General features: G+C 37.9%; 3 non-coding genes across 3 annotated transcripts; 1 reads left to right on the top strand and 2 right to left on the bottom strand.

Annotated features, from left to right (window-relative positions):
* Positions 1–26,581: 26,581 nt before the first annotated feature.
* Positions 26,582–26,685, top strand: LOC112761721 (small nucleolar RNA R71). The gene has a single exon (XR_003182102.1). It is a non-coding gene; the product is annotated as a small nucleolar RNA R71 (small nucleolar RNA).
* Positions 26,686–35,864: 9,179 nt separating this feature from the next.
* Positions 35,865–35,971, bottom strand: LOC112761643 (small nucleolar RNA R71). Its single transcript, XR_003182030.1, has one exon. It is a non-coding gene; the product is annotated as a small nucleolar RNA R71 (small nucleolar RNA).
* A 24,396-nt stretch (positions 35,972–60,367) lies between these two features.
* On the bottom strand, positions 60,368–60,475 carry LOC112761025 (small nucleolar RNA R71). Its single transcript, XR_003181434.1, has one exon. It is a non-coding gene; the product is annotated as a small nucleolar RNA R71 (small nucleolar RNA).
* Between the last annotated feature and the right edge of the window lie 11,614 nt (positions 60,476–72,089).

The raw sequence follows: 72,089 nt of genomic DNA, 5'->3' as shown, positions 1-72,089 counted from the left end.
CGGCCATGTTGGACGTGTTAATGACCTTGCACTCTCCTTTTGGATTCTCTTCTGTATTGCTTGGGAGAGTACTTGGAGGGAGTTCAGTAACTCTTTTACTCAGCTGACCCACTTGTGCCTCCAAATTTCTAATGGAGGACCTTGTTTCAGTCATGAAACTTTGAGTGATCTTAGATAGATCAGAGATTATGGTTGCTAAGTTAGAGAGGCTCTGCTTAGAATTCTCTGTCTGTTGCTGAGAAGATGATGAAAAAGGTTTGCTATTGCCAAACCGTGGTCACCCACCATTATTATTATTGAAGCCTTGATTAGGCTTCTGTTGATCCTTCCATGAGAGATTAGGATGATTCCTCCATGAAGGATTGTAAGTGTTTCCATAGGATTCTCCCATGTAATTCACTTCTTCCATTCCAGGGTTCTCAGGATCATAAGCTTCTTTTTCAGAGGAAGCTTCTTTAGTACTGCCAGATGCAGCTTGTATTCCAGTCAGACTCTGAGAAATCATATTGACTTGCTGAGTCAATATTTTATTCTGAGCCAATATGGCATTCAGAGTATCAATCTCCAGAAATCCTTTCTTCTGAGTCATCCCATTATTCACAGGATTTTTTTCAGAAGTGTACATGAATTGGTTATTTACAACCATTTTAATGAGTTCCTGGGCTTCTTCAGGCATCTTTTTCAGATGAAGAGATCCACCAGTAGAGTGGTCCAATGACATATTGGACAATTCAGACAGACCATCATATAATATACATAAGATGCTCCATTCTGAAAGTATGTTAGAAGGACACCTTATGATCAATTGCTTGTATCTTTTCCAAGCTTCATAGAGGGATTCACCTTCCTTCTGTCTGAAGGTTTGGACTTCCACTCTAAGCTTGCTCATCTTTTGAGGTGGAAAGAACTTTGCCAAGAAAGCGTTGACTAACTTTTCCTAAGAGTTCAGGCTTTCTTTAGGTTGTGAGTCCAACCATGTCCTAACTCTGTCTCTTACAGCAAAGCGGAAAAGTATAAGTCTGTAGACCTCGGGATTAACCCCATTGGTCTTAACAGTGTCACAGATTTGCAAGAATTCAGCTAAAAACTGATAAGGATCTTCCAATGAAAGTCCATGAAACTTGCAATTCTGCTGCATTAGAGAAACTAATTGAGGCTTAAGCTCAAAGTTGTTTGCTCCAATTGCAGGAATTGAGATGCTCCTTCCACAGAAGTCAGAAGAGGGTGCAATAAAGTCACCAAGCATCTTCCTTGAATCTCCACCATTGTTATTGGGTTCGGCCATGTCTTCTTCTTTTTCGAAAAGTTCTGTAAGGTTTTCTCTAGAGAGTTGTGCTTTAGCTTCTCTTAGCTTCCTCTTCAGAGTCCTTTCAGGTTCAGGATCAGCTTTAACAAAAATGTCTTTATCCTTGTTCCTGCTCATATGAAAAAGAAGAGAACAGAAAAGAAGAGGAATCCTCTATGTCACAGTATAGAGATTCCTTTATGTAAGTAGAAGAAGAGAAGAATGAGGTAGAAAGAAAATAAGAAGAATTCGAACACAGATAGAGGGAGAGGGTTCGAATTTTTTAAGAAGAGAAGTGTTAGTAATCAAATAAATAAATAGAAATAGATGAGAGGGAGAGAAAATTCGTATACTAATTTAAAAGAAAAGAAAAATATTTTTGTTTTTATTTTAATTATTAGTTAAAATTTGAATTTATTAAGAGAATTAAAATAAAATTAGAATTTAAAACAATTAGTTAATAAAAAAGATTTTTGAAAAAGATGTTGATTATTTTCGAAAATTAGAGAGAGAAATAGTTAGGTAGTTTGAAAAAAAATAAGAAATAATAAACAAACAAAAAGTCAAGTAGTTAAATGAAAAAGATTTGAAAATCAATTTTGAAAAGATAAGAAGTTAGAAAAGATTTTAAAATTGAATTTTGAAAAAGATATGATTGAAATTTATTTTGAAAAAGATTTGAAAAGGAAATTAAAAAGATTTGATTTTTGAAATTAAAGTTGATGCCTTGACTAACAAGAAACTAAAAGATATGATTTCTAGAATTTAAAGATTGAATCTTTCTTAATAGGCAAGTAACAACTTGAAATTTTTTACTCAAACATTAAATGTTAGTTAATTTCAAAAATCATAAAACAAAAATAAGAAAAAGATTTTGAAAATCAATTTAAAATTTTTGAAAATATTAAGAGAAAAAATAAAAAAGATTTTATTTTTGAAAAAGATTTGAAAAGATAAAATTTTTAAATTGAAATTTTGACTTGACTAATAAAAAACAACTAAATTTTTAAACTTTTTGACTAAGTCAATCAAAATTTCGAAATTTATGAGAAGAATAAGGGAAAGATATTTTTTTTTTATTTTTGAATTTTTAATGAGAAGAGAGAAAAATAACTAAAAGACACAAGACATAAAAATTTAAGATTAAAATTAATAATGCATGCAAGGACACTTTGAATGTCATGATGAACACCAAGAACACTTTGAATGTCAAGATGAACACCAAGAACATATTTTTGAAAATTTTTAAGACCAGAAAAACATACAAGACACTAAACTTAAAAATTTTTAAACTTTAGACACTAAGAATTCAAAAATGCATATGAAAAACAAGAAAAGACACAAAACAAGAAAAATTAAAGATCAAACAAAGAAAATCATCAAGAACAACTTGAAGATCATGAAGAACACACATGAATTTTTCGAAAATTTAAAGAAAAATTAAAAAGATGCAATTGACACCAAACTTAAAATTTGACACTAGACTCAAACAAGAAACACAAAATTTTTGGTTTTTTTTATGGTTTTATTAATATTTTTTTTATTTTTCGAAAACTATTTTGAAAAATAAAATAGGGAAATTCAAAATTTTTAATAGGAATTCCAGGAATCATGCAGTGTTAGACTAAAGCTTTGGTCCAAAAGAATTAGACATGGCCAAATGGCCAGCCAAGCTTTAGTAAAACACTGTATGCAATGTTAGTCTAAAGTTTCGGTCCAAAAGAATTAGACATGGCCAAATGGCCAGCCAAGCTTCAGCATAACAATTACAGACATGTCCTTTCTACAATGAAAAGTAGAAACCTCAGTCCAAAATATTAGACATGGCTTAACAGCCAGCCAGATTTCAACACATCTCATAAAACTCTAGAATTCATTCTTAAAAATTTTTTTGAAGAAAAATATTTTTATTTATTTATTATTTGTTTTTTTTTTTGAATTTTTTTTTGAATTTTTTGAAAACTAAAAATAAAAAATTTAAACATAAAATAAAATTACCTAATCTAAGCAACAAGATAAACCGTCAGTTGTCCAAACTCGAACAATCCCCGACAACGGCGCCAAAAACTTGGTGCACGAAATTGTGATTCACACTTTTCACAACCCCGATGCAACTAACCAGCAAGTGCACTGGGTCGTCCAAGTAATACCTTACGTAAGTAAGGGTCGATCCCACGGAGATTGTCGGCTTGAAGCAAGCTATGATCATCTTTGTAAATCTCAGTCATGCAAATTCAAATAGTTATGAGGTTTTGATAATTAAAAGATAAATAAAACATAAAATAAAGATAAAGTTACTTATGTAATTCATTGGTGGGAATTTCAGATAAGTGTATGGAGATGCTTTGTTGCTTCTGAACCTCTGCTTTCCTATTGCCTTCTTCCAACCATGCGTGCTCCCTTCCATGGCAAGCTGTAAGATCCTCTCAGTGAAAATGGTCCTCTACGGTTTCTGCACGGCTAATCAACTGTCGGATTTCTCGTCTCGGATGAAAAATACCAGGTACAGCTACCGCATGGTTAATCATCTGTCGGTTCCCGTTAGCGTTGGAATAGGATCCATTGATCCTTTTGCACACTGTCACTTGTGCCCAACATTCACAGGTTTGAAGCTCTTTACAGTCATCCCTTCCCAGATCCTACTCGGAATACCACAGACAAGGTTTAGACTTTCCGGATCCCAGGAATGCTGCCAATGATTCTAGCCTATACCACGAAGATGCTAATCTCACGGACTCGGTCCATGTATTAGATATCCAAGAGAATATACTCCAACTGTCGTCCAATGATTACGTTGAACATAATGTAGACCGCATGTGGTTGTCAGGCACGCGGATCTTGGCTAAGCGAGTAACGAAGATTGGGTGATTGTCACGGGTCACCCCTTCATTCTGACTTAACTGAATTAAGAACAAGAGTATATCTTGGAGAAAAAGTAGGCGTGAATTGAAGGAAAAACAACAGTACTTGCATTAATTCATGAAGAACAGCAGAGCTCCACACCTTAATCTATGGGGTGTAGAAACTTCACCGTAGAAAATACATAAGTGAAAGAAGGTCTAGGCATGGCCGTGAAGCCAGCCTCCAAACGTGTACAATAGTCTATGATAGCATAAGATGGTCAAAAGGACAAAAGATAAATCTATAAAGTTAGTTTTTATACTAAACTGGTAACTAGGGTTTACAGAAAATGAGTAACTAAGTGTAGATAGTGCAGAATTCCACTTCCGGGCCCACTTGGTGTGTGCTTGGGCTGAGCATTGAAGCTTTTTCGTGCTTAGGCTGTTCCTGGAGTTAAACGCCAGCTTTGGTGCCAGTTTGGGCGTTTAACTCCAATTCTGGTGCCAGTTTGGGCGTTTTACGCTAAAAATTTTAGGCAGACTTTGAACGCCAGTTTGGGCCATCAAATCTCGGGCAAAGTATGGACTATTATATATTGCTGGAAAGCCCAGGATGTCTACTTTCCAATGCAATTAAGAAAGCACCAATTGGGCTTTTGTAGCTCCAGAAAATCCACTTTGAGTGCAGGAAGGTCAGAATCCAACAGCATCTGCAGTCCTTTTTCAGCCTCTGAATCAGATTTTTGCTCAGGTCCCTCAATTTCAGCCAGAAAATATCTGAAATTACAAAAAAATACAGAAAATCATAGTAAAGTCCAGAAATGTGATTTTTGAATAAAAACTAATAAAAATATAATAAAAACTAACTAAAACATACTAAAAACTATATAAAAACAATGCCAAAATGGGTATAAATTATCCGCTCATCAGAGCCGCTGAGGCTGAATCAATTGGTGCATTTGCTGCCTTCCTAGCGCGAAATGCCAAGCTGAGTGTTTGGCGCCATCAGCGTGTGTGTCAGGCATATTTTACGAAGCTCCCGGTGCTAAAGCCAAGTCGTGATATTTAGAGCCAACCCAATAAAACGGTTGCACGTATTACGAGGCACTCAGCGCCAAACGACTAGTAGTGCATTTGGCACTAGCTTGGCAGCATCACATTTCTTCTTTTTTCTTCTACACGAACTCTGCCAAACTCTCCTGAATTTGTACTTAGAAAATTAAAACCACAATGCACCTCAAAGTAGCATCTAAATAGGCTTCAAACACTAAAATCTCAATAGAACTCAATAAATTCATATCTAAAATAATAAGAAAATAAAAAAAGATGCTCATGTATCACAAATCCAAACTTGAATTGTTGCTTGTCCTCAAGCAACTAAAAAAAAACAATATCAAACTGAGAAGTTGATTAGCCTAATAATTGAGTTTTCAATTAAGCTCCTGCCTATTCTCTGAGTGGGGTTTATGACACTGTGATCCTGAACAGTTTCGGCATCTCACTATCCTTTGGAGTTTAGGCATGTTAATATCCCTTGGAACTAGAATCCGGATAATATTATGAATTTTCTTTCTTTGTAACCTCTAATTAATCCTTGAACACAGCTTTACCTTTTGTTATTTTCTTTGGTGGTTTGCACCTTGAGCTTAGCCGTGACTAAATATTTTGTCTCAAGCTTTAGTTGACACAAAAACACCACAAGCACTTAACTGGGGAACTCTTTGAGCTCTGATATATCTTTTAATTTTTCCTAGTCAGTGGTACTTAGAGCCTTTGGCATACTCTTTAATCGCACTTGGTCTTGACTCTAAGTGCTCTGTCTCGAATTCCTTAACACATTCACACCACAAGCATATGGCTAGGAGAACAACTCTTTTGAGATTTTGATCATACTTAACCTTCCTAGCCATTGATGCTCAGAGCCTTGGACCTTACTTTTTATTTTCTTTTCTTCTTTTGTTTTTGTTGTTTCTTTTGTTTCAAGGATTAATTTCTTATTTAATTTAGAGAATTCATAATACTTCTCCAAACTCCTGTAATTCAAGAACTAACAATCTTAATTCCAAGCTCAAATATGCACTATTCAGTTCATACATTCAGAGCTACAGATATATACCACCACATCAAAATAAATAAGATAATTCAGAATATATAAACTCAAGTTCTCATGCATTATACCATTTCTTTTTTTTCTTTTCTTTCTCAGATTCAAGCTCATTGGCTGATACATAAGACAACGTTTAACTAAAAATAAAAATAGGAAATAATAAACAAAAAAGCTAAAATTACTACTACTCATGCAAAAGGATTGGAAACAAATAACAGAAAATATGATATAATAACTGAAACTAGAAATAAGGAAATAACATAAAAAGAACTCAACCACCTCAGTCGTCCTGGTGGCTGCTTCCTCCCGGGAATCCTCTCTAAGATCTGAATTCTTGCCTCATCTGTTCCATTTCCCACCGCTGACTCTGCTCCTCCTCCAAAAGCTATTGAAGGAGAGCAGAGTGGCCCTCATGATCCATCCTCAGCTGTTCAATAGAAGAGGTCAGCTACTGCTAGTACTTATGAGGAGGAAACTAATGTCTCTGAGGCACTGCTGGCTCCTTTGCCTGAGGTGGGTGAACTGGCTCCTCCCTCGAGGATCTAGCATACTCCCAAGCATACTCTATCGTCTTCCTGGAGATGGGCTTCTCAATGGGGATGAGGGTATCATGATCAATCCGTACCCTGGCAGCATCACAGAGGGTAAATCAGGTGCAGAAATGCCAGCCTGGCACTAGTAGAGGCATTGGAAGCAATGCTATAAATCTCCTGCAGAATCACTCGATCCACTTCTACCTCATTACCAAGCATGATACAGTGAATCATCACTGCTCGGTCTATGCTAACCTCTGAGCGGTTGCTCGTTGGGATGTGGAGCACTGAATAAACTCCAACCACCCTCGAAAGACTGGCTTCCCAAAGTTTCATTACCTCTTTTTGAACCACCTCTTTCATGGTTGGATTTAGTTGCCTTTGTGGTTGCACAACTGGTTTAGCACCATCCTCAAGCAAGATCTTGTGCATACACTTAGCCAGACTAAACCCCTTCAAATCACTAATGGTCCACCCAAGAGCCGTTTTATGCCTCTTGAGTACTCTAAGTAGCGCTTCCACTCCCTTATGCCTCAGAGAGGAGCTAATAATCACTAGATAAGAATCATGCTCGCCTATGAATTTATACTTCAAAGATGGAGGCAAGAGTTTCAACTCAAGTTTCGGAGGCCCTTCCTCTATAATAGGCATGTGAGGTCTCTCTTTCTGAGGTGGAGGATCATCAATCTCAAGCAAATTATCCTCAAAAGGAAGTTCTAGAACACCTTCAAGCTCTTCAGCTACCAATACCTCTTGAACCAATGGCTTAACAAGATCAACTCTCATACACCCTTAGAACCACTGAAGTGTTGCAAGGCCTCAAACACATTAAGGACAACTTCCTCTTCATTGACTCTAAGAGTTAATTCACCCCTTTGAACATCAATAAGGGCTCTTTCTGTAGCTAAAAAAGGTCTTTCCAAAATAATAGAGGCATTTTTATCCTTTTCCATATCCAGTAAGAAAAATTTAGAAGGAAAAATAAATAGTCTTACTTTCACAAGTAAATTCTCAACAACTCCCAAAGAAAACTTAATTGGTCGGTTAGCAAGTTGAAGAGAAATACGTGTGGGTTTTACCTCATCAATTTGGAGCTTTCTCATCAATGAAAGTGGCATGAGGAAGATGCTAGCTCCAAGGTCTCATAATGCCCTCTGAATAGCGATGTCTCCAATGGTGCAAGGAATAAAAAAGCTTCCCACATCTTGCATTTTCTCTAGGAGATCCTGTTGAATAATAGCACTACATTCCTTAGTAAGCACCACGGTTTCACTCTCTTTCCAATTCCTCTTGTTAGTCAACAACTCCTTCATGAACTTGACAAAAAGAGGCATTTGTTCAAGGACATCTGCAAAAGAAATGTTGATCTGAAGCTTCCTGAAGACCTCTAAAACTTTGGAAAATTTCTTGTCTTTGGAGGCCTTCTGAAGTCTCTGAGGATATTGCATCCTGGGCTTGTACTCAGGTGCTTTAGGCAACACCGGATATTTCTCAAGATCAACCGGAAAAGGGTTATCCGGGTGTCTTGGGGGGAGACAATGCCCAAGAGCATAGATTTGGATTTTTCCACTAAAAATAGAATTCGTCCGTTGCAAGTATAGTCCAAACCCAACAATTGAGCATCAATCAAATGTAATATTCAAATCAATTATAAACTGAGATTAAGAGTAATACAACCTCGGGTCGTTCTCTCTAGGACACAATTGAAGTGCTACTATCTTGGTTGTTAAGAAAAAGGGGTTTTGAATCAAGGAACGAAAGATTAAATGAACTTAACAAATAAAAGAACAAAGAGATGATCAAACTTGGAATTAATGCAAGCAAAAAGGAAACAAGATCAAAACTAGTGAAAATGCTAAGATATGCATGAAAAGTCTTGACTTGAGAATGAGAGTCCAAGGAATCCTATCATTGCCATAACCACAACTATGGAAATTAACATGAGTTAATCTCGCTTAGTTAACCCCAAACATCGAGGAGTAAGTCAAGCAAGCATAATTGACCTTAATCCATAAGTCCTAACCAACTTACCAAACTAGTTGATAAAAGGCTAGCTTTAATGGAAACAAGATTCAACTAACTCCCCAAGAATTACCACCAAATGTCAGACATTATGACTCTAGTATCCTAGGAACTCAAACCCCAAGCCAAGGTGTAAAAATCTACTCAAAATTACCAAGTGGTATTTTCACAAACACTTGGTGGGGATAAAGCCAAAACATGAGAAATTGCAAGGAAAATTAGGAAACTATAACCAACTATTCACAAAACCAAATATAAATAAGAAATCAAACAGAAAGGAAGCATGAAACATAAAATTCATCAATCAAAACTTCAAGAACTCAAAATTGCAATCATGAACAAAGTAACTTGAACCAAAAAGAAATGAAAGTAAAAATGCTATAATTAAAGAGAAAATTGAGAGTACTTACAATTAAAGAAGCAAAATCCAAAATTAAAGCTTGCTATAAAATACTACAATAGAAATGAAAATGAAACCCTAAGAGAGCATTCTACTCTACACTACTCCTACTCTTAATTATGTTCTAAAAACTATCTAAGTGAGCTCTCTTGATATGTGTTGAATTCCCCTTCATATAGCATCCAAATTCAGCCTTCAAGCCTTCCAAAATGGGCCAAAAGCCCTCAGAAATGACTCAGCACATGTTTCATTAATGAAATTACGTGCAGGGTCCTGTGCATATGCACAGATGTGTGCGTACGTACACTTGGCTTAATATTCTTCTGTGTGTATGCACGAGTACTTATGCACACGCACACATGCAAATTCCTTCTTGTACGCACGCACACTTGGCTATGTATGTTTTTCCTTATTTTCTTCATGTTTTCTCCCTTGTACATGCTTTCTTCCACTTTTGCCTAGCCAATCTTGCCTCAATGACCTGAAATTACTCACAAAATATATCACGACATCGAATGGCATGAAAGTAGAACTAAAATCACTAATTTAAGCACAAAAGCACATGTTTTCACATTTAGGTTCAAATTGGGGAGAAATCACAAAAGGATGCTATTTTGGTGCTTAAGTGTGAGTTTATGTGATAAAATCCATCCAAATTGAATCAAAATATATCATCAAATATGGACTCATCAATTCTTCCACACTTAAACAATGGCATGTCCTCATGCTCAACTAACAAGGAGAATGATAAAAAGGGATAATCAACTTATTAAATGCAACTATCTATATGCATGCAAGTATGTGTATACTATATATATCTATATCTATCTATAGTATCTATATAAAATTGGTGAAAACAGACAAACAGATTTCCAAGCAAGTATATAGACATATAGGGCAAAGCAAAGAGGTAATTCAACGCAACCAAAATCTAGAGAATTGATTAAACTCATCAAAATGAAGCAACTTGCAAGAATTCATGATAAGAAGTATGGAAACATAGAGTTGAGTAATTGAACCCTCACTAGGTGTGTATACACTCTAATCACTCGGTGTCTAAGGGTTTAATCACTCAAGTCTCCTCCTAATCATGCTTTCAAGGATTTGCATTTCATCTAACAATCAACAAACAAGTGATGTATGAATGCAATTATCATGAGGACTTTACATGGTGATAATGGGGTTAGGGATAAGGTAGGATAGATATGGCTAAGCGGACTAAAATTATTTGAATCCTTGATTAGTTTAAGTATCCAACTCAACCTTTATCAATCTGATAACAAGAATATGCAATCCTAACTTCCCATCATTTCTTTTTCACAAACATTCATGTATGCTTTATCATTCATTTCACATATGCAATTCTTTATTCCTTTCTTTTCTCTTTGGGGCAACTTTCATCCCATCATTTTTTTAAAAGAAAGATAAATGCATATGGTTTAGTAGTTCATACATGAATGCTCCTATTTTCCAAAATTTTCAATGAAATACCCAAATTAAACATTTTCATTCACTACCAATGTTTCCCAAAATTTCCTCCACACTTAAATGTAACACACTCCTCAACCTAAGCTAATCAAGGATACAAAACCAAGGTAAATCATGGTCTTCCACTTAAGGTTGTAATGTGCTAATATCAAGAACAATGGGATAAATAAAGCTCAAAGGGGGTTAACAATGGTAGATGCAAAGGGTAGGCTATATGGGTAAAGTAAGTTTAATCAAAGATGGCCTCAATCATGCTCAATGCAATTCAAAACGTCAATCATTGGAAATAAAGAATTAAGCAAAACCAAGATTACAATCATAGAAGCAAGGGATCTAGCACACAATGAACAAAATTAGTGGTTAAAATGTGTAACCACTCAATATAGCTCAAAACTCTCAAGGTATTTGTTCTTTCCTCTTCTATGTTCCATAAAAATCATTCAAGCAAGTTTTTTGAAAATCTTTGTTGTTTTTCACCAAAATTATTTCCTATATGTATGTATGTTGTTGTGATGGATGCAAATTTTTCAAAATTTCCCAGTTCCTTTCCTAATTTTCAACAAACAAAAATGAACATGAACAATTAGGATCAAAATTAAACTAGGCATATACTATTCACAACAACCAATCACAATCTATATCTATACCATATCATGCAAAATAAAGTGCAATGCTAAAGATAACTAAAAGCAACTACTATATACATAAATAACTAAAATACTAATATGTAGCAAAAGACTAAGTACTAGAAATATTCACAAAATCATCATAAAGTAGCAAATAAACTAAATAAAGCGTGTTCGGGAGAGAATGGTTACACCAAAAAAATCGCAGATCCTCCCCACACTTAAATCATGCACGGTCCTCCGTGCCAAAAATCGAACCGGAGGTGATCAAATCTAAAGATCTCCACCGTCCGGTGGTGGTGGGTGGTGATGACGCTGATACACAATGATGGTGTGGGAATGCTCTGTGGTGGTTCCAGCTGCCGGCTTGAAGTATTTTTTTTTATGGAACATAGAAAAGAGCTTGAACAAATACCAAGTGAGATTTGAGCTTTGATTGTGTGATTGCATATTTTCAATCACAATTTTTGTTCTTATGTGATATACTCCTTTTATTATTGTGATATTAGATTTACTTTAGTCTATATGTCCTATATTTGATGTTTTGAATTGCATTTAGTATGATTGAGGCCAATTTTTTTTGAAATTAAACTCACAAACCTATATGGCCAACCCTTACATCTACCCTTGTAAACCACTTTTTGAGCTTTTAATTCCCTTTTATTCTAACTTTAAGCACATCATTCACCCTAACTGAAAGATCATTATGTCCATGAATTTTATCTTTGATTAGCTTGGGTTTGAGTGTGTGTATTAATCAAGTGTGGGAGGAATTTATGGAAAATATTGGTAGTTAGTTTGCTTTGGGTCTCATTGAGAATATTTGAAAAAATGGGTAAACACTCATGCATCTATTACTTCAAACATATGCATCTCTCTTATATGATAAAAGAAAATTTTGGTGTACATACTTTGTATACGAAAAAAAAAGAAAAAGAGAAAAAGAAAAAAAGATATGATAATAAGAATGTAAATAAGAGATGCATATGTGGTTGAATTGGAAAGAAGCATGCATGATTGAATGTGAAAAAGGGATAAATGGGTAGTTAGGTTGTTTTGTTATGTGTATATAGGATGATATAGGATTAGGTGGCATGCTTGGGCTAATCAAAGATCCAATCTATTAGCCCACTTAACCATATTAATCCTACCCTTACCTAAGCCCCATTACAACCCATAAAAGTCCTCATGACATTTGCATTCATGCATCAAATATTAGTTGATTGTTAGACGACTTGAAAATTTTTAAGAAACATGATTAAAGGAGGATTGAGTGATTAAGCCCTAAACACTGAGCGGCTAGAGTGTAAACACATCTGGTGAGGGGTTCAATCGCTCAATTCTATGTTTCCCTTATCTTATGTCTTCTTGCAAGTCGTTGAACTTAATTTTGAAAATTTCAAATCAAATATTTGGACATTGATCATATTGCTAAATTTGCTTTGTCTTAGCCCTAAATTTTAACTTTGGATTGATTGAAATTCTCTTGTTTGTTTTTACCAGACTCCATAAGAATCATAGTATATATATAGATAGATAGTATTTAGCATAGTTTCTTGCATGTAGTTAGTTGCATTGAATAAATTGCTTACCCTTTGATGTGTATTTTCGGAAACCGAATTCCAAACACACAAAACTCACCGGCAAGTGCACCGGGTCGCATCAAGTAATAAAACTCACGGGAGTGAGGTCGATCCCACAGGGATTGAAGGATTGAGCAATTTTAGTTTAGTGGTTGACTTAGTCAAGCAAATCAAGAGTTGATTTGAGTGGTTTGTGTTTGACAGAAGCTAAATTGCATGAAATTAAAAGGGAGAGGGACAATTGGCAAGAATTTAAAGTGCAGAGAAATTAAAGAGGCTGAATCTTAAAGTGCAAGTAATATAAATTGCAGAAACTTAGATTGCAAGAAATGTAAATTGCAGAATCTTAAAGTGCAAGAAATGTAAATGGCTTGAATTTTGTAAAGGGAATTGGGAATGGGATTTGCAGAAATCAAACAAGGAAAAGTAAAATGCAATAAACAGAAAAGTAGAAGATGACTTGAATTAAACCGGATCTAAAACGGAATTGAGAAAAAGCTTGGTGTAGCGACGAAATAAGGAAATTGAAATTGAAAACTGTAGATCTCAGGACTCAAGAGACTAGATAGCTGAGTCTAGATCTCACTGCCTTCCTAGATCCAACAAGAACGATGCAATCGGAAATAAAGAAAAGTAAGTTGCAGAATGAGTAGAAGAAGAAGCAATTAACAGAAATGGAAATTCAATTGTGCAGAGATTTAAACAAGATCTCAAGGTGAGATTGAAACAGAATTTCTTCAATTCTCCACCCAAGATCCAAAACAAGAAAAGTAAAGAGTGCTGAGCAAGAACAAGGAAGAAGAGAGATCAATTCTCCTTTCCAATTTTCTAGAATTCTAAAGCAACAATTCAAAAATGTAAAGGTGAGCTCTCTGTAAGTGTTCCCAAAATTCTCTCCAAAGAAAAGCTCTTTTAAAACTTAAATCCTAAGCTATTTATACAATTTCTTTAAATGATCTTCAAGCCTTGAATTGGGCCTTTGCTCTTGATGGAATTGGGTTGGTAAAAGCCTCTGTTGATTGCTCTTGGAGTTGGAGAGAAACCCATTGTGAACCGGGCCAAGAATCACAAAAGCTTGAGTCAAAGTTTGAGGCAAACTTTGGCTCAAGCTTTTTATACCAGCTGCCCTCCTTTTGCTGATATCCACGTTTGAGCTAAAGTTTGAGGTCAAACTTTTAGCCAAACGTGGATCCCCTTGTGTACATGTGTGGCGCCAACGTTTGCCAAAAAGCTTGAGGCAAACGTTGGCGCAAGCTTTTCTCCTCCAGGGTGTGCAAGTGTGGCGCCAACGTTTGCCAAAAAGCTTGAGGCAAACGTTGGCGCAAGCTTTTCTCCTCCAGGGTGTTGGTTTTGTGATGCCAACGTTTGCCAAAAAGTTTGAGGCAAACGTTGGCTCAAGCTTTTTCCTCCAGGGTGTTTTCAACTCTTCCAAAAGTTTGAGCTAAAGTTTGAGGCAAACTTTGGCTCAAGCTTTTTGTTCTCTCTTGCTCCTAGCCATTCCTTCTTTCTTCAACCTTCTTCAAAACTCTTTTCACCTATCATCAATCAATCAAAACAATCAAAGCTATGCTCCAAATCATGAGATTGTGTTTCTTTCATAATATATGACAATTATAGCACAAAATCTCATGAACTTGCATTAATTCATCCATGGTTGATTGAATCAAAGGAAATATGAAATTCTACCCAATTGGCTTACTTAAGGCTCAAGAAAGTGCATAAAATCAATTGAAAACAAAAGAAAAAGACTAGTGAAACTAGGCTAAGATGACTTGTCATCACAACACCAAACTTAAAGCTTGCTTGTCCCCAAGCAAGAAAAGAATTATTGAGAAGAAAGAATGAAATTGAAGAGGATGTTCATGCTAGCAGAGTATTATTGGTAGTTCATGGGGTTTTATGTGGATATGTAAACACTCACTTCTTATTGACTTTTAGGCCTAGAAAGTCTCCTTCAAGCATCAAGCAACACACTGCTATGACCTCTCATTATTCCTTTGTCCTTGACTATTATTTTTTTATAAGCTTTAGTTCATTGTCATGTGTAACAAGTTCATTTCTTTCTTTATACTTGACACATTATTCACTATAGACACTTGGCTCACATTCCTTCTTAAAACATTGATGCCCAGCACCTCTTTGGGTTACTAAATGCCTTGTAGTTAGGTTGCTCTTGATAGTGGACTTTCAGCTGATGATCCCGGGTTAGTTAACCCAAGTCACCGAGTGTTGATGCACTCCAAAGAACTTAATAATCCAAGCAGATCCTAGTACAAAGACACCACATGCATGTATTCTAAGGTTCAAGCTATTGGTGTCTAGCTTTACTTCTTTTTTCTTTTATTCTATTGCCAATTTTTGGCTTTTTCTTTTCTCTTTTTGTTTTTCTTTTTAACCAAGAACTTTTATTTGATTGAGATTCATAGACAGTAGGCCACTTTCTACTTAGAAGGAGACATCCTAGTTCTCTTATTCACTAAAAGTGAGCTATCATACAATCACACATACATACCACCACTTACTTTTATTGTACTTCTATCTAACAGAGAACTATCTCACTTCACATTCAAACATTTCTTTTATTGAATTAAAGATGCAGGGGACAAAGCATGCTTTTTGTTAAGTGAAAGTAAACACACAAGCACACACTTAGACTAGCTTACTTATTTTAAGGGAAACAAACATAATGCAAAGACTATTTTAAACAGATAAGATGCATGTTTTTTTTCTTTGTAGTGATGAACAAGGAGCAAGTCCACCTTTCATTTGTCATGCTTTTTCTTTCTTCTTTCATACACTTGGTTGTTGGTGTTCTCTGTGTCCATGTCTGTTGTTTGTTGACCCCACCAGAACCCAGCTCTATTCATCGCCTCCTCTACTCTATCTTCAAGTCTCATAGCCTTGCTTACTTCTATCTCACTTTTCCCTTTGAAGAATTCATCGAAAGTTGGAAATACTGGATCCATGTTGTGCAGATGCTCTCCAATATAGTTCATTTTGATTTGACTATTTATGTTGTAGTCGGCTTGGACTTCATATCTTGCATCTTGGAGGGTTGTGAACTCTTTGAGAGCCCTCATATTTTCAGCTTGCATTTGTGCCAACTTTCCAAATGATTCGTGAGATTGAAAGGCATGCTCCTCTTGCATCACGAAGAATTTTGACTCAAACTCACTTTGTCTGTTCATCATTCTTAGTTGCCGTTCCTCTTGCTCTTGTTGGTTTTTCATGTACAGTGAATGGTATTCCTCTTGCCTTTCTTGAGTTATCATGTACTGTTGTGATAATCTTCCAATTGCTTCCTGCATCTGAGTCATATCCAGAGTGTTATGTGGTGGAATGTGTTGCTGTTCTTCTTCCTCTTGTGGCTCTTCCTCCTCTTGTAACTCTTCTTCCTCCATTGGTTCTTCTCTTTGCCTTCTTCCGTGTGGTCTTCGGCTCTGCTGCGCTTCAGTAACCATCATCATTCTTTCAATGGTTATAGGCATGCCCGGGTTCAACCATGTTGGGTTATCTTCCTCCATTGGCACTTTAGCTCTTGCACACAACCTCAAAATGGTGCTTGGGTAGTATAACCAAGACCCAGCCGAGTTCTTCTCTGCCAGTTTTTGAATATCCTTTGCAAGGATTTCATGCACCTTCACCTCTCTTCCCACCATGATGCAATGCAACATAACAGCTCTTTTCCTGTTGACTTCTGAGGTGTTTACTGTGCCCAGAATTGATATTTTCAATAGCTCATACCATCCCTTTGCTTCCGGGGTAAGGTTTCCTCTCCTCAGATACTTGTATTTATTTTTGGCATCTCCTTCCCATTCTGAGTTCACCATACAAATATCTCTCGAAATTCTATCATAATCCGGATCTCCATTTACCCTTTGGTGGTATCCCGGTTCACCAAAGCGGACTGATTTTAGTCCCAAGACTTTCTTGATGGCATCTGAACTAAAGTCTACTTCCATCCCCCGTACATAGCTCTTGTACATTGGGGCTTCACCCGTGTTAAGTCTTGGGATGTTGGCATAGAACTCTCTTATGATATTTGCATTGACCCGAGTGATAGGTAAGACGAGTTCTTCCCATTTCCTCTTTCTAATCTTGTCCTTCATTTCTTGGCACCCTTCATCTGGTAGCAAGAGTGGAACCTCTGGATATATCTTCTTCTCATTCATCCATTGAAGTTGTAATTGATGGTACCAAGATCTAAATCTCCATCGGTCATATTCTGGTGTATTCTCTTCCACCTCAGGTTCTTTTCCTTTTCTCCGTTTGGTTCTTGAGGAAGAGGCCATAATCACTTGATTGGTTGATCTTCTTAGAGGTTAATGGGTTTGTGAAGAATATTGGAGGTTTTGATTTGCTCTTGAGAAGGAAAATGTTTGAGGCTGAGCTTATATGATGAAAAGTGATAAATGAAATAGAGTTTGAATGGTTGGAGAGCAGGGAGTGTGCAACTCTTCGGTTATGTGCATGGCTTGAAAGTGGTGTGTTATAGTTACTTAAATGAACAATGGAGGGATGGGATGCAATTGGATACTATGCGAATCAAAGGTGTGCATGTGAAGGTGAATGAGGATAAAATTTGCTTCTTCAATGATTTTCAACGTGATCATTCCAAGAAGTGGGCAGATTCACTTTTTGAGGCATGTGATGGAATTTTGTCCTCATGCTATGCTCTCCCTTTGTCTTGTCTCTTTCATTGAGTGTTCTTTGACCACCTAACCATCACAACAAAGCAACACAGATCAACATTATCAAACCGTGGCAAGAATACTTCCTTTATTAACAACTATGTGAACTCTCATTCCTTATATCCATTTTAACCGTGACTTTTCTTGGAGGACACCAAACTTAATGTTTGGTCATATAGTTTAAAAATGTTTCTTCCTCCAACTAGTGTTCTTGAAATCCCAATGTCACTCTTGGTTAAATATTTATAAGAAATGCTTTCATTATAATTTTTCTTTTTCTTTTTTCTTTTTTTTCATGAAGGATCAATTGTGTCCTTTAATCAGTGCATCAAGGTTTGATGAACACCAAACTTGTCTCTTGTTAAGGGGTAAATGTGAGATGCCAGTAGTTAATCACAATTGATGCCTTCATCACAGAATATGATTTCTTTTCAATTGTAAAGTCTCAGAAAGTGACAACGTATGATCATTGGTGCATGATTTTTAATTTTCATGAAAAGAAAAACACCAAACTTAGTGTTTGGTCATATGCTTCATTAGGATAACTAAGCATATAGTATGAAAATGTTTGTAACACTGGTTTGGTGTGCTTGAAGGCACACCAAACTTTAGAAGTCTTAGCATATGTTTCAAAACAGTGCATGCATTCATTAAGTACGTTCATGAAAAGAAAAAAAAATCATGCTCAGGTGATCATGGCTTATTGAATTTAAAATGACATAAATCTTAAATCATGGGTTGCCTCCCATGGAGCGCTCTTTTATTGTCACTAGCTTGACACTGGGGCTTTCTTTTATGGTGGTTGATGATTGTAGTGCCTCAACTTGTCTCCCCTGACTGTGATCCTCCTCTTTGTTCCTTGGTGTTCAATTTCAGCATGCTCTAATGAGAGTATATTGCTGACAGTGTAGTAATCATCAGTCTGTTGGCTTGCTCCTAGTTGTTGATAAATCAATTGCACTTTATCACCTTTGGAAAGCCCTTCTGTTGGAATTTTTCTGTTCTTCCTACCCTTTTTTGTTTTGTTTCTGCGCTTCTTCTTTTCTTTTGTTGATCTTTCTTCTTTGGCCGTAGGCTTACTTTGGAGATTTCTATTCTTGGTGGCTAATACTCCAACATCCTCTTGAATTTCAGCATCATTCTGCACAATCTCTTGCATTGGGAGGTTGCTGTTACTTGTCTTATTACTTCCTTCCTTCAACTGTGAGTCTTCCTTGCCGAGGTCCATATAATCTTTCTTCTCATCACTGAGCTGTGTTTCTGGTAATACTCTCAGAGCGACACTCTCATCATGCATTCTGAGAGTTAATTCACCTTGCTCTACGTCTATGATGGCCCTAGCAGTGGCTAAGAAAGGTCTCCCCAGTATGATGGAGTCACTTTCATCCTCATCTGAATCTAGAACTACAAAACCTGCAGGGTATATGAATTTGTCTACCTTGACTAGAAGGTTTTCAATCACACCCCTGGGTATACCATTGACTTATCTACCAGCTCTAGAGATATCTGTACTGGTTTAACTTCCTTTATACGCAGCTTTTTCACCAAAGAGGAGGGAATTAAGTTAATACTTGCTCCTAGATCGCACATTGCCTTAGTGATGGTTAATTCCCCAACGGTGCAAGGCAGCAAGAAGCTCCCGGGGTCTTCAAGCTTAGGAGGAAGCCCTTTTTGAATCAAAGCCCTGCATTCCTCAGTAAGTAGTGTGGTCTCTTTCTCATCCCAACTTCTTTTCTTGTTGATAAGCTCCTTCAAAAACTTGGCATACAGAGGCATTTGTTCAAGTGCTTCAGCCAAGGGAATGTTGATCTCCAGCTTTTTGAAAGTCTCAAGGAACTTATGAAAATGTTGGTCCTTAGTCTCTTTCCTGAACCTCTGGGGATATGGCAGTGGAGGTGTGATGCTCTTTCCTACTTGCTGCTGTCCCTGAATCACTTCTTTTGAACTGTGTGGTTGGTTGTTCTTTTCTTTGAGTTTCTCAGTGCTCTTGTTTGGCATCACAACTTGATCCTTGGCTTCATCTGCCTTTGTTTGCTTTTCATCTTCTATTGGTCTTTTGCTGCTCTCTACTTGCTTCTTTGTAGTGTCATTGTTGCTCATCAATGTTCTCCCACTCCTTAATTGTATCGCCTTGCGTTCTTCCTTAGGATTTGGGATTGTGTCACTCGGCAGTGAGCTTGAAGGTCTATCAACAGAAATCTGCTTGGAGATTTGCCCAATCTGCCTCTCTAGGCTCTTCATGGAGGCTTCATGGTTCTTGGTTGTCATTTCCTGGTATTTCCACATTTTGTCTATCAAGGTTTCCAAGTTATTGAGTCTTTGAGATTCAGGTGATGCTTGTGATGGGTTATGAGATGTGGATGGTGGATGATAGGCATTTTGGTTGGTGGGTTGGTTATTGGATTGGTAATGGTTGGGGTTGGGGTAGTTGTTTTGAGGTTTTCTGTAAGGGTTTTGGTTAGTTTGCTGCTGGTTGTGGTTTTGGTTGTTTCTTGAAGTGTTTTGGTTTGAGTTCCTCTGCCATGGTTGTTGGTTCTGGTTGTGATTATCTCCCCATCTGAGGTTTGGGTGGTTCTTCCAGGATGGATTGTATGTGTCACTATACACTTCATTCTGTCCAGAGTTTTGGTTATGCATGTACTGCACTTGCTCCTGTTGTTGCTCTTCTTGGCTTTCTTCATTCTGCACCCATACAGTTGATGGTTGGCTTGTGTTTACAGCTGCTACTTGAAGGCTATCAATCCTTTTGGCCATTTGTTCAAACTGTTGTTGAATTTGTTGCTGCATCATTTTGTTTTGAGCTAAGATTGAGTCCACTCCTTCTAGCTCCATTACTCCTCTCCTTTGTGATGGTTGGCGTTGCCTTTGATGCGCAAAGAAATACTGATTATTAGCCACCATGTCAATAAGATTTTGAGCTTCTTCTACAGTTTTCATCAGTTGCAATGATCCTCCAGCTGAGTGATCAAGTGCTTCTTGAGCCTTTAAAGTGAGTCCTTCATAGAAGTTCTGTAGCTTGTCCCACTCAGTGAACATTTCTGGTGGACATTTCCTCAGCAGAGCCTTATATCTCTCCCATGCTTCATACAGATTTTCAGCATCCAATTGCGTGAATGTCTACACCTCAGTCTTCAACCTGATGATCCTTTGAGGGGGGTAAAACTTGGCGAGAAACTTGCTCACCAAATCATCCCATGTGTTAATGCTTTCCTTCGGAAATGTTTCTAGCCATTGAGTGGCCTTGTCCCTGAGAGAGAATGGGAATAACAACAGCTTGTATATGTCAGGGTGCACTCCATTGCTTTTAATTGTGTCACAAATTCTCAAGAAAGTGGATAAATGTTGATTTGGATCCTCCAATGGTCCTCCCCCAAACGAGCAGTTATTTTGGACCAATGTGATGAGTTGTGGCTTCAGTTCAAAGTTATTTGCATTGACATCAGGGGTGAGAATGTTGCTTCCACAATGTCTAGCATTTGCAAAAGTATAGGAGGCCAGTACTCTCCTCTGTTGTGGGTTATTGTTAACCCCTCCTCCTGGATTAGATGGATCTCCTTCCATCTCGTGATATTCTTCCTCAGATTCTTCCTCTCCAACAATATTTTTCCCTCTTTCAGCTCTTCTTAGCCTTCTAAGAGTTCTCTGGTCAGTTTCAGATAAAACAGGAGTGGCTCTCCCTGTACCTGACATACAAACAAAACAAAAGAAACACTACCAGTAACACTTCAATCTATTGCTAGAATGAAGTTTAGTTAGTGGTGCACGAAATTGTGATCTCCAGGTTCGAATAATCCCTGGTAATGGCTCTAAAGCTTGGTGCTCTGATCTTAATTCATAATTGTCACAACTTCGATACAACTAACCAGCAAGTGCACTGGGTCGTCCAAGTAATACCTTACGTGAGTAAGGGTCGAATCCCACGGAGATTGTTGGTATGAAGCAAGCTATGGTCACCTTGTAAATCTCAGTCAGGCAGATATAAAGTGATAATGGTGTTTTCGAATATTATATAGTAAAATAGGGATAAAGATACTTATGTAATTCATTGGTAGGAATTTCAGATAAGCGAATGGAGGTGCTTTTCGTTCCTCTGAACCTCTGCTTTCCTGCTATCTTCATCCAATCTGTCTTACTCCTTTCCATGGCTGGCTGTATGCAAGGGCATCACCGTTGTCAGTGGCTACATCCCCTCCTCTCAGTGAATAATATGCTCACGCACCCTGTCACGGCACGGCTATTCATCTGTCGGTTCTCGATCATGCTGGAATAGGATTCACCCTCCTTTTGCGTCTGTCACTAACGCCCAGCACTCGCGAGTTTGAAGCTCGTCACAGTCATTCAATCATTGAATCCTACTCAGAATACCACAGACAAGGTTTAGACCTTCCGGATTCTCTTGAATGCCGCCATCATTCTAGCTTACGCCACGAAGATTCTGGTTAGGAGATCTAAGAGATACTCATTCTAGCTTAATTCATGTAGAACAGAAGTGTTTGTCAGGCACGCGTTCATAAGGGAGAAGGATGATGAGCGTCACACATAATCATCACCTTCATCACGTTCTTGGGTGCGAATGGATATCTTAGAAGCGAAATAAGAAGAATTGAATAGAAAACAGTAGTACTTTGCATTAATCTTTGAGGAACAGCAGAGCTCCACACCTTAATCTATGGAGTGTAGAAACTCTACCGTATGAAAATACATAAGTGAAGGTCCAGGCATGGCCGTGTGGCCAGCCCCTCTGATCTAAGAACCAGACGTCCAAAGATGTCTAATACAATAGTAAGAGGTCCTATTTATAATAAACTAGCTACTAGGGTTTACATGAGTAGTAATTGATGCATAAATCCGCTTTCGGGGCCCACTTGGTGTGTGCTTGGGCTTGGGCTTGAGTGTTACACGTGTAGAGGCCATTTGTGGAGTTGAACGCCAGTTTCTGTGCCAGTTTGGGCGTTCAACTCTGGTTTTGGATCCTTTTCTGGCGCTGGATGCCAGATTTGGGCAGAAGGCTGGCGTTGAACGCCAGTTTACGTCGTCAATTCTTGGCCAAAGTATGGACTATTATATATTGCTGGAAAGCCCTGGATGTCTACTTTCCAACGCAATTGGAAGCGCGCCATTTAGAGTTCTGTAGCTCCAGAAAATCCACTTTGAGTGCAGGGAGGTCAGAATCCAATAGCATCAGCAGTCCTTTTTCAACCTCTGAATCTGATTTTTGCTCAAGTCCCTCAATTTCAGTCAGAAAATACCTGAAATCACAGAAAAACACACAAACTCATAGTAAAGTCCAGAAATGTGAATTTAACACAAAATATATTGAAAACATCCCTAAAAGTAACTAGATCCTACTAAAAACATACTAAAAACAATGTCAAAAAGCGTATAAATTATCCGCTCATCACAACACCAAACTTAAATTGTTGCTTGTCCTCAAGCAACTAAAAATCAAAATAGGATAAAAAGAATAGAATATACTACAAATTCTAAACTATCAATGAAACAGAGCTTCAATCATATGAGCGGGACTTATAGCTTTTTGCCTCTTGAATAGTTTTGGCATCTCACTTTGTCCATTGAGGTTCAGAATGATTGGCATCTATAGGAACTCAGAGTTCAGATAGTGTTATTGATTCTCCTAGTTCAGTATGATGATTCTTGAACACAGCTATTTTATGAGTCTTGGCCGTGGCCCTAAGCACTTTGTTTTCCAGTATTACCACCGGCTACATAAATGCCACAGACACATAATTGGGTGAACCTTTTCAGATTGTGACTCAGCTTTGCTAAAGTCCCCAATTAGAGGTGTCCAGGGTTCTTAAGCACACTCTTTTTTTTTTGCTTTGGACCTTGACTTTAACCGCTCAGTCTCAAGTTTTCACTTGACACCTACACGCCACAAGCACATGGTTAGGGACAGCTTGGTTTAGCCGCTTAGACCAGGATTTTATTCCTTTAGGTCCTCCTATCCATTGATGCTCAAAGCCTTGGGATCCTTTTTATTTGCCCTTGCCTTTTGGTTTTAAGGGTTATTGGCTTTTTCTGCTTGCTTTTTCTTTTTCTTTCTAATTTTTTTTCGCCTATTATTATTTTTTTTTTCTGCAAGCTTTGTTCTTTGCTGCTTTTTCTTGCTTCAAGAATCATTTTTATGATTTTTCAGATTATCAAATAACATGTCTCCTACTCATCATTCTTTCAAGAGCCAACATATTTAACATTCTTAAACAACAACTTCAAAAGACATATGCACTGTTCAAGCATACATTCAGAAAACAAGAAGCATTGTCACCACATCAATATAATTAAGCTAAGTTCAAGGATAAATTCGAAACTCATGTACTTCTTGTTCTTTTGAATTAAAACATTTTTTATTTAAGAGAGGTGATGGATTCATAGGACATTCATAACTTTAAGACAAAGTTACTAACTACTAATGATCATGTAATGAAGACACAAACATAGATAAGCACATAACATAGAAAACGAAAAACAGAGAGAGTAAGAACAAGGAATGAGTCCACCTTAATGATGTCCTTGAGCTCTTCTATGTCTCTTCCTTGTCTTTGCTGCTCCTCCTTCATTGCTTTTAGATCTTCTCTGATTTCATGAAGGATGATGGAGTGCTCTTGATGTTCCACCCTTAGTTGCTTCCAATAATTGTGTGGAAGAAAATGTATCCCCTGAGGTATCTCAGGGGTCTCTTGATTTGCAGTCAAATGTTCTACCACTGAGCTATAGATTCTTTACATAATTGTTTTACCACACCAAACTTAGAATGTTGCTCGCCCTCGAGCAAAAGAAGAAGGAATAGATGAAGAAGATGTGGAAATAAAAACTAGGATTATGAGGAGGTAAAGTGGGGATCCTGTGGGGTCCACAGATCCTGAGATGATCCTGTGGTGTCCACAGGTCCTGAGGTGTCAAGGCATTTACATCCATGCACCAATTTAGGCATGCAAAATGCCCTTGCACACAACTCTGGGCGTTCAGCGCCAGGTTGGTGCCCATTTTGGGCGTTCAACGCCCCTTTGCTGCCATTTCTGGCGTTGAACGCCAGAACCATGCTTGTTCTGGGCGTTCAGCGCCAGGATGCTCCTATTCTGGGCGTTCAGCGCCAGGATGCTCCTATTCTGGGCGTGATTTTTCTTCTGCTATTTTTTATTTCGTTTTTGATTTTTTTATTTATTTTGTGACTCCACATGATCATGAACCTAAGAAAACATGGAAAACAATAAAAATAAAAATTAGATAAACATTGGGTTGCCTCCCAACAAGCGCTTCTTTAATGTCAATAGCTTGACAGTGGGCTCTCATGGAGCCTCACAGATGTGCAGAGTTTTGTTGAAACTCTCCAACACCAAACTTAGAGTTTGGATATGGGAGTTCAACACCAAACTTAAAGTTTGGTTGTGGCCTCCCAACACCAAACTTAGAGTTTGACTGTGGGGGCTCTGGTTGACTCTGCTGGGAGAGAAGCTTTCCTGCTTCCTCTCCATGGTTGCAGAGGGAGATCCTTGAGTTTTGAATACAAGGGAGTTCTCATTCCATTGAAGGACTATTTCACCTCTGTCAACATCAATCACAGCTCTTGCTGTGGCCAGGAAAGGTCTTCCTAGGATGATGGATTCATCCTCTTCCTTTCCAGTATCCAGGACTATGAAGTCAGCAGGGATGTAAAGGTCCTCAACTTTTACCAATACATCTTCTACGTATCCATAAGCCTGTCTTCTTGAGCTGTCTGCCATCTCTAGTGAGATTTTAGCAGCTTGCACCCCATAGATTCCCAGTTTCTCTATTACAGAGAGGGGCATGAGGTTTATTCCTGAACCAAGGTCACACAGAGCCTTAAAGATCATGGTGCCTATGGTACAGGGTATTATGAACTTTCCAGGATCCTGTCTCTTCTGAGGCAATGTCAGTTGATCCAGATCACTTAGTTCATTGATGAACAAGGGAGGTTCAACTTCCCAAGCATCAATGCCAAACAATTTGGCATTCAGCTTCATGATTGCACCAAGAAACTTGGCAGTTTGCTCTTCAGTAACATCCTCATTCTCTTTAGAAGAGGAATACTCATCAGAGCTCATGAAGGGCATAAGGAGGTTCAATGGGATCTCTATAGTCTCTAGATGAGCCTCAGAGTCCTTTGGTTCCCCAGAGGGACGCTCCTTATTGATCACTGGACGTCCCAGGAGGTCTTCCTCCTTGGGATTCACGTCCTCTCCTCTCCTCAGAGGTTCGGCCATGGCGCTTATGTCAATGGCCTTGCACTCTCCTTTTGGGTTCTCTTCTGTATTGCTTGGGAGAGTACTAGGAGGGATTTCAGTGATCCTTTTACTCAGCTGGCCCACTTGTGCTTCCAGATTTCTAATGGAAGACCTTGTTTCATTCATGAAACTTACAGTGGCCTTAGATAGATCAGAGACTAGATTTGCTAAATTAGAAGCAATTTGTTCAGAGTTCTCTGTCTGTTGCTGAGTTGATGATGGAAAAGGTTTGCTATTGCTAAACCTGTTTCTTCCACCATTGTTAAAGCCTTGTTGAGGCTTCTGATCCTTCCATGAGAAATTTGGATGATTTCTCCATGTTGAGTTATAGGTGTTTCCATAAGGTTCACCTAAATAATTTATCTCTGCTATTGCAGGGTTCTCAGGATCATAGGCTTCCTCTTCAGAAGATGCCTCTTGAGTACTGTTGGATGCAGCTTGCATTCCATGCAGACTCTGAGAGATCATATTGACTTGCTGAGTCAATATTTTGTTCTGAGCCAATATGGCATTCAGAGTATCAACCTCAAGAACTCCCTTCTTCATAGGCGTCCCATTGATTACAGGATTCCTTTCAGAAGTGTACATGAACTGGTTATTAGCAACCATGTCAATGAGTTCTTGAGCTTCTGCAGGCGTTTTCTTTAGGTGAATAGATCCACCTGCAGAAGTGTCCAGTGACATCTTTGATAGCTCAGATAAACCATCATAGAATATATCCAGGATGGTCCATTCTGACAGCATGTCAGAAGGACACTTTTTGGTCAACTGTTTGTATCTTTCCCAAGCTTCATAGAGGGATTCACCTTCTTTTTGTCTGAAGGTTTGAACATCAGCTCTAAGCTTGCTCAGCTTTTGAGGAGGAAAGTACTTGGCTAAGAAAGCCGTGACCAGCTTATCCCAAGAGTTCAGGCTGTCTTTGGGTTGAGAATCCAACCATAATCTAGCTCTGTCTCTTACAGCAAAAGGGAAAAGCATGAGCCTGTAGACTTCAGGATCTATTCCATTAGTCTTAACAGTATCACATATCTGCAAGAATTCAGTTAAGAACTGAAAAGGATCTTCAGATGGAAGTCCATGAAACTTGCAGTTCTACTGCATCAGAGAAACTAACTGAGGTTTCAGCTCAAAGTTGTTTGCTCGAATGGCAGGAATGGAGATGCTTCTTCCATGTAAATTGGAATTAGGTGCAGTAAAGTCACCAAGCATCCTCCTTTCATTATTATTATTTTCGCCTGCCATCTCCTCTGCCTGTTCGAAAATTTCTGAAAGGTTATCTCTGGATTGTTGTATTTTATCTTCTCTTAATTTTCTCTTCAGAGTCCTTTCAGGTTCTGGATCTGCTTCCACAAGAATGTTCTTATCCTTGCTCCTGCTCTTAATACAAGGAAGAATGGACAGAAAAATGATAATAATAATAATAGAGATCCTTTATACTACAGTATAGGGATCCCTTTGTAAGTAGAAGAATAGGGGGAGATAAAGGATGTGATGTAAAGGAAGAAACACAACTGTGAGGATTGGAATGTGAGATGAGATGTTAGGACATGAATGAATAAATAGAATGAGATGGGGGAGGAATAATTTTCGAAAATTATTTTGAAAAAGAGTTAGTGATTTTTGAAAATTGTTTTTTTGAAAATTGTTAGTATTTTTTTTTTTCGAAATTTTTGAAATCAAAAATAGAAAATAAAAATAATTAGTTAATTAAAAAGAAATTTTTGAAAAAGAGGGAGATATTTTCGAAAATTAGAGAGAGAGAGTTAGTTAGGTGGTTTTGAAAAAGTTAAGAAACAAACAAAAAGTTAGTTAGTTAGTTGAAACAAATTTTGAAAACCAATTTTGAAAAGATAAGTAGTTAGGAGGTTAGGAAAGATATTTTGAAAAGATATTTTTGAAAAAGATAAGATAAGAAGATATTTTGAAAAGATATGATAGAAATTAGTTTTGAAAAAGATTTGATTTTTAAAATCACAATTAATGACTTGATTCACAAGAAATCACAAGATATGATTCTAAAACTTAAAGTTTGAATCTTTCTTAACAAGCAAGTAACAAACTTCAAATTTTTGAATCAAAACATTAATTGATTAAGTTATTTTCGAAAATTTGGTATAAAAATAAGAAAAAGATTTTTGAAAAATATTTTTGGAATTTTCGAAAATAACTAAGAATTTTGAAAAAGATTTGATTTTTAAAAAAGATTTTGAAAAAGATAAGATTTTCAAATTGAAAATTTAATTTGACTCATTGGCAACAACTTGATTTTTTTAAAAATTTTTGAAAAAGTCAACTCAATTTTCGAATTTGATGAGAGAAACAGGGAAAGATATTTTTTTGATTTTTGAAATTTTTATGAAAAACATGAAAATTATGCAATGCATGAACTTTTTAGATCAAAACAATGAATGCATGCAAGAATGCTTATGAATGTCAAGATGAACACCAAGAACACTATGAATGTCATGATGAACATCAAGAACATAATTTTGAAAAATTTTTAATGCAAAGAAAACATGCAAGACACCAAACTTAGAATTCTTTAATGCTTACGCACTAAGAATTCAAGAATGCATATGAAAAACATGAAAAGACACAAAACAAAAAATCATCAAGATCAAACAAGAAGACTTACCAAGAACAACTTGAAGATCATGAAGAACACTATGGATGCATGAAATTTTCGAAAAATGCTAGATGCATATGCAAGTGACACCAAACTTATAACATGACTCAAGACTCAAATAAGAAACACAAAATATTTTTGATTTTTATGATTTTCTAATTTTTTTGGATTTTTATTTATATTTTTCGAAAATTTAAAAGAAAAAATAAGGATTCCAAAATTTTTAATATGAATTCCAGGAATCTTGCATTCTTAGTCTAAAGCTTCAGTCCAGGAATTAGACATGGCTCACTAGCCAGCCAAGCTTTCAAAGAAAGCTCCAGTCCAAAACACTAGACATGGCCAATGGCCAGCCAAGCTTCAGCATGTGATATATGGAATTACATGCATTGAAGTGATTAGTTGAAGCCTCAGTCCAAAAGAATTTAGACATGGCTTTACAGCCAGCCAGGCTTCAACATGCTTCATGAAACACTAGAATTCATTCTTAAAAATTTTGAATAAAATTTTTGAAAACAATTTTTTTTTTTCGAAAACATATGAGAGATTTTTGAAAATATTTTTGAAAGATTTTTGAAAATAAAATAAAAAGAAAATTACCTAATCTGAGCAACAAGATGAACCGTCAGTTGTCCAAACTCAAACAATCCCCGGCAACGGCGCCAAAAACTTGGTGCACGAAATTGTGATCTCCAGGTTCGAATAATCCCTGGTAATGGCTCCAAAGCTTGGTGCTCTGATCTTAATTCATAATTGTCACAACTTCGATACAACTAACCAGCAAGTGCACTGGGTCGTCCAAGTAATACCTTACGTGAGTAAGGGTCGAATCCCACGGAGATTGTTGGTATGAAGCAAGCTATGGTCACCTTGTAAATCTCAGTCAGGCAGATATAAAGTGATAATGGTGTTTTCGAATATTATATAGTAAAATAGGGATAGAGATACTTATGTAATTCATTGGTAGGAATTTCAGATAAGCGAATGGAGGTGCTTTTCGTTCCTCTGAACCTCTGCTTTCCTGCTATCTTCATCCAATCTGTCTTACTCCTTTCCATGGCTGGCTGTATGCAAGGGCATCACCGTTGTCAGTGGCTACATCCCCTCCTCTCAGTGAATAATATGCTCATGCACCCTGTCACGGCACGGCTATTCATCTGTCGGTTCTCGATCATGCTGGAATAGGATTCACCCTCCTTTTGCGTCTGTCACTAACGCCCAGCACTCGCGAGTTTGAAGCTCGTCACAGTCATTCAATCATTGAATCCTACTCAGAATACCACAGACAAGGTTTAGACCTTCCGGATTCTCTTGAATGCTGCCATCATTCTAGCTTACGCCACGAAGATTCTGGTTAGGAGATCTAAGAGATACTCATTCTAGCTTAATTCATGTAGAACAGAAGTGTTTGTCAGGCACGCGTTCATAAGGGAGAAGGATGATGAGCGTCACACATAATCATCACCTTCATCACGTTCTTGGGTGCGAATGGATATCTTAGAAGCGAAATAAGAAGAATTGAATAGAAAACAGTAGTACTTTGCATTAATCTTTGAGGAACAGCAGAGCTCCACACCTTAATCTATGGAGTGTAGAAACTCTACCGTATGAAAATACATAAGTGAAGGTCCAGGCATGGCCGTGTGGCCAGCCCCTCTGATCTAAGAACCAGACGTCCAAAGATGTCTAATACAATAGTAAGAGGTCCTATTTATAATAAACTAGCTACTAGGGTTTACATGAGTAGTAATTGATGCATAAATCCGCTTCCGGGGCCCACTTGGTGTGTGCTTGGGCTTGGGCTTGAGTGTTACACGTGCAGAGGCCATTTGTGGAGTTGAACGCCAGTTTCTGTGCCAGTTTGGGCGTTCAACTCTGGTTTTGGATCCTTTTCTGGCGCTGGATGCCAGATTTGGGCAGAAGGCTGGCGTTGAACGCCAGTTTACGTCGTCAATTCTTGGCCAAAGTATGGACTATTATATATTGCTGGAAAGCCCTGGATGTCTACTTTCCAACGCAATTGGAAGCGCGCCATTTAGAGTTCTGTAACTCCAGAAAATCCACTTTGAGTGCAGGGAGGTCAGAATCCAATAGCATCAGTAGTCCTTTTTCAACCTCTGAATCTGATTTTTGCTCAAGTCCCTCAATTTCAGTCAGAAAATACCTGAAATCACAGAAAAACACACAAACTCATAGTAAAGTCCAGAAATGTGAATTTAACACAAAATATATTGAAAACATCCCTAAAAGTAACTAGATCCTACTAAAAACATACTAAAAACAATGTCAAAAAGCGTATAAATTATCCGCTCATCAGTTAGCTTAAGCAAAATTTCAAACAGTTAGTGGGTTAATCCAAAGTTAGAGAAAAATAAAAATGCTAGATCTAGATCTCCACTTCACTTAATCATTGTCAATCTATTTCAATCCCCGGCAACGGCGCCAAAAACTTGATGTGTATTTTCGGAAAACGAATTCCAAACACACAATACTCACCGGCAAGTGCACCGGGTCGCATCAAGTAATAAAACTCACGGGAGTGAGGTCGATCCCACAGGGATTGAAGGATTGAGCAATTTTAGTTTAGTGGTTGACTTAGTCAAGCGAATCAAGAGTTGATTTGAGTTGTTTGTGTTTGACAGAAGCTAAGTTGCATGAAATTAAAAGGGAGAGGGACAATTGGCAAGAATTTAAAGTGCAGAGAAATTAAAGAGGCTGAATCTTAAAGTGCAAGTAATATAAATTGCAGAAACTTAGATTGCAAGAAATGTAAATTGCAGAATCTTAAAGTGCAAGAAATGTAAATGGCTTGAATTGTAAAGGGAATTGGGAATGGGATTTGCAGAAATCAAACAAGGAAAAGTAAAATGCAATAAACAGAAAAGTAGAAGATGACTTGAATTAAACCGGATCTAAAACGGAATTGAGAAAAAGCTTGGTGTAGCGACGAAATAAGGAAATTGAAATTGAAAGCTGTAGATCTCAGGACTCAAGAGACTAGATAGCTGAGTCTAGATCTCACTGCCTTCCTAGATCCAACAAGAACGATGCAATCGGAAATAAAGAAAAGTAAGTTGCAGAATGAGTAGAAGAAGAAGCAATTAACAGAAATGGAAATTCAATTGTGCAGAGATTTAAACAAGATCTCAAGGTGAGATTGAAACAGAATTTCTTCAATTCTCCACCCAAGATCCAAAACAAGAAAAGTAAAGAGTGCTGAGCAAGAACAAGGAAGAAGAGAGATCAATTCTCCTTCCCAATTCTCTAGAATTCTAAAGCAACAATTCAAAAATGTAAAGGTGAGCTCTCTATAAGTGTTCCCAAAATTCTCTCCAAAGAAAAGCTCTTTTAAAACTTTAATCCTAAGCTATTTATACACTTTCTTCAAATGATCTTCAAGCCTTGAATTGGGCCTTTGCTCTTGATGGAATTAGGTTGGTAAAAGCCTCTGTTGATTGCTCTTGGAGTTGGAGAGAAACCCATTGTGAACTGGGCCAAGAATCACAAAAGCTTGAGTCAAAGTTTGAGGCAAACTTTGGCTCAAGCTTTTTATACCAGCTGCCCTCCTTTTGCTGATATCCATGTTTGAGCTAAAGTTTGAGGTCAAACTTTTAGCCAAACGTGGATCCCCTTGTGTACATGTGTGGCGCCAACGTTTTCCAAAAAGCTTGAGGCAAATGTTGGCGCAAGCTTTTCTCCTCGAGGGTGTGCAAGTGTGGCGGCAACGTTTGCCAAAAAGCTTGAGGCAAACGTTGGCGCAAGCTTTTCTCCTCCAGGGTGTTGGTTTTGTGATGCCAACGTTTGCCAAAAAGTTTGAGGCAAACGTTGGCTCAAGCTTTTTCCTCCAGGGTGTTTTCAACTCTTCCAAAAGTTTGAGCTAAAGTTTGAGGCAAACTTTGGCTCAAGCTTTTTTCCTCCAGGGTGTTTTCAACTCTTCCAAAATTTTGAGCTAAAGTTTGAGGCAAACTTTGGCTCAAGCTTTTTGTTCTCTCTTGCTCCTAGCCATTCCTTCTTTCTTCAACCTTCTTTAAAACTCTTTTCACCTATCATCAATCAATCAAAACAATCAAAGCTATGCTCCAAATCATGAGATTGTGTTTCTTTCATAATACATGACAATTATAGCACAAAATCTCATGAACTTGCATTAATTCATCCATGGTTGATTGAATCAAAGGAAATATGAAATTCTACCCAATTGGCTTACTTAAGGCTCAAGAAAGTGCATAAAATCAATTGAAAACAAAAGAAAAAGACTAGTGAAACTAGGCTAAGATGACTTGTCATCACCCTTTGATCATTCTCCTTTTATTATGATTAACATGAGGACATGCTATTGTTTAAGTGTGGGGGAAATGATGAGTCCATATTTGACGATATATTTTGGTTTGATTTGAGTGGATTTCATCATATAAACCCACATTTATTCATCCAAATAGCATACTTTTGTGTTCAGTCCCTAAATTGAGCTTAATTTTGAAAACATGCTATTTTGTGCTTAATTTGACTAATTTTATCCTACTTTTATCCCATTCGATGCCTTGATGGTTTTGTTGAGTAATTTCATGTGTAATGGGTTGGAATTGCTTGATAAGAGTGGAAGAAAAGCATAGAATTGGGAAAAAACATGAAGAAAACAAAGGAGAAGCACACATTGGAGCGTGCGTGCGCACAACCCACTGTGCATACGCACAAGAACCACAAAGCCATGTGTGCGTGCGCACAACGTCCTGTGTGTACACACAAGAAGAAATCAGCTTGTGTGCGTACGCATGATGCGTGAGCATCTTTCCTATCTTTTCCTAGTGAATTTGCATTTAATTTGTTGAGTTTAATCATGAATTAATTATCTTTTAGCCACTATGGATGTTACTTTGAGTCGTGTCAAATTCTATTTACTTTAGGTAGCATTTGGCTGGATTTAATGGAGTTTCCGCAGAAAAAGAGAAGAAGGCGAATGATGCTGTCAACCCTGACCTCTCTGCACTCAAACCAAAATATCTCGACCTACAAAGATGCAATGGATGTGATTCCAGTGGCGTTGGAAAGCTAACTTCCAGAGCTTTCCAAAGATATATAATAGGTCATATATCACTTCCATAAAATCTGCAAGGGCTGCGCCTAACTTGAGAAAATTCAAGTTAGGCGCAAGACATCATCAACAACACGGAACAATTAGCGTGACTCCAAGTAAGGCGCACTAAATCCCAAGTTAGGCGCAACATCACTCAACGAAACTCCAATTCATGCTACTAAGCCCAAGTTAGGCGTGCTCCACTCCAAGTTAGGCGCCAGTTTGTCAATTTAGCAAATGGTCCCCATTCATCAATTGAAGACGCGTGGAATGCTTTAATTAATTCTGATTTCAACTTTAATTTTTATTTAAAAATAGAAAAAGATATTATTTTAGTTTTAAAAATTATAATTTAAAATTAATTAGGAATAGATATAAAAGGGAAAAGAAACTTCTCTTCTGGGGATTATTCCACCTCAGTCCAATTTACAATTTACCTGAATCCTAGTTTTCTCTATGAACCATGAGCAACTAAACCTCCACTGTTAAGGTTAGGAGCTCTGTCTATTGTATGGATTGATACTATTATTTTTCTATTTTAATTCATGTACTGATTTATAATTCAAGAATTGCTTTCGTTCTTTATTTTATGAATCTGGGTGGAACGGAAGTATGACCTTGGTTCTAATTGAGTTCTTGTATAACTTGGAAAAGCTCTTTACTTGAACAACAGCTTGAAAACATATTCTCCTAAATTTCTAATTATCTGGATTTAATGGGATACGTGACATATAATCCTCTTATATTTGGGCAATTAGGATTTCTGTGGCATATAAACTAGAATTGAACTTCACCCTCTAATTGGAATTAAGTGACCAAGGAATTGGCGGTTGATGAATTTTAGAGGAGCCTAAAAAGGTCTAAGGAATTAGGGTTTAGTCACATATAGTTTTCCTTGAATTAAATCTTGCAGGATTAAAATAGTTAGTAAAAAAAGTCAATCCGGAAGATAGATATCTCTGAAACCTTAACTGTTTTCTCCATATATTTTACAACTCGTTTACTGTTTGCTTTATAATATTTTGAAATTACTGTTTAATGTTTTTGATCTCTGAAACACCATTTTTTGTTTGTCTAACTAAGTAAATCACTTAACCATTGTTGCTTAGTCCTTCAATCCTCGTGGGATCGACCCTCATTCACCTGAGGTATTACTTGGTACGATCCAGTGCACTTGCCGGTTAGTTTGTGGGTTATAAATTCCGTACCAAGTTTTTGGCGCCGTTGCCGGGGATTGATTGTGATTGACAACTACTCGTTGTTTGATTTCTTAGATTAGATAATTTTTCTTTTAATTAGTTTTATTTTATTATTATTAATTTTTATTTCTCTATTTGTTTATTTTTATTCCCGTAAAAATTTTTTTCTTTTCTTCTTTCTTGTGTTCTTTCGTTCGTACCCCCCTTCCCCTCCTATTTCGTTTTATTCCTTTTTTCTTTTATTATTTAGTTCTCGTAAAAAAAATTTAATAATAATAAATAAAAAAAGAAATAATAATAATAATAATAATAATAATAATAATAATAATAATAATAATAATAATAATAATATCAATATTTTTCTTAATTTTTGAAATTAAGTTTGATGTTCCCTAGTTAGTCTTATTTTAATTTTTCTTATTTAATTTGCCTAATAATTTAAAAAATTTTTAATCTTAATTTTAATAATAATTTTCAAATTTTAGTGTTTGTTTTATTCAATATTTTTATCTCTTTACACAGGTTACCTCATTGGAAATTCTTTGCACTCTAACGTAGAGAGTTCCATCTTGTCTTTTATCTGTTTATGCGCAGGAACAGAAACAAGGAACCTTACTTAGACTTTGATCCTGAACCTGAGAGGACTTTCAGGTGGCGTTTGCAACAAGCAAGACTTTACAAGGCTGCAGAATCCACTATGGATCCTAATAATGCTGCTAATGCCAATATGGCGAATCCGAATGGGAATGAACAACCTAGGAGAGTGCTTGGCTCTCATACTACTCCTACTGCAGATCTTTATGGAAAAAGCATTGTGGTGCCTCCTATAGCTGCAAACAACTTTGAGTTGAAGCCACAATTGGTCACCCTAGTGCAACAAAACTGCCAGTATCATGGTTTGCCCCAAGAAGACCCAAATTAATTTATTTCTAATTTTCTACAGATTTGTGATACTGTGAAGACAAATGGAGTGAACCCTGAGGTGTACAAACTCATGCTCTTCCCGTTTGCTCTGAGGGATAGAGCAAAGCTATGGCTAGATTCCCAACCCAAGGAGAGTTTGGATACTTGGGACAAGGTTGTTACTGTGTTTCTTACTAAAATTTTCCCACCAAAGAAGCTGACTAAGCTTAGGATGGAGGTTCAGACCTTTAGGCAGAAGGATGGTGAAACTCTTTATGAAGCTTGGGAGAGATACAAGCTACTGACTAGGCAATGTCCTCCGGACATGTTCTCCAAATGGACCCAACTAGATATCTTTTATGAAGGCTTGGGTGAGATGTCCAAGATGTGCTTAGATAATTCTGCAGGTGGTTCATTGTACATGAAGAAGACACCGGAGGAGACTATTGAGCTTATTGAGTTGGTTGCTAGCAACCAATATTTATACTCATCTAATAGAAATCCTGTGAACTCTGAGGCTCCTCAGAAGAAAGGTGTTATGGAAGTAGAAGCTCTTAATACTATCCTTGCTCAGAATAAAATTTTGAGTTAGAAGATGAATTTAATTACTCAATAGTTGAGTGGAATGAAAGTTTCAGCTATCAACACCCAAAATTCACCTCAAGAAGTCCCTTATGACATGACAGATAATTTTGTGCAAAATGATAATTATGATTATGCTCAATCCTCTTCTGAACAGGTAAATTACATGGGGAGTGGTCCTAGAAACCCCAATAATGATCCATACTCTAAAACATACAATCAGGGGTGGAGAAATCACCCAAATTTTGGTTGGAGGGACCAACCTCATAGATCTCAGAATTTCAACAAAGATTCTCAGGGCGGTTTCTAACAGAACAATCACAATAACCGCCAATTTCAGTCTCATCAACAACAACCACCTCAGCAGGAAAATTTTCAACCCCAACAAGATTCTAATTGGGAGATAATGAAAAGTTTTATGTAGGAAACCAGAGCTTCCATTAGAAACTTGGAGGTGCAAATGGGCCAACTGAGCAAGCAAATACCTAAGAGGTCCTCAAATACATTTATTGGTGATACAGTGGTGAATCCAAGAGAGGAATGCAAGGCTATCACCATGATAAGTGGACAAGTAGCAAGCATGGAAGCATAAGTTAATGAGGAGCCAGTTGAAAAAGAAGCTCCAAAGGAGAAGAAGGAAGAAGTAGAGCACGCCCCTCCAAAGCGTGCGGACAACCCATTCCCGGACTCTCTTGACACTTATCCTACATTGCCAAAGGCTCCTGAGTACAAGCCTAAAATGCCATATCCTCAAAGACTCCAAAACGAGACCAAGGACAAGTAGTTTTCAAAGTTCTTGGAAGTCTTCAGAAAGCTGCAAATCAATATTCCTTTTGCTAAGGTTTTGGAGCAAATGCCTCTCTATGTCAAGTTCATGAAGGAGCTGTTGTCAAAAAAGAAGCCTTTAAGGGGAGATGAGACAGTGGTCCTGACTAAGGAATGTAGTGCCATAATTCAAAATAACTTGCCAAGGAAGATGCCAGATCCAGGGAGCTTTCAAATTCCATGCCCTATTGGGAGCACAACTTTGAGAAAGCGTTATGTGATCTGGGAGCAAGCATTAATTTAATGCCCTTGTCTGTGATAAAGAAGCTACAAATCCAAGAGGCACAACCCACAAGGATAGCATTACAGATGGCAGACAAATCTATGAAGCCTGCATACGGATTAGTGGAGAATATTTTGGTCAAAGTGGGTAAGTTCTTCCTCCCAGCAGATTTTGTGATTATTGACACAGGGGAGGATGAGAATGCCTCTATAATTCTAGGAAGACCATTCCTCGCCATTGGAAGAGCTCTGATTGATGTGGAAGAAGGTGAATTAGTGCTTAGAGTGCATAATGAGCAATTAGTCTTTCATGTCTTCAAAGATATTCAGCAGGTGAAGAAGAGAGGTGCATGCAGACTAAACTTATTGATCCAAACCTTCAAGAACCCCCTGATGATGCACAGCAGAATCTGCAGCCCAAACCTCCTTTGGTGACAATCAATAAAATTTCTCCTAACATCAAACCTAAGTTTGGTGTCGGGAATGCATCATCCACCAAGGAGGAGGTCCCCAAAAAGAAGAAAGTACCCATGGGATGGAGAAACAAAAAGATTTCCACTGAAGGCTTCTCCCCAGGAATGAAAGTGGTGTTGACTAGCAATCCAGTGTTCACTTACACAGTAAACAGAATCCTCTCTCTAGAGCATATTGAGCTACTTTATAGGGACACAGGGAGAAGATTCACAGTGAGGGGTGAAGAGCTGAGCCCCTATGATCCTCCTCCTTAGAGGAGCTGACCGTCAAGCTAGTGATGGTAAAGAAGCGCTTGTCGGGAGGCAACCCGATATTTTGGTATCCTTAGTTATTTTTCCGTTGCATTAGTTTTATTATCTATTTGATTTTTATTGATTTTTTACTGTTTTTTGTGCTTTACGTATGTTTGGATCATGCAGAATTTTGAAACAGAACAGGTTTTTTAAAACAGAGTTACAGAACGCACAGAGATGCATTTGTCTCGGGAGGATCTGCGCCTAACTTGAGAATTCTCAAGTTAGGCGCCATATACTACGCACCAAGGAGCAATCTTCTCTGGAGGGTCTGCGCCTAACTTGAGAATTTTCAAGTTAGGCGCAAGGTGGATGACCAATGATTCTTGTACTCTCGAGACGGTCCAAGTAAGGCGTAGTGTTTTTCAAGTTAGGCACCGTGGAACTTTTGACTTGCGGGAGGCTCCAAGTAAGGAGTGCTGGGGAAGGCCTGGTGCCAAGTTAGGCACAGCCTCAATTCAAGTAAGGCACAAGGCCTTGCTACTTGTTCCAAGTAAGGCGCAGGATAAGCTCCCCAAGGCAAGTAAGGCGTTGTCCCTTCCACTCCATTCAAGTACGGCACAAGGCCTTGTTCCCTGGCACCAAGTTAGGCATAGCATCCACCCCCTCACACATACAAGTTAGGCGCGGTCATATCGTTTCCAAACCAAGTAAGGCGCAGCCTTACTTCCATGGTCTCCTCCCCACCTACCCCCTCATTCATTCCCCATTCCAACCAACACCCCCTCACCCACTCCCCTCATCTATATAAGCCTACTTCTTTCCCCCTTCAAACCACAACCCTTGTCTTTCTTTGGCAAAACAAGCAACCCGATTTCCCTCTTCCCTCCTTCTATCCACATTCCTTCGTCGCTAAGCCAACAACCTTAACCCTTCTTCCTCTCAACCTTCACCGTGCCCCTATCCAACCCCCCTCCCCTCTTCTTCTATTTTCTCTTTTATTTTCTTCGTCCCTCCTTTCATAATTCAAAAAAAAAAAATAGGAAACTTTTTTTTTCAGCATTGTCTTTTATTTTCTGCTATTTGAATTTCTATTTTTTCTTTCCCTTTGTATTTCTTTAGTTTGCTTGGAGACAAGCAAAGAGTTTAAGTTTGGTGTTGTCGCTCTACTTTCTATTTTTCTTTCTGTTTTTCTGTTGTAATGGCACCCAAGACTACCACATCTTCAAAGAAAAGAAAAGGAAAAGAGCCAGCCACTAGTTCTCATGACGCACACAGATTTAGATCCAAGCTTCATGAAGAACATTTTTATGAGTATACTATAAAGAGGGCCTTACAGAGCACATCCTGAGGAGAGAGATCCCCACGAGGATTGATTGAGGTGGTTTAGTTCTTTTCACCTTCTATAATAGTTTGCCATTACTTTAATATATACCTGTTTTCTGTCATTTTGCTTTATTTATCGCATGATCCTTTATTATTTAAGTTCCTAGGTTTTAGTTTAAGTCTGCTATTTTTAAAAAATTTCTGTTATTTGCTTTAATTCTGGAAAGTGTCTCATGTATTGCTCACTGAGCTTGAAATCAAAAAGAAAGAAGAAAAGATGTAGTGCATGAGAAATTGAGTTTAATTTTAAGAGTAGTCTCGTTTATCCAAATATGGTGGTATTTTCTGTGACTCTAAATGCATGACATGAACAGTGTATATTTGAATTTGAATCAAAGAATGTTGATGTATATGGAACAAGAATTTAGAAAACTATTATGAATTCTCTACAATAAGTGAAAGTTTAATCCTTGAAGCAGAAGAAACAACAAAAGAAAAATAAAAGCAAGGTCTAAGGCTCTGAGCATCAATGACTAACGAGGTCAGACATGATTAAAAGCTCAAAGAGTTGTTTCTCTGGTCATATGCTTGTGGTGTGATTGTGTGATTGTGTCAAGTAATCCTTGAGACAAAACACTAAGAGTCGAGATCAAATGCATTTGACAAGAGTATGCCAAAGGCTTTGAGCACCACTGTCTGGGAGTAACTGAAAGAAAAATCAGAACTTAAAGAGAGTTCCCCAGTTAAGTGCTTGTGGTATTTTTGTGTCAAGTGAAGCTTGAGACAAAATATTTAAAGTCACGACTAGGCTCAAGGTGCAAAGCACCAAAGAAAAGAGAATCAAAGGAAATTTGCTGTGCTCAAGGATTAAATTGAAGTACAAAAGATTAGAGAATTCATAAAATTATCCGGATTCTAATTCCGAATGACAGTGACATCCTTCTGATTCAAAGGAGAGTGAGATGCCAAAACTATTCAGGATTACAGTTGTAAACCCCACTATAAGAAGAGACACGAGCTTAATCGAACTCTCATTCTCATGCAAAATCACATCCTAAGCCTATATTAGTTTGGTTGCTTGAGGACAAGTAACAATTCAAGTTTGGTGTTGTGATGCGTGAGCATCTTTCCTATCTTTTCCTAGTGAATTTGCATTTAATTTGTTGAGTTTAATCAAGAATTAATTATATTTTAGCCACTATGGATGTTACTTTGAGTTGTGTGAAATTCTGTTTACTTTAGGTAGCATTTGGCTGGATTTGATGGAGTTTCCACAGAAAAAGAGAAGAAGGCGAATGATGCTGTCAACCCTGACCTTTCTGCACTCAAACCTAAATATCTCGAGCTACAAAAGTCCAAAGGATGTGATTCTAGTAGCGTTGGAAAGCTAACTTCCAGAGCTTTTCAATGATATATAATAGTCCATACTTCTTTTCCATATATAATAGTCCATACTTCTCTTCCATCAACAACACGCAATAATTAGCGTGACTCCAAGTAAGGCGCACTAAATCCCAAGTTAGGCACAACATCACTCAACGAAACTCCAATTCATGCTGCCAAGCCCGAGTTAGGAGTGTTCCACTCCAAGTTAGGCGCCAGTTCGTCAATTTAGCAAGTGGTCCCCATTCATCAATTGAGGACGCGTGGATTGCTTTAATTAATTCTGATTTAAACTTTAATTTTTATTTAAAAATAGAAAAAGATATTATTTTAGTTTTAAAAATTATAATTTAAAATTAATTAGGATTAGATATAAAAGGGAAAAGAAACTTCTCTTCTGGGGATTATTCCACCTCAGTCCAATTTACAGTTTACCTGAATCCTAGTTTTCTCTCTGAACCATAAGCAACTAAACCTCCACTGTTAAGGTTAGGAGCTCTGTCTATTGTATGGATTGATACTATTATTTTTCTATTTTAATTCATGTACTAATTTATAATTCAAGAAAATTGTTTTCGTTCTTTATTTTATGAATCTGGGTGGAACGGAAGTATGACCTTGGTTCTAATTGAGTTCTTGTATAACTTGGAAAAGCTCTTTACTTGAACAACAGCTTGAAAACATATTCTCCTAAATTTCTAATTATCTGGATTTAATGGGATACGTGACATATAATCATCTTATGTTTGGGTAATTAGGATTTCTGTGGCATATAAACTAGAATTGAACTTCACCCTCTAATTGGAATTAAGTGACCAAGGAATTGGCGGTTGATGAATTTTAGAGGAGACTAAAAAGGTCTAAGGAATTAGGGTTTAGTCACATATAATTTGCCATGAATTAAATCTTGCAGGATTAAAATAGTTAGTAAAAAAAGTCAATCCGGAAGATATATATCTCTCAAACCTTAACTGTTTTCTCCATATATTTTACAACCCGTTTACTGTTTTCTTTCTAATATTTTGAAATTACTGTTTAATGTTTTTGATCTTTCAAACACCATTTTCTGTTTGTCTAACTAAGTAAATCACTTAACCATTATTGCTTAGTCCATCAATCCTCGTGGGATCGACCCTCATTCACTTGAGGTATTACTTGGTACGAACCACGCACAAAGGGTGCGTGTGCTGCGAGCAAAAGGGGTGTCACAAGCTGTGCGTGCACTCAGGGCTATTTGCACGCACATGTGGGTCTCTCTTTTTTTTTTAAAGGTAAAATGTGCGTTCGCACGCATGATGTGCGGACGCACATGGAGAAAGGAGGGCAGTGTAGACACGCACAAGCCGTGCGCGTGCTGTGAACAGAGAGGGTGTTTAGGAGTGTGCGCGTGCACATTACTGTGCGGACGCACAAGGACGGAGAAACAGGGTGGCTATGCGCACGCACAAGGCATCAAACATGACACCCAAAATAGGTTTTCAAGTCCCAAAACATGTTAAAACTCTAAAAACACATTATTCTACTAAAATTACCTAATCAAACATCAAAAAACAACTAAACTAACCAAGCAATATAACCAATTATTCAAGAAATAGAAGCTAAAAGAGAGAAGGTTAAAAGGATATTACCATGGTAGGGTGTCTCCCACCTAGCACTTTGGTTTAAAGTCCTTAAGTTGGACTTTTTGAGGAGATCCTTGTTAGGACGGCATATGTTTCCACTCCTCCTTGAATCTCCAACCAAGTTTACTCTTGATTTGACCTCTGGGGTCCCAAATGAATTGCATCAAACTCTTGAGAGACTCCAAGCTAGCAACTAGGATCCATAAGTGTTGAGTCTTAAAACCAATGCCTGGATCCCATACTCTAGTCTCTTGTTCATCTTCATTGCTGTACTTAGATGAACATTGTTTTAAATCACCATTAGAACACTTGGACGCTCCCCAGAATCCACTAAATTGACTCTTGCACCATAATGGAGCTCTAAATGTTGGATTGGCTCCTTTGATGAACTTTCCATTTCTTTGCCAATTAACATTCTTCTCTCCACCATCTACTACTCCAAGAAGGGTTTTAAGTTGATAATCTATCTCTAATCCGTCTCTCATACACCCTCAGAACCACTGGAGTGTTGCAAGGCCTCAAACACATTAAGGACAACTTCCTCTTCATTGACTCTTAGAGTTAATTCACCCTTTTGAACATCAAAAAAGGTCTTCCCAAAATAATAGAGGTATTTTTGTCCTCTTCCATATACAGTATGAAAAATTCAGTAGGAAAAATAAATAGTCTTACTTTCACAAGTAAATTCTCAATAACTCCCAAAGAAAACTTAATTGGTCGATTAGCAAGTTGAAGAGAAATACGTGTGAGTTTTACCTCATCAATTTGGAGCTTTCTCATCAATGAAAGTGGCATGAGGTTGATGCTAGCTCCAAGGTCTCATAATGCCTTCTGAATAGTGATGTCTCTAATGGTGCAAGGAATAAAAAAGCTTCCCCAATCTTGCATTTTCTCTAGGAGATCCTGTTAAATAATAGCACTACATTCCTTAGTAAGCACCACTGTTTCATTCTCTTTCCAATTCCTCTTGTTAGTCAATAACTCCTTTATGAACTTGGCAAAAAGAGGCATTTGTTCAAGGGCATCTGCAAAAGAAATGTTGGTCTGAAGCTTCCTGAAGACCGCTAAAAATTTGGAAAATTGCTTGTCTTTAGAGGCCTTCTGAAGTCTTTGAGGATATTGCATCCTGGGCTTGTACTCAATTGCTTTAGGCAACACCGGATATTTCTCAAGATCAACCAGAAAAGGGTTATCCGGGTGTCTTGGGGGGTGACAATGCCCAAGAGCATAGGTTTGGATTTTTGCACTAAAAATAGAATTTGTACGTTGCAAGTATAGTCCAAACCCAACAATTGAGCATCAATCAAATGTAATATTCAAATCAATTATAAACTGAGATCAAGAGTAATTCAACCTCGGCTCGTTCTCCTTAGGACGCAATTGAAGTGCTACTTTCTTGGTTGTTAAGAAAAAGGGGTTTTGAATCAAGGAACGAAAGATTAAATGAACTTAACAAATAAAAGAACAAAGAGATGATCAAACATGGAATTAATGCAAGCAAAAAGGAAACAAGTTCAAAACTAGTGAAAATGCTAAGATATGCATGAAAAGTCTTGACTTGAGAATGAGAGTCTAAGGAATCCTATCATTGCCATAACCACAACTATGGAAATTAACATGAGTTAATCTCGCTTAGTTAACCCCAAACATCGAGGAGTAAGTCAAGCAAGCATAATTGACCTTAATCTATAAGTCCTAACTAACTTACCAAACTAGTTGATAAAAGGCTAGCTTTAATGGAAACAAGAGTCAACTAACTTCCCAAGAATTACCACCAAATGTCAGACATTATGACTCTAGTATCCTAGGAACTCAAACCCCAAGCCAAGGTGTGAAAATCTACTCAAAATTACCAAGTGGCATTTTCACAAACACTTGGTGGGCATAAAGCCAAAACATGAGAAATTGCAAGAAAAATTAGGAAACTATAACCAACTATTCACAAAACCAAATATAAACAAGAAATCAAACAGAAAGGAAGCATGAAACATAAAATTCATCAATCAAAACTTCAAGAACTCAAAATTGCAATCATGAACAAAGTAACTTGAACCAAAAGGAAATGAAAGTAAAAATGCTATAATTAAAAAGGAAATTGAGAGTACTTACAATTAAAGAAGCAAAATCCAGAATTAAACCTTGCTATAAAATGCTACAATGGAAATGGAAATGAAATCCTAAGAGAGCATTCTACTCTATACTACTCCTACTCCTAATTATGTTCTAAAAACTATCTAAGTGAGCTCTCTTGATATGTTTTGAATTTCCTTTCATATAGCATCCAAATTCAGCCTTCAAGCCTTCCAAAATGGACCAAAAGCCCTCAGAAATGGTGCACCACGTGTTTCATTAATGAAATCATGTGCAGGATCCTGTGCGTATGCACAGATGTGTGCGTACGCACACTTGGCCGAATGTTCTTTTGTGCGTATACACGCTTACTTGTGCGTATGCACACTTGGCTATGTGTGCTTGATAAACCCATATTTTATGATATATTTTGTGCTTAATCTGAGTGATTTATTCAATCCTTCACCCACTTATTCATATTAATTGCATGGTTTTACTTTCCCTTCCTTATTATGTGATGTATGTGAAAAACATGTTTCCTATGCTTCAAAATTAATTATTTTAATTACCTTTATTCCCATTCGATGCCGTGATTAGTGTGTTGAGTAGTTTCAGATCTTCTAAGGCATGAATGACTTAAAGGATGGAAAGGAAACATACAAAATTGGAAGGAAAGCACAAAATAGAGTTTTTGAAGAAACTGGCAGCCACGCGATTGCATGGGCGACGCGGCCGCATGCCAGCGCGAAAAGGCATTGACGCGGCCGCATGACTGACGCGACCGCGCGCCTTAAGCAGAACACATATGACGCGGCCGCATGACTGACGTGACCGCGTGACAAGGAAAACTCCGAACGATGCGACCGCATGACCCACGTGGACACGTGACAGAGGCCACGCACTAGAAATTGTAGAAAACGCTCATAGCGAATTCTGAAGCCCTTTTGGCCCAAATCCAAGTCTAGAAGGTATAGACCAGAGGTTATGAAGTGTGGGAATGCATCCATCTAAGGAAAGTCTCCAATTAGTTAGTTTTACATGATTTAGGTTTAGTTTTGAGAGGGAGATTCTCTCCTCTCTCTTTAGGATTAGGATTTAGATTTAGGATTTTATGCGCTTTCAGGATTATCTCTTTTTATCAGGTTCAATATTCCTTTTTATTAATTTTCCAATTTTATTTATGAATTCTTCTATGTTACAGATTACTCTTTGAATTAATGTTATTTGAGGTATTTCAGTTTATTATTGCCTTCTTTTATTTACATTATTATTATTCCCATCTGAAGATATTTTTATTCCAGTAGATTTATTTTTCTCCTTTTGGTCTTGGTTAAGAAATCAGTAACTCAGGAGCTATCAAACTCGAACATAATTGATAATTGTTATCTTTGTTAATTAAATTGAACTTCAATGATCCTAATCTTTTCTTAGGAAATAAATAGGATCTGAAGATCAAACCAATTAATCCCTTGACCTTCCTTTGCCTTAGTAAAGGTTAACAAAGTGAAATTAAGATTCAATTTTCATCATCATTGATAAGGATAGCTAGGATAGGATCTCTAATTTCTCATACCTTGCTAAAAGTTTATTTACAGTAATCTATTTATTTTACTTGCCATTTAAATTACTTGTTCTTCATTTACTTTAATTGCTAATTAAACCATTCGCTCCTCATTCTCAAAACCCCAATTTACAACCTCCATAACCAATAATAAAAATATACTTCCCTGCAGTTCCTTGAGTAGACGACCCGAGATTTGAATACTTCGGTTATCAATTTATTTAGGAGTTTGTTACTTGTGACAACCAAAACGTTTGTACGAAGGGATTTTTGTTGGTTTAGAAACTATATCTACAACGCGGCTATTTTTATAAATTCTTTACTAGCAAAAATCCTAACGTCAAAATGGCGCCGTTGCCGGGGAACTGCAATCGTGTGCCTTATTATTGGTTATTGTAAATATTTTTCTTTTACTTGTTTATTTGTCTTTATTTTCCCCTTTTTATTCCATTAGCTACTATGAATTCTCACCCCTTTCGCTTTGAGTTTGGTTCTAATGTTATTGAAAGGAATGGAAGTTATAACAGGAACATGCATCAAGGTCAGAACAATTAAAGATGGATAGAGCCAAGAGGATCTGATCAACCCTTTAGGCAACAACACCCTCCAAGATATCATGGACAAAGACCATTCTACAATGCATACCAAGCCAATAGACATGGTGGACAATCTTGTAATTACCCACAAGCCCCACCATGTGCTTATAGACCATCCTCTCAACATAACTTCGAACCACCACACTCACAAGCTCCTTTTCACCATTCACCACCGTATGATCCTCATCTACCCCGATTCCAGTCCAATTACTCCCAAACATCACCACTTCCCCATGTACCATATCCAAATCTATCACCCCGAGAATCAGAGGTTCGCCTTAAGGAAACAGTAGATCAACTTCAAATAACCCTTCATCAACTAGAGCAAGCAGTAAGTCTATTATCTTCTAGACGTTCGAACATTCAAGGACCTTCCACAGCCCCATGTGGACAATCTAACAAAGATCGTAGCATGAAGGAGATACTAGAAACTCCAGTGGATAAGACAGAGCATGGCTTCGTCCTGGAACAAGTAGAGGAAGCTGTCATTATTAAAGAAGAAGAGTTGGTTGAAGACTTAGGAGACGCTGAACTTCCATGGGAATCCAGAGTTGTGGAAAATTCTGTCAAGGACGTTACAATTGATGCTAAGAAGGACAGTGCCCAACCCCCACGTAATGAACTTGCATCCGTGAGTGAATTGTCTGAGATCGAAGAATCTTCCCCAAGTGAATACGAAGGTGATACGGAGGTAGATTTCTCTCAACCTCCAGTCTATGACTTAAGTGATGAGGAAGACATAGATGGCTTTGATCAGGACATGGATACATTTGAAGAATCTTGCAAAGAATTGGAGAAATTTACAGAAGAGCACAAGGGAGTAGAACTCACAGAACCACTGGAACCACCTATCCCAAGGCCATTACCACCCAATACAAGTTTCAAGTGGGTACAATCCTTATTCTTTAGCTTTATTTTTCCACTTGAATATGGTTTGCTTGAAACAGATGGCCAGCTTAGAGCTCTCTACAGCTTTAAGAGTAAAAGGAAAATGGCTCGTACTCAGAGCTGGTGCACAAGGTTCAATAAGGTTCCACGCTTCGGCTCGAGGTGTGCGGATTTGCATCATGATCTATCAAATGGGTCTCGGAAAACGTTTGGTTATTCTGGTGAGAATCTAATTTCTAAACCGCCCGGATGGAAAAATATAGATAAAGACGAAGGCGGATTTAAAAGCCAAGTTTGGGATCCTGGAATCTGTTCTGACATCCAACACCCCGGGAGCCTAAGAATCTGTTTGAAGCTGCTCAAAGGCTTTACGTGCCTAGTTTGGGACCCCGGAGGCTACTGGAAGTACAAACATTGGTGGAGATTCCTGGATGAGTTCAAGCACAAGCCACCATAACAGGGAGCTCATCAATTGTCCAACTTAAGGACTTTAACTAAAAGTGCTAGGTGGGAGACAACCCACCATGGTATGATCGTTCCTTTTTTTTTCAATTTTAATTTTATTCCGTTTTATTTATTTTTGAGTTTTATTTTATTTTACTTCATTGAACCTGGAATCATGCATAACATTCATATTAGCATTGCATTCTGCATTTTGCACATTAAAAAAAAAAGGGTTTGCGACGCGACCGCATCATTCATGCGATCGCGTCAAGTTGCGAAAAATACTTCCCACGCGACCGCGTCATTCACGTGGCCGCATGATCTGAAGATCGGCGTAAAGATCCAACGTCCAGAAAGTTAGGCTGGAATCGTGCGGCCATTGTGCGTTTTGCACAAAATACCCATGCGATGCACAACATCAATCCCACGCGACAGCGTGAGCGACGCGATCGCGTCGCATGGATTACACAACATCCCAAAAGGAGACAGAGAGTTGCGCTGAAATGATGCTGGATTCGTGTATTTAGCATAATTTCTAGCGACGCGATCGCATGCCCCACGCGATCGCGTGGATTCAAATTTATAACCCCCAGTCACGCGAACCGTACCATTCGCGCCGCTCCCCCCCCCCAAACCCTTCTCCTTCCTCTCTTCTTCTCCGATCACACCACCACCACCTAGCCACCATCACCGAACGACCGCCACCCCGCCGACCACCCAGACCCTACTGCCACCCACCCCCTTCCTTCTCCCCCCTCTTTCTTCTTCTTCCTTCTTCTTCCTTGCTCACCGCCCCTGCCCTCCTCCGCGATCACCACCACCGCGCCGCCGTCACCGCCCAGCGCCACCTACGCCCCCTTCCTTCCTCTAACCCCCTACACCCATTACCCTTACCTTTCCCTCCCTGCCCCCGAACAGCAGCCACCGCCGCCGCGCCACCCTCCTCCGCCGCGTCAGACCCCACCGCCACCATCCCCAGCCACCTCTTGCCCCACTCTCCTTAATTTTCCTACCAGGTTCCGACAAACGCCACCCTTCTCGCCATTCGTAGTTAATTCATATTTTTCTATTTATGTTCATATTTAGGCTAGTTAGATATTCATGTTGTAGTGGATTCTAGGTTGTTAGGTAGCCTAAGATGTGGTTAGTGGATTTAGGCCTGTTTAATTGCACTGTTTGTGTTTCTTGTTTTATCAATTTGCAATTCTGCTGTTGCTGTGAAGTTTAGTAATGTTCATATGCTGCTCTTCAAGTTTATGCTGCTATGCTCTTTCTTATTCATACTATTTAATTGCAGCTTTACTTTTGATTCATATGAACTATTCTGTTGCTGTTTATTTTCCGGGACAATCCAATTTCAGCCGGAATGCTGCCCAAATTTTTATAAACTATTTTTGACTTTCATTCATGTTTTGGTTTTGGCTATTTAAACTCTGCTTTACTCCGCTTTTACCAAACCAATTCATGAATGCTAGGGCAAGCTTTCTCATTCTCTTTGATTTCCTGGTTCATAATCTGCATTTTTGATGATTATATTCCAATTTTTTTTTTTGCTATTTCTATATCTATCTGAATCATCATCAACCTAATTTCCTTGTTTGGTTATGAGTTACATGTAGCCTTTAATTGTGAATGCTTGTTACTTAGAAACTTATCATTATACCACCTACATTAACCCACTTTTTACTAACTCACTAATTTTAACTTCTTAAACTCTTTTTCAATTCTAACCAACCTAACCTTTCATACTCTCTCTTCTTGGTTTTTCACTTTCTCTTTAACCTTCTAACCATGGCATACTGATAATTTTTCCTAATTAACATGCCTTCTATTACATTTTGGATTGTGAATTCTTCTTTTCAGACTTTTAACTCCTATACAATCCTTAATACACATTTACTTAACTCATTTTCCTTATCCTATTGCTCCTTTGCCACTTTGTGTTTCTTTTGACTATTTGCCTATTTGTTTTCCTGTTTTTATTATATCCTGGTTTTCTATTTGTCAGGATGTCTGCCAGCCAGAGAAAGGGAAAAGCAAAGGTAACTACTGGCAAACGTAAAAGAGGAGAATCCGCTATGTCCATCATGGATATCATGCACGATGACTCCTGGCGGGAGAAAAACTTTACCCCACAGGAGAAGGCCGACTAGCTACTACCTGCTACTGATCCAGTAAAGTTTGCAAACCGATACTGTGAGCTGAAGTATCCGGTGTTTGCAACCTCTAGGAACCTGTACCTAGAGAGGACTCTGAAGATCCCAGAAGAACTCCAGCAATACACCTCTGACCAGATCAAACAAAGAGGCTGGTTCTTCCTGGAGAGAAACCTGACTGAGGTTAATGCATCTTGGGTAAGGAAATTCTACTGCAATTACTTCAAGACTTCCCTAGATACAGTGAACCTAAGAGGGAAGCAGATTCTGGTCACTAAAGAGGCCATTGAAGATGCTCTGAAACTTCTGCCTAAATCCGATCAGCTGGATGGATATCAAAAAGCTGAGGAGGATATGCACTTCATGAAGTTTGATTGGGATGCAGTCAAGGCCAGGATAGCCCTTGACCCGACCGTTCCTTGGATTATGGGTCAGAACACTACCATGCCAAAGGGAATCAAGCGGATTTACTTGAATGATGAGGCTCGACTATGGCATTAGATACTTAGCAATTTCATTATGCCGAGTACTCACGAGACTGAGATACTAGCCGCTATGATCACCCTCTTATGGTGTGTGATGGAGGGTAAGGACCTGTACCTGCCACGCTTTATCCGGTACTATATGGCCAGGGTCCACGTCCGAGGCACTCTTCCCTTTTTCTTATCTGATTACACAGCTAGGCCATCGAGCTGACGTGCCTTGGGAGGATGCTGATGAAAAGCCACCTGCTGCAGAATGTAAGAAGATTATCCCTCACAGCAGGAACTTTCTGGCTTTGGGCTACAGACCTCCTTTTCTCACTGCTACTGCTGAGACAGCCACGCCATCTGCCAGCCCCTCTTCCTCTACAGCTACCCCTGCCACCACCATTGCACCTCCACCTGCCCCAGAGCCCGTCTATCATCTAGTGCACCGCCTTTTTCGACGGCTTGACCAGATGGAGCGTCGCAACAAGCAACGCTATGAGCACCTGAAGCTGATGATACGATCTGGCGACATCCCCTCCGAGCCTGACACACCATCCGAGGCATCTGAGGAGGAGGCGGATGATCACGAGGCAGAGACCCATCCACAGAGCGAGGCTGCGCAGGCAGACACAGAGCAGGCCACATCACATCAGGAAGCTCCACCTCAGATTCAGGCTGTAGACCCCGAGATCCCTATCCAGTCAGCACCTCCTCTGCAGCAGGCAGATCCTCAGACCACCACCACAGAGACTCCAGCTACCCGTCCTTCCAGTGATGACACCCCTTCACACCTTGCTTAAGTGAGCATCAGGGACGATGCTTCATTTTAAGTGTGGGGAGGTCGCCATCTCTGGCGTATATTTCTTTGGTGAACCACTACAGACTCTTTTTATTTTATTTTGCTACTTTTCTGTATTTTTCTTTTTATTTTTATTTTTCTTTTCTCAGTGCTTATATATTGCTATTTTTATGGATTTTTACTCTATTTCTGCATTTTGCACTTTAGTTCACATTTTAGCCATTTAGTTTAGTTGCAATTCTAACTTATTAGTTATAGAAATTATGGATTAATTAGTATAGTTTACCCTTTTTAGCATAAGATAGCTTAGTTTAAATTGAAAAATATAAAAAGGGAGTAAACTTTAAATTGTATATATAGCATTATATGTTAGTTAGTTAACAACATTTCATCAAGGAGAAACACAAACTTTAAAGCCATTCAAAATAAATTTTACATTGAGAATAATGGGAATTTTTAATTTTACTTGCATGACATACATAATTGATAAATGATTTTTGAGCTAGAGAACACACAGCCTGTGAGTTTTGAGCTTAATTGTATGGTTACATTCAAACCATAAATTTTATTCCTGTGTGTTCCGCCCTTCTTATTTATTCTGGTGTTCTTTACTTTGTTTTAATCTATATGTCTAATTATAGAATAAAAATACATACCAAGAGAGTGATTGAGGCCATTATTTGATTTTAGCTCACTTATCCCAAAATAGCCTACCTTTTACATCACCCCTGTTAGTCCCCTTGAGCCTTTAAATCCCCTCTTATTCTATAAGCCACAATACTAGCCTTAAGCAGAAAAACAAAATAAAAATCCCAAGTGGAATCCTTGGTTAGCTTAAGATAGAAATTGTGTAATTGTTTAAGTGTGGGAAACCTATTGGGAGCATGGATGATAAAAACAAAAGGGTAGAAAAGTTGAAAAGAATAAAATAATTAAAAAAAAGTGTTATTTTTCAGTAGTTGAATAAAGGAGACACAAAAGAATTCCCCAAATGTGAAATAAAGCAATGCACATGGGATAAAAATAATAAACATTGAAACATGAGCATGTAACATCAAAAGTGGGAAAATATGGAAAATAGGTAAAGAAGCTTTGCTTTACAAAGTATGTATGTTACGTGAGATCTTAGACTAATTAAGGATTCACTTATTAGCTCACTTAGTCTTATACATATACCTTTACCTTTACCGTGGCCCCATTACAACCTTAACTAAAGACCTCATGATTTTTGGTATGTCTATATTCTATAATTGTTGATTGGTTAGATGAAGAACAAAGTTATATAAAGTAAGAATAAAAAGAAGAATAGAGTGATTAACCCAATAAACACTGAGTGACTAGAGAGTAAACACAAAATCCAGTGAGGGTTCAATAGCTCATTAACATATATCTCTGCTGAAATTATTAATTATCTTGCAAGTTTATATAATGTTTTTCTCTCCCATTTCAATTGTAAAGGCACTTTATCAACTATCTAAGGTTTGGCTATATATATATGACTCCTTGAGAATGTGAATTAATTCAACTACATGCAAGCTTTATATACAAGTGCATAAAAATTAGAATTGCATGATGCATCTAGGTAGTTGCATTTAGATTAGATTGCATTGCATGGCATTCCATCACTTTAACCTAACATTACTCTTGGACTTAGCATGAGGACATGCTATTGTTTAAGTGTGGGGAGGTTGATAAACCCATATTTTATGATATATTTTGTGCTTAATCTGAGTGATTTATTCAATCCTTCACCCACTTATTCATATTAATTGCATGGTTTTACTTTCCCTTCCTTATTATGTGATGTATGTGAAAAACATGTTTCCTATGCTTTAAAATTAATTATTTTAATTACCTTTATTTCCATTTGATGCCGTGATTAGTGTGTTGAGTAGTTTCAGATCTTCTAAGGCAGGAATGACTTAAAGGATGGAAAGGAAACATACAAAATTGGAAGGAAAGCACAAAACAGAGTTTTTGAAGAAACTGGCAGCCACGCGATCGCATGGGCGACGCGGCCGCATGCCAGCGCGAAAAGGCATTGACGCGGCCGCATGACTGACGCAACCGCGTGAAAAGGAAAACTCCGAATGACGCGACCGCATAACCCACGCGGACGCGTGACAGAGGCCACGCACCAGAAATTGCAGAAAACGCTCATAGCGAATTCTGAAGCCCTTTTTGGCCCAAATCAAATCCTAAAGCCCTTTTAGACCAGAGGTTATGAAGTGGGGAAATGCATCCATTCAAGGAGAGTCTCCAATTAGTTAGTTTTCCATGATTTAGGTTTAGTTTTGAGAGGGAGATTCTCTCCTCTCTCTTTAGGATTAGGATTTAGATTTAGGATTTTATGCGCTTTCAGGATTATCTCTTTTTATCAGGTTCAATATTCCATTTTATTAATTTCCCAATTTTATTTATGAATTCTTCTATGTTACAGATTACTCTTTGAATTAATGTTATTTAAGGTATTTCAGTTTATTGTTGCCTTCTTTTATTTACATTATTGTTATTCCCATCTGAAGACATTTTTATTCCAGTAGATTTACTTTTCTCCTTTTGGTCATGGTTAAGAAATCAGTAACTCAGGAGCTATCAAACTCGAACATGATTGATAATTGTTATCTTTGTTAATTAAATTGAACTTCAATAATCCCAATCTTTTCTTAGGAAATAAATAGGATCCGAAGATCAAACCAATTAATTCCTTGACCTTCCTTTGCCTTAGTAAAGGTTAACAAAGTGAAATTAAGATTCAATTTTCATCATCATTGATAAGGATAGCTAGGATAGGATCTCTAATTTCTCATACCTTGCCAAAAGTTTATTTACAGTCATCTATTTATTTTACTTGCCATTTAAATTACTTGTTCTTCATTTACTTTAATTGCTAATTAAACCATTCGCTCCTCATTCTCAAAACCCCAATTTACAACCTCCATAACCAGTAATAAGAACATACTTCCCTGCAGTTCCTTGAGAAGACGACCCGAGGTTTGAATACTTCGGTTATCAATTTATTTAGTGGTTTGTTACTTGTGACAACCAAAACGTTTGTACGAAGGGATTTCTGTTGGTTTAGAAACTATATCTACAACGCGGCTATTTTTATAAATTCTTTACTAGAAAAAATCCTAACGTCAGTGCTTTTCCTTGTTTTCTTCATATTTTTTCCCTTGTACATACTTTCTTCCTCTTTTTCCTAGCCAATCTTGCCTCAATGACCTAAAATCACTCACAAAACATATCACGGCATCGAATGGCATGAATGTAGAATTAAAATCACTAATTTAAGCAAAAAACACATGTTTTCACATTTAGGTTCATATTGGAGAGAAATCACAAAAGGATGCTATTTTGGTGCTTAAGTGTGAGTTTATGTGATAAAATCCATCCAAATTGAATCAAAATATATCATCAAATATGGACTCATCGGGGGGCGTGCTCCTTTTTACTTTGTACCTCCTCCTATGCTTTTTTTTCAACCGGCTCCTAACTAACAGTTGCTTCTGAACCTGTTACCTTACCACTTCTCAGATGAATGACCTTACATTCTTCCCTTGGATTAGACACTGTGTCACTAGGAAGAGTATTAGGCGGCTTCTTAGGTGCTTGTTTACTCAGTTGACCCACTTGAATCTCCAAGTTTTTGAGTGAAGCTTTGGTTTCCTACATAAAACTATGAGTACTCTTGGAGAGTTTTGCTATAATAGACTCCAAGTCTAATGATTTCTGAGGCTGAGAAGGTACTTGTTGCGGTTGAGAGGGCTGGAACTAGCGGTTGTTGAAGTTGTTTTAATTGAAATTGCCCTGAGAATTGTTGCCAAAATTCTGTTGCTTCTATAGTTGATTTTCCCACCCAAAATTAGGGTGATTCCTCCACCCCGGATTATAAGTCTTAGAGAAAGGATTATTATTGGGGAGTCTAGAGAAATTGACTATATAGTTGACCTGTTTAAGGGAAAATTGGCCATAATTATAACTCTCACCTTGAGGAAAGCCACCACACATGTCATAGGATGTATCTTGAGTATTGACGGCTGAGACTAACATTCCACTCAAGTGTTGAGTAATAGTATTAATCTGTTAAGACATGGCCTTGTTCTGAGAAAGAATTGCATCCAAAGCATCTAATTCCATGACTCTTTTTCTCACAGAGGTCCTCTCAGAAGAATATAGATATTGGTTGTTAGTAACCATCTCAATCAAATCAAGAGCTTCCTCAGGAGTCTTTTTCATGTGAAGAGACCTGCTCGCAGAATTATCCAGAGACATTTTGGCGGCCTCAGTAACTCCATCATAGAAAATCTATAACTGAATCTAGTCTGAAAACATGTCAGGAGGACACTTCCTGAGCATCATATTGTACCTCTCCCAGGCTTCATAAAGAGATTCACCCTCTCTCTGCTTGAAAGTCTGAACATCAGTCCTCAGCTTAGTCAACTTCTGAGGTAGAAAGAATTTGGTTAAGAATCTATTAACCAACTTGTCCCATGTATCCAAGCTCTTCTTGGGCTGTGTATCAAGCCACTGCTTGGCTCTGTCCCTTACAGCAAACGAAAAGAGAAGCAACCTATAAACATTCGAATGAACTCCATTGATCTTCACAGTGTCACAGATTTGCAAAAAATTTGAGATAAACAAGTTTGGGTCTTCCTACGGGAGTCCATGAAACTGGCAATTTCGTTGCACCAAAGAGATGAGCTGAGACTTCAACTCAAAATTATTAGCAGCTACAGGAGGTAGAACAATGCTATTGCCATAGAAGTTGGGGCTAAGAGCAGTGTATGAGCTTAATGTCCTTCTTGGTTGCTCAGGTACATTAGGAGCTGATGAGCGGATAATTTATACGCTTTTTGACATTGTTTTTAGTATATTTTTAGTAGGATCTAGTTACTTTTAGGGATGTTTTCATTAGTTTTTATGTTAAATTCACATTTCTGGACTTTACTATGAGTTTGTGTGTTTTTCTGTGATTTCAGGTATTTTCTGGCTGAAATTGAGGGACTTGAGCAGAAATCAGATTCAGAGGTTGAAAAAGGACTGCTGATGCTGTTGGATTCTGACCTCCCTGCACTCAAAGTGGATTTTCTGGAGCTACAGAACTCGAAATGGCGCGCTTCCAATTGCGTTGGAAAGTAGACATCCAGGGCTTTCCAGCAATATATAATAGTTCATACTTTGGCCAAGAATTGATGACGTAAACTGGCGTTCAACGCCAGCCTTCTGCCCAAATCTGGCGTCCAGCGCCAGAAAAGGATCCAAAACCAGAGTTGAACGCCCAAATTGGCACAGAACTTGGCGTTCAACTCCACAAATGGCCTCTGCACGTGTAACACTCAAGCCCAAGCCCAAGCACACACCAAGTGGGCCCCGGAAGTGGATTTATGCATCAATTACTTACTCATGTAAACCCTAGTAACTAGTTTATTATAAATAGGACCTCTTACTATTGTATTAGGCATCCTGGATTGTATTTTGATCCTGTGATCTCGTTTAGGGGGCTGGCCATCTCGGCCATGCCTGGACCTTTCACTTATGTATTTTCAACGGTAGAGTTTCTACACTCCATAGATTAAGGTGTGGAGCTCTGCTGTTCCTCAAAGATTAATGCAAAGTACTACTGTTTTCTATTCAATTCCTCTTATTTCTCTTCTAAGATATCCATTCGCACTCAAGAACATGATGAAGGTGATGATTATGTGTGACGCTCATCATCCTTCTCCCCTATGAACGCGTGCCTGACAAACACTTCTGTTCTACATGAATTAAGCTAGAATGAGTATCTCTTAGATCTCCTAACCAGAATCTTCGTGGTGTAAGCTAGAATGATGGCGGCATTCAAGAGAATCCGGAAAGTCTAAACCTTGTCCGTGGTATTCCGAGTAGGATTCAATGATTGAATGACTGTGACGAGCTCCGAACTCGCGATTGCAGGGCGTCAGTGACAGACGCAAAAGGATAGTAAATCCTATTCCAGCATGATCGAGAACTGACAGATGAATAGCCGTGCCGTGACAGGGTGCGTGAGCATATTATTCACTGAGAGGATAAGATGAAGCCATTGGCAAGGGTGATGCCTCCAGACGATTAGCCGTGCCGTGACAGGGCATTGGATCATTTTCCCGTGAGATGACCGAAAGTAGCCGTTGACAGTGGTGATGTATCACATAAAGCCAGCCATGGAAAGGAGTAAGACTGATTGGATGAAGATAGCAGGAAAGCAAAGGTTCAGAGGAACGAAAAGCATCTCCATTCGCTTATCTGAAATTCCTACCAATGATTTACATGAGTATCTCTATCCCTTTTATTGTTTATTTGAATCTAATAAAATATCATGTTTAAATCCGCCTGACTGAGATTTGCAAGGTGACCATAGCTTGCTTCATACCAACAATCTCCGTGGGATTCGACCCTTACTCACGTAAGGTATTACTTGGACGACCCAGTGCACTTGCTGGTTAGTTGTATCGGAGTTGTGTCCACACATAGTAAAGAGCCATAATAATGATTCCATACAATAACAAAGAGTACTACATTAATGTGATCACAATTTCGTGCACCAAGTTTTTGGCGCCGTTGCCGGGGATTGTTTGAGTTTGGACAACTGACGGTTCATCTTGTTGCTCAGATTAGGTAATTTTCTTTTCGTTTTCTTTTCAAAAATTTTTCAAAAATATTTTCAAAAATCTCTAATCTGTTTTCGAAAAAAATAAAAATAAAAATGTTTTCAAAAATTTTTATTCAAGATTTTTAAGAATGAATTCTAGTGTTTCATGAAATATGTTGAATCATATCTGGCTGTATAGCCATACCCAAACTACTTTGGGATTGGTATTCAACTAATCACTCCAGCCCATGTAATTATATGTTGCAGCCTGGCTGGCTGTAAAGCCATGTCTAAATTCATTTGGACTGAGGCAGCAATTTGTTATCAAGAGCAAGCTAGTTGGAGTTAATCCACCTGCTACTGTTTCTGATCACCTGTTGAAGCTTGGCTGGCCATTGGCCATGTCTAGTGTTTTGGACTGGAGCTTTCTTTGAAAGCTTGGCTGGCTAGTGAGCCATGTCTAATTCCTGGACTGAAGCTTTAGACTAACATGGCAAGATTCCTGGAATTCATATTAAAAATTTTGGAATCCTTATTTTTCTTTTTTTCATATAATTTTCGAAAAATATAAAATAAAAATCCAAAAAAATTAGAAAATCATAAAAATCAAAAATATTTTCTGTTTCTTGTTTGAGTCTTGAGTCACATTATAAGTTTGGTGTCACTTGCATATGCATCTTGCATTTTTTCGAAAATATCATGCATCCATAGTGTTCTTCATGATCTTCAAGTTGTTCTTGGTAAGTCTTCTTGTTTGATCTTGATGATTTTTTGTTTTGTGTCTTTTCATGTTTATCATATGCATTCTTGAATTCTTAGTGCGTAAGCATTAAAGAATTCTAAGTTTGGTGTCTTGCATGTTTTCTTTGCATTAAAAATTTTCAAAAATATGTTCTTGATGTTCATCATGACATTCAAAGTATTCTTGGTGTTCATCTTGACATTCATAGCATTCTTGCATGCATTCATTGTTTTGATCTAAAAATTTCATGCATTGCATATTTTTCATGTTTTTCATAAAAATTTCAAAAATCAAAAAAATATCTTTCCCTTTTTCTCTCATCAAATTCGAAAATTTGGATTGACTTTTTCAAAAATTTTTAAAATCAAATTGTTTCTCATGAGTCAAATCAAATTTTCAATTTGAAAATCTTATCTTTTTCAAAATCTTTTTCAAAAATCAAATCTTTTTCAAAATTCATGGTTATTTTCGAAAATTCCAAAAATAATTTTCAAAAATCTTTTTCTTATTTTATATCATAATTTTCGAAAATAACATAAACAATTAATGTTTTGATTCAAAAATTTGAAGTTTGTTACTTGCTTGTTAAGAAAGATTCAAACTTTGAGTTCTAGAATCATATCTTGTGATTTCTTATGAATCAAGTCATTAATTGAGATTTAAAAAAAAAAAAAATCAAATCTTTTTCAAAACTAACTCCAATCATATCTTTTCAAAATATCTTCTCTAACCTCCTAACTTCTTATCTTTTCAAAATTTGTTTCAACTAACTAACTAACTTTTTGTTTGTTTCTTATCTTTTTCAAAACCACCTAACTAACTCTCTCTCTCTCATTTTTTCGAAAATATCTCTCCCCTTTTTCAAAATTTCTTTTTAATTTATTAATTATTTTAATTTAAAAAAAAATTCGAAAAAAATACTAAACTTTTTCAAAAACTATTTTCAAAAATCACTAACTCCTTTTCAAATATAAATTTCGAAAATTCCCTCCTTCTCTCCCATCTCATTCTATTTATTCATTCATATCCTAACATCTCATCTCACATTCCAATCCTCACAGTTGTGTTTCTTCCTTTACATCACATCCTTTATCTCCCCCTCTTCTTCTACTTACAAAGGGATCCCTATACTGTGGTATAAAGGATCCCTATTATTATTATCATTTTTCTGGCCATTCTTCCTTGTCATATGAGCAGGAGCAAGGATAAGAACATTCTTGTGGAAGCAGATCCAGAACCTGAAAGGACTCTGAAGAGAAAATTAAGAGAAGCTAAAATACAACAATCCAGAGATAACCTTTCAGAAATTTTCGAACAGGCAGAGGAGATGGCAGGCGAAAATAATAATAATGAAAGGAGGATGCTTGGTGACTTTACTGCACCTAATTCCAAATTACAAGGAAGAAGCATCTCCATTCCTGCCATTGGAGCAAACAACTTTGAGCTGAAACCTCAGTTAGTTTCTCTGATGCAGCAGAACTGCAAGTTTCATGGACTTCCATCTGAAGATCCTTTTCAGTTCTTAACTGAATTCTTGCAGATATGTGATACTGTTAAGACTAATGGCGTAAATCCTGAAGTCTACAGGCTCATGCTTTTCCCTTTTGCTGTAAGAGACAGAGCTAGATTATGGTTGGATTCTCAACCTAAAGACAGCCTGAACTCTTGGGATAAGCTGGTCACGGCTTTCTTAGCCAAGTACTTTCCTCCTCAAAAGCTGAGCAAGCTTAGAGCTGATGTTCAAACCTTCAGACAGAAAGAAGGTGAATCCCTCTATGAAGCTTGGGAAAGATACAAACAGTTGACCAAAAAGTGTCCTTCTGACATGCTTTCAGAATGGACCATCCTGGATATATTCTATGATGGTTTATCTGAGCTATCAAAGATGTCACTGGACACTTCTGCAGGTGGATCCATTCACCTAAAGAAAACGCCTACAGAAGCTCAAGAACTCATTGACATGGTTGCTAATAACCAGTTCATGTACACTTCTGAAAGGAATCCTGTGAGTAATGGGACGCCTATGAAGAAGGGAGTTCTTGAAGTTGATACTCTGAATGCCATATTGGCTCAGAACAAAATATTGACTCAGCAAGTCAATATGATTTCTCAGAGTCTGCATGGAATGCAAGCTGCATCCAACAGTACTCAAGAGGCATCTTCTGAAGAAGAAGCCTATGATCCTGAGAACCCTGCAATAGCAGAGGCGAATTACTTAGGTGAACCTTATGGAAACACCTATAACTCAACATGGAGAAATCATCCAAATTTCTCATGGAAGGATCAAAAGCCTCAACAAGGCTTTAATAATGGTGGAAGAAACAGGTTTAGCAATAGCAAGCGTTTTCCATCATCAACTCAGCAACAGACAGAGAACTCTGAACAAAATGCTTCTAATTTAGCAAATCTAGTCTCTGATCTATCTAAGGCCACTGTAAGTTTCATGAATGAAACAAGGTCTTCCATTAGAAATCTGGAAGCACAAGTGGGCCAGCTGAGTAAAAGGATCACTGAAATCCTTCCTAGTACTCTCCCAAGCAATACAGAAGAGAACCCAAAAGGAGAGTGCAAGGCCATTGACATAAGCGCCATGGCCGAACCTGTGAGGAGAGGAGAGGACGTGAATCCCAAGGAGGAAGACCCCCTGGGACGTCCAGTGGTCAATAAGGAGCTTCCCTCTGAGGAACCAAAGGACTCTGAGGCTCATCTAGAGACCATAGAGATTCCATTGAACCTCCTTATGCCCTTCATGAGCTCTGATGAGTATTCCTCTTCTGAAGAGAATGAGGATGTCACTGAAGAGCAAACTGCCAAGTTTCTTGGTGCAATCATGAAGCTGAATGCCAAATTGTTTGGCATTGATGCTTGGGAAGTTGAACCTCCCTTGTTCATCAATGAACTAAGTGATCTGGATCAACTGACATTGCCTCAGAAGAGACAGGATCCTGGAAAGTTCATAATACCCTGTACCATAGGCACCATGATCTTTAAGGCTCTGTGTGACCTTGGTTCAGGAATAAACCTCATGCCCCTCTCTGTAATAGAGAAACTGGGAATCTATGGGGTGCAAGCGGCTAAAATCTCACTAGAGATGGCAGACAGCTCAAGAAGACAGGCTTATGGACACGTAGAAGATGTATTGGTAAAAGTTGAGGGCCTTTACATCCCTGCTGATTTCATAGTCCTGGATACTGGAAAGGAAGAGGATGAATCCATCATCCTAGGAAGACCTTTCCTGGCCACAGCAAGAGCTGTGATTGATGTTGACAGAGGTGAAATAGTCCTTCAATGGAATGAGAACTCCCTTGTATTCAAAACTCAAGGATTTCCCTCTGCAACCATGGAGAGGAAGCAGGAAAAGCTTCTCTCCCAGCAGAGTCAACCAGAGCCCCCACAGTCAAACTCTAAGTTTGGTGTTGGGAGGCCACAACCAAACTCTAAGTTTGGTGTTGAACTCCCATATCCAAACTCTAAGTTTGGTGTTGGAGAGTTTCAACAAAACTCTGCACATCTTTGAGGCTCCATGAGAGCCCACTGTCAAGCTATTGACATTAAAGAAGCGCTTGTTGGGAGGCAACCCAATGTTTATCTAACTCTTATTTTTATTGTTTTTCATGTTTTCTTAGGTTCATGATCATTAGGAGTCACAAAATAAATATAAAAATTGAAAACGGAATCAAAAACAGCAGAAGAAAAATCACACCCTGGAGGAGCATCTGTCTGGCGTTCAAACGCCAGAACAGAGCATAGTTCTGGCGCTGAACGCCCAGAACAAGCATGGTTCTGGCGTTCAACGCTAGAAATGGCAGCAAATGGGCGTTGAACGCCCAAAATGGGCACCAACCTGGCGCTGAACGCCCAGAGTTGTGTGCAAGGGCATTTTACATGCCTAAATTGGTGCAGGAATGTAAATGCCTTGACACCTCAGGATCTGTGGACACCACAGGATCATCTCAGGATCTGTGGACCCCACAGGATCCCCACTTTACCTCCTCATAATCCTAGTTTTTTATTTCCACATCTTCTTCTTCATCTATTCCTTCTTCTTTTGCTCGAGGGCGAGCAACATTCTAAGTTTGGTGTGGTAAAACAATTATGTAAAGGATCTATAGCTCAGTGGTAGAACATTTGACTGCAAATCAAGAGATCCCTGAGATACCTCAGGGGATTCATTTTCTTCCACACAATTATTGGAAGCAACTAAGGGTGGAACATCAGGAGCACTCCATCATCCTTCATGAAATCAAAGAAGATCTAAAAGCAATGAAGGAGGAGCAGCAAAGACAAGGAAGAGACATAGAAGAGCTCAAGGACATCACTAAGGTGGACTCATTCCTTGTTCTTACTTTCTCTGTTTTTTCATTTTCTATGTTATGTGCTTATCTATGTTTGTGTCTTCATTACATGATCATTAGTAGTTAGTAACTTTGTCTTAAAGATATGAATGTCCTATGAATCCATCACCTCTCTTAAATAAAAAAATGTTTTAAAAGAACAAGAAGTACGTGAGTTTCGAATTAATCCTTGAACTTAGTTTAATTATATTGATGTGGTGACAATGCTTCTTGTTTTCTGAATGTATGCTTGAACAGTACATATGTCTTTTGAAGTTGTTGTTTAAGAATGTTAAATATGTTGGCTCTTGAAAGAATGATGACTAGGAGACATGTTATTTGATAATCTGAAAAATCATAAAAATGATTCTTGAAGCAAGAAAAAGCAGCAAAAAAAAAAAAAACAAAGCTTGCAGAAAAAAAAAAACAGGCGAAAAAAAATAGAAAGAAAAAGAAAAAGCAAGCAGAAAAAGCCAATAACCCTTAAAACCAAAAGGCAAGGGCAAATAAAAAGGATCCCAAGGCTTTGAGCATCAGTGGATAGGAGGGCCTAAAGGAATAAAATCCTGGTCTAAGCGGCTAAACCAAGCTGTCCCTAACCATGTGCTTGTGGCGTGTAGGTGTCAAGTGAAAACTTGAGACTGAGCGGTTAAAGTCAAGGTCCAAAGCAAAAACAAAGAGTGTGCTTAAGAACCCTGGACACCTCTAATTGGGGACTTTAGCAAAGTTGAGTCACAATCTGAAAAGGTTCACCCAATTATGTGTCTGTGGCATTTATGTATCCGGTGGTAATACTGGAAAACAAAGTGCTTAGGGCCACGGCCAAGACTCATAAAGAAGCTGTGTTCAAGAATCATCATACTGAACTAGGAGAGTCAATAACACTATTCGAAATCTGAAGTTCCTATAGATGCCAATCATTCTGAACCTCAATGGATAAAGTGAAATGCCAAAACTATTCAAGAGGCAAAAAGCTATAAGTCCCGCTCATATGATTGAAGCTCTGTTTCATTGATAGTTTGGAATTTATAGTATATTCTCTTCTTTTTATCCTATTTGATTTTTAGTTGCTTGGGGACAAGCAACAATTTAAGTTTGGTGTTGTGATGAGCGGATAATTTATACGCTTTTTGACATTGTTTTTAGTATATTTTTAGTAGGATCTAGTTACTTTTAGGGATATTTTCATTAGTTTTTATGTTAAATTCACATTTCTGGACTTTACTATGAGTTTGTGTGTTTTTCTGTGATTTCAGGTATTTTCTGGCTGAAATTGAGGGACTTGAGCAGAAATCAGATTCAGAGGTTGAAAAAGGACTGCTGATGCTGTTGGATTCTGACCTCCCTGCACTCAAAGTGGATTTTCTGGAGCTACAGAACTCGAAATGGCGCGATTTTAATTGCGTTGGAAAGTAGACATCCAGGGCTTTCCAGCAATATATAATAGTCCATACTTTGGCCAAGAATTGACGACGTAAACTGGCGTTCAACGCCAGCCTTCTGCCTAAATCTGGCGTCCAGCGCCAGAAAAGGATCCAAAACCAGAGTTGAACGCCCAAACTGGCACAGAACTTGGCGTTCAACTCCACAAATGGCCTCTTCACGTGTAACACTCAAGCCCAAGCCCAAGCCCACACAAAGTGGGCCCCGGAAGTGGATTTATGCATCAATTACTTACTCATGTAAACCCTAGTAACTAGTTTATTATAAATAGGACCTCTTACTATTGTATTAGGCATCCTGGATTGTATTTTGATCCTGTGATCTCGTTTAGGGGGCTGGCCATCTCGGCCATGCCTGGACCTTTCACTTATGTATTTTCAACGGTAGAGTTTCTACACTCCATAGATTAAGGTGTGGAGCTCTGCTGTTCCTCAAAGATTAATGCAAAGTACTACTGTTTTCTATTCAATTCCTCTTATTTCTCTTCTAAGATATCCATTCGCACTCAAGAACATGATGAAGGTGATGATTATGTGTGACGCTCATCATCCTTCTCCCCTATGAACGCGTGCCTGACAAACACTTCTGTTCTACATGAATTAAGCTAGAATGAGTATCTCTTAGATCTCCTAACCAGAATCTTCGTGGTGTAAGCTAGAATGATGGCGGCATTCAAGAGAATCCGAAAAGTCTAAACCTTGTCCGTGGTATTCCGAGTAGGATTCAATGATTGAATGACTGTGACGAGCTCCGAACTCGCGATTGCAGGGCGTCAGTGACAGACGCAAAAGGATAGTAAATCCTATTCCAGCATGATCGAGAACCGACAGATGAATAGCCGTGCCGTGACAGGGTGCGTGAGCATATTATTCACTGAGAGGATAAGATGAAGCCATTGGCAAGGGTGATGCCTCCAGACGATTAGCCGTGCCGTGACAGGGCATTGGATCATTTTCCCGTGAGATGACCGAAAGTAGCCGTTGACAGTGGTGATGTATCACATAAAGCCAGCCATGGAAAGGAGTAAGACTGATTGGATGAAGATAGCAGGAAAGCAGAGGTTCAGAGGAACGAAAAGCATCTCCATTCGCTTATCTGAAATTCCTACCAATGATTTACATGAGTATCTCTATCCCTTTTATTGTTTATTTGAATCTAATAAAATATCATGTTTAAATCCGCCTGACTGAGATTTGCAAGGTGACCATAGCTTGCTTCATACCAACAATCTCCGTGGGATTCGACCCTTACTCACGTAAGGTATTACTTGGACGACCCAGTGCACTTGCTGGTTAGTTGTATCGGAGTTGTGTCCACACATAGTAAAGAGCCATAATAATGATTCCATACAATAACAAAGAGTACTACATTAATGTGATCACAATTTCGTGCACCAGGAGCATTGAGAACATGAGGATTAACAACATTGTTGTTGTTGTTGTTGTTGTTAGGATCTATAGTAAATCCTTCAGCTTCTTTCTCAAAATTGTCCTTGAGATTCTTAGCAGTTTTGTAAGCTCTAGCCTGATATAAACACCTTCTTAATGTTCTCTCAATCTCAGGATCAAATTCTGGAAGAGGTTCTTTATTCCTGTTCCTTCTCATAAATAAACAAAAAAAATAAGAAAAAGTGAGAATCTCTATGTCAGAGTGAAGAGAATTCCTAGTGAGGTAACTTGAGTAAAAGAAATAAAATAAAATAAACTAGATGAATAAAGTTAAAAATTTTGAAAATTACTAAGAATAATAGACTAAAAACTCAAAAATAATTACTGAAATTAGACCAACAATTTCAAAAATAAAAATGAAAAAATAAATACGAAAATTAAATTAAAATTAAGGGGGCACCAAACTTAATTTCAGAAATTAAGGAAAAAATTTTAAACAAATCAAAAGACAATTTTCGAAAAAATAAAGAACAAAAATAAATAAAATTTAATTAAAGAACATCTAATTTAAGGAATCAAACAACGGGTAGTTGTCAATCACAGTCAATCCCCGGCAACGGCGCTAAAAACTTGGTGTGGAATTTAGAATACCACAACTGAACCGGCAAGCGCACCAGGTCGTACCAAGTAATACCATACCTCAGGTGAGTGAGGGTCGATCCCACGAGGATTGATGGATCAAACAACGATAATTGAGTGATTCACTTAGTCAGACAAGCAAAAAATTGTGTTTTGGGTTCAAAAAATGTTAAACAGTAATTCCAGAATTAAGACAGCAAATAATGAAATTGGTGTGAAAAGTATGTGAGAGATAGTTAAGGTTTAAGAGATATTTATTTTTCCAGATTAATGGTTCTTACAAATCACTTTGATCATGCAAGATTCAATTCATGACAAACTTTAATTGATTAAACCCTAATTTCTTAGTGATTTAATCTCCTCTAACCTAATCAACCGTCAATTCCTTAGTCACTTAATTAAGATTAAAGGTTTAGGTCTAATTCTAGTTTATTAGCCCAAAAACCCTAGTTACCCAAATATAAGATGATTATATGTCATGTATCACGTTAAGTCCAGGTAATTAGTAGTCTAGGAGGAGTTAATTTTAAGCTATTATTCAAGTGAGTTAACTTTTTCAAGAATCAACAAGAATTCATGTACAAAAAGAGATATCTTCCAATATACTCAAATTCATCAGATGAAGAACGAAAGTAATCATTGAATATAAATTAGTACATTGATTTAAAGTATAATGAAAATATATTAATACATAGAATAAACAGAGCTCCTAACATTAATGGAGGAGGTTTAGTTGCTCACGGCTCAGAGAAAACCTAGGGTTTCAAAAAGTGTGTAGGATGCGGAATGAGGAAGAGAAAATATGGAAGCACGAAGGGATGAATCGTTTCACCTTTTATATCTAACCTAATTGATTTAAAAATAAAATAAAATAATCACTACTAAAGGCCCAAAACATTGTGTTTTTTTACCTACTAATGAAAAGAAAATAAATAATTAATTAATCATTATCTAAATCCACAAATGAAGCCTTCCGTACGAACCCATGTGCGCTACTGAGTTCGGCGTTTAGCGCCGCTGAGGCCGAATCAATTGGTGCGCTTGCTATCTTCCTGGTGCTAAATGCCAAGCTTGGCGTTTGGCGCCACCAGCGTGTGTGTCAAGTGTATTTTACGAAGCTCCCGGCGCTAAACGCCAGGTCAGGGATTTAGCGCCAACCCAACAGAACGGTTGCACGTGTTACGAGGCGCTCGACGCCAAATTCCCAATAGCGGCGTTTGGCGCTAGCTTGGCAGGATTACATTTCTTTCTTTTTCTTCTGCACGAAATCTACCAACTCGTTCGGATTTTTTCTGAAATAATTAAAACTAAAATGCGCCTCAAAGTAGCATCCAAATAGGCTTCAAACACTAAAATCTCAATAGAACTCAATAAATTCGTATCTAAAATAATAAGAAAATAAAGAAAAGATGCTCACACATCAGTACTTCATCTTCCCTTTGTAGAAAGTGAGAGAAGGGTGCTGAAGAGAGAAAGAAGAGAAGAGAAGGGTTTCAATATTCACCTTCCTCTTTAAATTACTATAACTTGTGATTTTGAGCTCCGATTTATGTGCCATTTGTGGCCACGCAAAGCTTTTACCGAGCTCTTCGATTTCATTCTAACAAAGTGGTAATGAACTTTCAATTTCTTATCTAGTTCTCTCTTCCACATAATTTTGAGTTTTTGGCTATAGGGATTGAGTGAGTTTTATAATTTTGGTTGCTTAGGTGTCAACTAACATTAGATTATTGCTGGGTTTTATCCCAAAATACCATTGAGTGAGGTAAGCCACTTCAAAACCATTATAGTTTGATGTATTTGTGAGGCCTAGTGATTTAATTTTGGTAATTTGTATGGATATAACTTAAATTATTGTTGATTGGAGTTGAATTGGAGAATTTGTTCACTTGGAACTGAGAATTTTGGTTGGGACTTGTTGATTTTTGGTGGCTAAGCTTGAAGGCCTGTGAGGAGGAGATTATTTTTGGTGATTTTATGCTTGTGTGAAAATCGGCCAAGGCATGGTTTCGGTTTCCTTTAAATAATTTGTAATGTTATGGACAATTTAGCTAGTAGACCTTAGGAAAAGATTGAATTGATGATGAATATTGATGTTGATGATAATTGATGATGGTTGTTGATCTTGATGGAGAGTTATGATGATTATTGATGTTAATGATGGTTGATGATGATGATTATGAGTTTTGATGATGGTGAATGGATGATAATGTGATTCATTGAATGAAAGATTGGATATATGTAAAATTGATGATTGTTGGAGTTGTTGAATGAGTTGAATGAGGTAAGAATTGAATGAATTAGGTGTTTGAATACTTGAGGAATGATTGAAGATTTCTTAGGTATTGATTTCGGTTTGGTTCAATTGGTTTGGTTGAGTTTTGGAAAAATAGAGAACTTTGAAAAATTTTGGTAAAACCTTGTTTTTAACCAACTTCAATAGGCTATAACTTGGCTTCCAGACTTCCAAATTTTGTGAAACTTATTTTGAATGAAAATTGGACACGTGAAGTTTATGTCGTTTGAAGAACAGGTGAAAAATGATTTTCATAATGAAGAAGTTATACGTATTTGAAGTTTGGTGTAAAAAATTGAATTATGCAGCAAAACAGCTTTTTTGAAAATTGGGAGGAATGCGTACGCGGAACAGGCGTGCGTACGCAAGGATTGGCTACTGCCTAACACTCATGCGTACGTAAAAATGCCAATTTTACACCCATACGAATGCGACCATTGACGTGCATATGCGAGACCCGTTTTTGTTTCAAGCATTCGCATACGCGGATGTAATTGGCGTACGCGACATTGCTAATTTCACACTCTTGCATACGTGGGAACGGGCACGCGTACGCATGACCCATGTTTTGCTGAAAATGTGATTTTTGTGTTGTTAATCACTCCTCTAGCTTTCTAAACCTCTATATTTACTGTTTATGATTCCCTATCTAGTATTTAGGCTTTAGGACAAGGGGGAATAGAATGAGTGGATTTAATTAGATATTTTCTATTATAAAATTAGAGAAAGTGACTTATACTTTGGAAGTTTTATGGATGAAATAACTTAAGTGGATTGGCAGAGTGTTGAGTGGATGATTGTTGAACATGATGAGAATGACAGTGATCACTAAGATTGAGTAATATACTACTGATGTGCTATGATTGCTAAGTTGCTATGCACCTGGAAAAGACAGTGGTTAATCCTGCTTGTCGAGGTTATGACGCTGGCATATGGACAGTGGTTTATCTCGCTTACGTTCTGATGTAAGGTCTGAGGCATAATATCCCACTCGCATCCTTTCGAGTCACAAGAGTGTGCTGGACACTATATCCCTGGATAATGTGTTGGGCACTATATCCCTGAGGTGCCAATTATATTCGTGACCAAAATTTGACATCCCAAGGGGATGTGTTGGGTTGACAGTTAAACGGTCAAGTGATATCACAACCAATAGGAAAGGCATTCATTATGCATCCTTATATGTTTGTTTGCTTTGTTTACTTGCATTTTACCAACTTGTATAACATTTTCAATTGCTAGTTGAATTATCTGTTGTATATGTATATTACTTGTGTTTTACTTATTTGCACTATCTGTGTTTTCTGCTGGGATTAAGGAGGCTCGGTAGGCAATAGCGATCGGATCGCATAGAGGATTAGTTGGCGAAGGCTGTGAGACAGCGGTGATCTGTTAGTTAGAAAATCCTTAAGATTAGATAACCTTTTATGGAATTTTTATAAAAACATTTCTAAGTTTGAATCTTATGCATGTAGGAAGTTCTAGGATTGCCTTTGGCTTCCCGAAACCTTATATCTTATCTATTGGGCATTGTTACCATACTGAGAACCTCCGATTCTCATACCATATGTTGTTATTTTTCAGATTCAGGTCACAACCCACCTCGGTGACTTTGTAGATGGAGACAAAGAGGAGGATGGCTCGCTTTTGTCTTTTGTTTATTTTGCTGTAGTTATTATCTCACTTTTAATTATTGTACTTGTTGCCTTAGAGGCTTAAACTTTGAGAGACAGGATGTATTCGTCTTAACATTTAACAACTTTGTTGTATCTGTTTTAATTAGTCATCCTAAACTCTGCGGACTGTGACTAGATCTCTTTTGGATATATATATATATATATATATATATATATATATATATATATATATATATATATATATATATATATATATATATATATATATACACACCTTGTTTATCTTGTAGCTATAATATCTTTTTCTTAACTTTACGCTTTAGTTATTGGTGCACAAAATTGACTATGCAAGTTTCGCACAGATAGACCGACAAGTGGACCGGATCATCCAAGTAATACTTGAGGTGAGTAAGGGTCGATTTGACGGAGATTGTTGGTTTGAACAAGCAGTGGCTATCTTGTAGATCTTAGTCAGGTGGATATAAAATATAGTTGTTGTAGAAAAATGCATAAGGACAGAATAAATAAAGTATTACTGGATAGGTGTGAAATCAATAATAAGAGAATGGTTGAGGCTTCGGAGATGCTTCCTCCTTCTGGATCAACTTTTCTCACTGTCTACTTCAACTTCTGGGGATTCATTCCATGGCAGGCTGTAAGTGATTAATGCCAGGTCAGTGGTCATTAATCTCCTCTGCTTCAGATCAAACGCTAGGTCAGTGGTCATCCAATCTGAACGGGGGTGAAGCTCCTGCAGTCCATTCCCTTGGTGATCCTACTCAAAGCACCACAGACAATGTCGAATCTTCCAGACCAGAGAATGCTGCATCCTGATTCTAGCCTATACTACAAAAGCCCTAATCGCCCCGTACCTCGGCTGAATTGGTGTCTCCAAGTCCCCAACAAAGTCGTGGATTAGCCGTCTAAGAGATGTATAATCAAGTTTGTGGTTCAATACTATCCCATCAAGGACCCGCAAGAACCCATGTAGAATAGGGATGACGGTCAAGTTACGCTCCCAATTCATTAGGATGAAGAACGAAGAAACATCTTAGAATGGAATCAAGCATAGGTTGAAATAGAACAATAATATTATTAATCCATAAGAATAAGCAGAGCTCCTAACCTTAACCTAGGAGGTTCAGTTGCTCAAACTGTACAATAATGTTCGAAAGTAAAAGTGGGGGAAGAAGATCCTAAACAAGGGTGATCTTGTCCTATTTATAATAACCTAATAACTCAGAAGTACAAAAATATGATAGAATAGACTAGAGGTGCGAAATCCATCCTTGGGCCCACTTTGGTTGAGTACTTGGGCTGAGCTTGGCATCCACTTTGAGGAATGGGAGGTGAACCATGCTGCCTTGTACTTGTGTTGGGCGTTGAATGCCCACTAGGGGGTGGTTGGCGTTCAACGCTAGCTTTGGGGCTCTTTTGGGGCGTTGAACGCCAGCTAGGGGATAGCTCCTTGGCGTTCAACGCCCAAAATGGGCAGGCTCTTTCGAAGAAAAGTATAAACCCTTATATATTCCTGGGAATCTCTAGAAGTTAGCTTTCCAACGCTATTGAGAACACGTCATTTGGACCTTTGTAGATCCAAAAATGCTCGTTTGAGTGCACGGAGGTCAGAATCTAACAACATCTGCTACGCTTTCCTTGCATCTGAATCGGACTTTGCCAAAACTCCTCAATTTCAGACAGAATATAC

The sequence above is a fragment of the Arachis hypogaea genome, chromosome 16, assembly GCF_003086295.3.
Source record: "Arachis hypogaea cultivar Tifrunner chromosome 16, arahy.Tifrunner.gnm2.J5K5, whole genome shotgun sequence".
Lineage (NCBI taxonomy): Eukaryota > Viridiplantae > Streptophyta > Magnoliopsida > Fabales > Fabaceae > Arachis > Arachis hypogaea.
The sequence above is the reverse complement of the archived record's forward strand: the minus strand, read 5'-3'. Positions and strand labels throughout refer to the sequence as shown.